General features: G+C 59.3%; 2 protein-coding genes across 4 annotated transcripts; both read right to left on the bottom strand.

Annotated features, from left to right (window-relative positions):
* Window positions 1-1,736: 1,736 nt before the first annotated feature.
* LOC111138992 (ETS variant 3 like) lies at window positions 1,737-8,267 on the bottom strand. 3 transcript variants are annotated; one of them, XM_022491061.1, is made up of 6 exons: window positions 6,250-8,267; window positions 5,909-6,146; window positions 5,587-5,776; window positions 5,126-5,239; window positions 2,826-2,832; window positions 1,737-2,732 (listed from the first exon to the last, which is right to left on the bottom strand). In XM_022491061.1, the coding sequence occupies exons 1-6, from the start codon at window positions 6,641-6,643 to the stop codon at window positions 2,254-2,256; spliced, it is 1,422 nt and encodes a 473-aa protein (XP_022346769.1). In that variant the 5' UTR covers window positions 6,644-8,267; the 3' UTR covers window positions 1,737-2,253. The 3 variants fall into 3 exon arrangements, with proteins under 3 accessions (XP_022346769.1, XP_022346768.1, XP_022346770.1); XM_022491060.1 differs by lacking the exon at window positions 2,826-2,832 and having other exon boundaries at window positions 5,119-5,239; XM_022491062.1 differs by lacking the exon at window positions 2,826-2,832 and having other exon boundaries at window positions 2,358-2,732; window positions 5,119-5,322.
* Window positions 8,268-25,568: 17,301 nt separating this feature from the next.
* LOC111138916 (ETS translocation variant 3) lies at window positions 25,569-39,327 on the bottom strand. Its single transcript, XM_022490910.1, has 5 exons — window positions 39,289-39,327; window positions 37,478-37,531; window positions 36,619-36,856; window positions 35,274-35,389; window positions 25,569-30,207 (listed from the first exon to the last, which is right to left on the bottom strand). Exons 2-5 carry the CDS (start codon window positions 37,521-37,523, stop codon window positions 29,078-29,080), a joined length of 1,530 nt encoding a protein of 509 aa, XP_022346618.1. The 5' UTR covers window positions 37,524-37,531; window positions 39,289-39,327; the 3' UTR covers window positions 25,569-29,077.
* Between the last annotated feature and the right edge of the window lie 16,207 nt (window positions 39,328-55,534).

The following is a 55,534-nucleotide window of genomic DNA, read 5'->3' on the forward strand; positions in this document are numbered from 1 at the left end:
GGCTGTGACGTTGGGGTTGACAGCTGCACCCCGTTGTCCCAGAGGGGCTGCTAACCGGCTGTTTGAGGTCACAGGAGACCTGCAGATCCTTTGGTGGCTCCTCCGTGATTTGCAAAGGGGGCTTGGACCGGGATGGTTTCGTGAACTGTTTTTATCCTGAAACTCCCTTCCCAACCTGAGAAGACCCCAGGGTGCCCATCACCCCTTCTTCTCAAACCTAGCCATGTCCCCAGGTGTGCCCTGCAGGCCCCCCCGTCCCCCCCACCCCAGTCCCTGGACCGCCCGGTGAGAGCAGGCACGGCGCTGGTGGAGGCTCTGGCCACCAGAGGGCGCTCTCACGACACAGAACCCCGCGGCGTCCTGCGCTGGGGAGCCCACCCGGACTCGCCGAGGCCACCCTCTGCTGGAGTGAGTCTCAGCCTGGGACAATTTCCTCCCCCTAGGGACAGCTGAGAGCATCTGCTGGCGTCCGGAGGCCAGGGACGGATGTTGTCAGCAACCCAGGACGCACAGCACAGCTCCCACCACAGCAGAATAAACCCCCAGATGGCACGGTGCCAAGGCTGGGAAAGTGGGCTTTACCCACACACAGAGCATCCCCCCACCCCCGCCAGGGTACATCTCCTGGCCTGTCCTGTCCCAGTTCACCTCCCCCAAAGGGAACTTTTGGATACTGGCAAACATTGCTCATTCCCTGAAAGGCAGTGGTCACAGAAGGGGTGGGTAGGGCAGAGGGCACATGGGGGTCCCCGGTACGGGACCCCGTCCGTGGGGTTGGCTCTCCAAGCAGCGCCCAGGCCCCCTGACAGTGCGAGCCAGTTCCTGGGGCCGGATGGACAACACCAGCTCTTTGTCTCCCAGACTGGGCAGGGTGAGGGGATGCCCCAGCCTGGGGGCTCCTCCCTCCCATAGGGCTGGGGCTAGGCCTGCAGCTCGAGGAGCCAGCGAGAAGCATCTCCTGACATCTCCTGGGGGGAAGACCTGCTGCGGGGGGAGGCGGAGGCGGTGCGCTGGCCTGTGTCCAGCCTGCAGGCCCAGGGGCTGGGCTCTGGCTCATCTCAGCCTCTCCGTGGGGTGAGGGCCTGACCCCGAGCTACTCGGGGCCTCTCCCTCCCTGCACGTCGGCCACAGAGAGGGACAGGGCGGCAGCAGAAAGCAAGGTGCACACCCACTCCTGGATGAGGGACCAGGACCCTCTGTGCCCCCTTCGTTCCCGCTCCGCATCCAAGCAAGGAAGGGGAGACAAGTCCTGAGCCTGGTGTGGGCAGCTGAGAGACAGGAGGGTGGTCTGGTTCGCTTGCCTTGGCCCCAGGACACTCTGCCCGTCGGCTCTGCCCTCACACAGCAGGAGCCCCTCTCGCGTGTCCCCCTCCCCTAGCCACCCAGGCTTCTATCAGCTCCGTGTGTCATTCTGAGGCCCCGGGGAGAGAGAAGGGGAGCCTGCCAAGGCCCTCCGTCACCCCACCCCCTTCAAATGTGCTCGGAGGTCTCTCAGGGACCCGAGGGTGGTTCTGGGAAGGCCCTGCTCTGAGCTCGGGGTCCGTCCCTGTGCCTGGTCTCCCACGTGGCTGGCAGGGGGGCGCTCCTCGCCAGGCTTCCATCAGCCTCTTGCTCTGGGGAGGGGATGGTGGTCCCTCTCCCCACCCCTCGCCCCCTCCCACAAGAACCTTGGGTGGCGGTTAGCCCTGCGCCAGGTCAGGGCAGCGGGAGTGGGGTGGGGACACGGTACAAGAGGGCAGGTGGCCAAGGGCATTTTATTCACGGTCTGCTGGGCAGAATTACAGAACCCACGAGGCCAGTCCCTCCCTGCCCCAGGCCCTTGGGTCTCAGGAGTTGGGGGGAGGTGATGACAGAGGAAGTGTCTGCGTGGACAGGAGCTCCCAGGGCTGGTGGAGGAGTGTGAGGAGGGCGGGGCAGAGACTGGGAGTGGGGCCTGGAGGAGGGGCCTGGACCCTAACACTCAGGGCATGCTGACCCCTGACCCCCAACCCAGACGCCCACTTTCTCCCTTTTGTGGGCAGCTGGGGGGCTGGGCCCCTTGAAGAAAGTGGAGATGAAGACTGTCTCCTTAATCTGATTGACAACTGGGTGGGAAGGGGGGGCCTTGCCTCAATCTTCCTCACCCCTACAATGCTCCCCACCTCCTTTTGTCCAGCTCCACCCCTTCAAAGCTGGGCCAGGCAAAGCCAGAAAGGAAGCAGACGAGAGGAGGGATGGAGTTTGGGGGACCCCCACCCCCTATCTCTTCCCCGCCTAAGGAGGGTCCAAGGGCCACACTGCCTTGAAGTTCTCCAGCCGGGGGGACACGAGGCTTTTGTCCCCAGTTTTGGGTCCGTGAATGTCTGAGGAGAAGCCGTCCCTGGGGTCCAGGTGTCTCTTTGCACCCGTCATGGGACAGGGCTTCACCTCCAGGCCCTGGGGCCTCAGCGACAAGAGCCGGAGCCTCTCACCACCCCCCTGTCCCAGCCCAGCCAACAGGGGGAGTCCCAGAAAGGGGTGGGTCCCTGTGAGGCCCCTGGGCCCTGGGAGCAGGGTGTCTGGCTTGGAGGCCCCTGGGAACGGCTGCTCCGGGAGGACAGGAGGCAGGAAGGGCCCTGAGAGGTGGGTCCAGTCGGCAGGGAGGGGGGGTGGGGGGGGAGGGGCGAAGGATGCCAGACTGGGTGGCTGGTCTTGGAGGCTCCCCAGGAGGCAGCAAGGGCTGAGCTTGCAGGGGCCCGGGAGAGAGCCAAGGCCTGGAGAGAGAGCGAGAGGGGGAGAGATCAGGCGGGATGCCCCGCATCTCTACCCACTTCCCTTTCCTCTTCCTGGAAACTTCCTCTCCCCACTGTGCACCTCCCTGTCTTCTTTGCTTGGAGTCTCTTTTCTGGGGGCAGCCTGGCTGAGCCCTTCATGGCCCCTGTACTCTCCTGGGGGCCCCGATGGAGTGCGGCACTTGTGCTGTTACCTCCTGTAGGTCTGTGTCCCCGGCCCAGCCCAGAGGGGGCAGGCCTGCCTGCTGTGCTCTCCCTGGACCCAGCCCCACCGGGCGCTGTTAGGAGCTCAGTGCCCATGTGTGCAACGGCTTGGAAGAGGACGTCCTTTGCCTAATCTCCATGAATCTTGTCCTCACTCCGTCTGGCCTGGAGCAAAGGGCTGAGGCTCTAGTGTGGGGCCCTGGGCTTCTCTGGCTGCCTCTGCTCCCCTAGGAGCCTCCTCCCCGCCGCCCCTCCTCCCAGATCCGCCCTCACACCCCCCTGCCCTCCTGCTCTGTGGGCATCCTGCAGTGGGGTGCCCAGGCCTGGCCCGGGACTCGGGGTGGCTAGCAGAACCTCACACCACTGTCTATGTTTCCAAAGGCCCGACTCCAATCCCTCTAGGTCCCTCCTTCGCAAGGCCACATCCTTTAACCGCAGAGCAGAGTGAGCGCAGCGGTGGGGCTGGACTTAAAAAAAAACTGAAAAAGCACATCAGTTACGACTTCACACACCGGGCAGATTGGAAAGGAACACTCTTTCTGAAGTCGGGGCTCTGAAGGGGAGAATAGGACATGGTCCTGCATGGGGCAGGGGTGCCCCTCCCTGGGTCCCTGGGGTTACCATCCTCCATGTCCCCGGGTCTCCTGAGGCCGCAGCTCTGTCGGCCCTGGGCAGGAGGCTGGGTCGCGGGAGGCTGAGTCGGCGCAGAGGAGCCGGTTCTGAACGAGCTGCCCCTGCCTCACTTCCTGGCGCCTGCTGCCCCTGCCTCCGAATCCTGACCTCTCTTCCTCCCTGAAGCAGTGTCCTGCTGGTAAGGGGCGGCTCTAGCCTTCTGGAATCCCAGTCCAGAAGTGGGCCCGGGGCTGCTCTCCCCTCCTGGGGACCTAAGCCAGGCAGGGCACGTGTGGGTGCCTGAAGAGGGCAGGGAGGAGCACAGAGCTCCCTCCAAGCTGGGGCTCACCAGGGACACATCTCCCCCTCACGGTTTCCCAAAGAGAAAGCTGTGTGCCCGAGGCATTCCCATAGCCGGGGGGTAGGGGGGTGAGGAGTGGGGTGGGGTGGAAGAACAGGGGTGCGGGCTCCGTCTAGCTCCAGGGGCAGGCGGGTGGCCATGCGAGTCCCGGCATGCCCTGGGTGGCCCACACCTACCAGCAGCACTCCGGGGCCCAGAGCCAGGCCCTTCTGGGCGCCCAGCTACCTACGCTGCAGGTAGGGCTAAGGCCAAGGTTCTACCCCCATGAAATTGCTGGGAGAGGAGGAGCAGCAGGTCTGGGACCTCTGTATGGAGCCTTGGGCTACTGGAGGGTCCCTGGGAACTTCCTCACAGAGAGAATCACCTCCCTGTTTACAGCCCTGGGAGAGCTGGCCTCTGCCTCCATTTCCACGGTCTCCCCCTGGGCAGTGCTGGCCTTTCCCAGAACCTCTTTCCTGCCCCAGGGCCTTTGCAGATACTGTTCTCTCTGCTTGCCATGCTCCCCTCCCTCTCTCTCCTGTCGGCCCTCCTTCTCCACCTAGTATGGGTGGCTTGGTTCCGGCCCCATCATCTTCTGCCTAAGTGACCCTCCCCAGCCGACCAGCACCAGACACACACCTCCTGGAACCCCAGCTCTGCATAGACCCCAAGTCATCTTTCTGAGATAAAAATCTCATCACGCCTCTCCCCTCCGGGGGGCCTCCCACCCATGGGGTTCAGTCCCACCCTTAGTGTGGCTCTGAGTCCTCGTGACCGGACACCTGCTGCTTGGCCAGCTTCATCTGCCCCCTCCTCCCTGCCCCACACCCTCCGCATCCCTTGTCCCCGAGCATGGCAGGCCCCCGGGGCGCTTCAGCTTTGCTGCATCTGCTCTCTGCTGTCCCAAAGCTATTCCCTCTGCCTGGGCACCTCCTGCACTTGCTTCGCCAGCCCAGGGGTCGCTCTCCTACAGGACGCCCGCCCCTCCTCTGCGTTCCCGGAGCTCCTGGCTCTTCCCTGAGTCTTGGCCCCGGTCATCGACCATCCAAGCCCGCACACCGGGGGAGTAGCTGGGGCTCGGTTTATGGAAGGGTGAATGGCGCATAGTAATCCTTGTCTCAGCCTCCCACCCTAGTGCTCCAGCACTGGCCCTGGCGGTCCTCCCCTCCTCTGCTTCCCGTCCCTGGGCCCTCTGCAGCCCCAGCACTCACGGGGGGGCGCCGCTGCTGCTCCCTTTCTTGTCCTCAGTGGCCTCTGGCAGCCCGTGGGGGGTCTGGTGTCCAGCCAGCTGCTCAGCCGTGGCCCACTGGGCAAGCAGCAGGCTATGCAGGAGCTGGGGCGGAGGTGAGAAGCAGTGGTGGGGTGGGACGGGCTTGACCGGCCTGCGCTCCCCAGTTCACACGGTGCCCAGAGCCACTTGTCAGCACAATGGAGTGTTCTCAGAATGGTTGTTAAACGGTCACTGCCCACACGCCCGGGGCCTCCCCTGGCACCGCACCACCAGAGGACTGACGCCTGGCAAGGAAGGAGGCGCCCTCACTCCCAGGTGTGTGCTGCACCATGAACCACGCAGGGGTGAGTCACGGCGCTGCTCCTGCCCTTGGGCGCTCAGGGACTACAAGGCAGGGGGAGGGCAGGGGGTCTCCTGGGCGGAAGGGCCCGGGCTGTGGGGGCACCTACCTCGCTGGGCAAGCCCATGGGCAGCAGGGCTGGCTGGAGGAGGGTGGGGGCCCCCAGCAGCACTTGGGGGGGAGGCGGAGCCCACACCTCGCACAGAGGGTAGTTGACCACGACCAGCCTGCTGAAGTTGAACTTGTACGTGAACCGTTTGCCTTTGGTCTTGTGCAGGATCCTCTTGTTGTAGTAGTATCTGCAGGGTCGGAGGTGGAGGGCGCGGGCTTGGCCCAGGGCCAGCGAGCCAAACCCCAGCTGGGGGGGGCGGGGGGTGACAGGGACCCTGACCTCTGACCCCTCGGCCCCGCCCCTGCTCGTCCCCCCTCACCGGAGGGCCCGGCTCAGCTTGTCGTAGTTCATCTGGGGTTTGCACTTCCTGCGGCCCCAGAGGCGGGCCACCTCGTCGGGGTCCTTGATGACGAACTCCCCGTACTCTCCCTGCTGCCAGGCGATGACATGGCGGAACTCCTCCTTCTGCAGCAGCTCCAGGATGAAGTGCCACAGCTGGATCTGCCGGGAGCCCGGGGACGACTCGGCCTTGCAGGCCCAGTCCGGGAAGGCCATGCCTGGGGGCAGGGGTGTGAGTGCCACCCGGCTGCTCGCTCGGAGGCCCCCCGGCCGCCCCCTGCCCCTGCTGCGGGGGGCCTGTGGGGCTTGGCAGAGGCTCACCTGAGATCCAGGGGCTGCCCGGGCCGGCAGGGGCGCCCTCGACTGTGCAGCTGCACTGCATGGTCCTCCCGGGGGGGCAGCGAGGGCCGTGTCTGGGCCTGGTGGGAGGCGGGTGCTGCTGAGGCAGGAGGCGAAGGAGGAAGGCAAGAGAAGTGGGGAGACTCGAGGGGCGAGCGGAGACTGAGGCAGGACCCTGGGGCGGCCCGCCGGCAGGAAGCTCCCCCCACCATCCCGAGGGCCAGGCCGGCTTCCTCTGGGGGTCTCCTCCGGGCCAGGGCTTGGGGCTGAGCCACCTACAGGTGGGTCCCATACCCTGCCCCTGCCGGGGGACGCACACAGGATGGGCTCTCTGTTCAGGGCTCACAGGATCGGAGGTTTCCCCAAGAGAAGACATGAGAAAATGTAATTAATTGGTGGGTCCTGGTCAACCTTGAGGAGATGCGCAAACCTGTAGCTCTGTGGCCCAGGTAGGTGGTTGCGAGTGTGGGGAGACCTGGGATTGTGCTTTTCTCAGCGGGGGTTTGCCGAGCGGGCCCAGGCCTGGTGGGCTGGGGCTGTTCCAGAAGTGGCTGGCAAGGGCATCCACGGGGGGCCAAGAAGTTATCCATGGCGTTCAGTATCTGTCTTCCCCTTGGAGTGGCAGCTCGAAGGCGTCAGGAATCCCCGCCGTCTGGTTCATGGCCGCCGGCTCCCCAGGGGCCTGCCCAGCACTGGCCTCCGACCCGCAAGTGCTCTGTCAGCGTCCACTGAGTTACCGAACCCCGGGCCCCTGGATAGTGGGATCTTGTCTGTCCCCAGACTGGCGGGAGGCATGGCGGTGAGATGGGGGGAGGATGGGGAGCGACCCCCACGGCTGGATCTCGCCTGATGCAAGCCAGGGCCGCGGGAGGAAGTGTTCATATCCTAGAGCCTTCCAGATGGGGTCAAGGCTGGCACTCCGGGCCAGCTCCCACTGTCACTAGGGCAGAGTGTCGGGGGGATGCGGGGTGTGGGCCCGCTCCTGGCGTAGATGGTCCCTGCGTAGATGGTCCCTGCACGGGCAAGATCGTGTGTGCACTGGAGACCAGCTTGGGTGACCTGACTCTGGGTTTGCAGCTCGGGGGAAGTCGGGCAGAGGGAGGGCTGCTCTCGGCTGGAACTTAGGAGGCCAGAAGGTCTGGAGGGCATGTGGAGGCTTGTCTGGAGTGGCCGCCTCACTTCCCAGACAGCTCACCAAGGGAGAGCCTCCTGACGCACGGCTCCTGAGGCACAGCACCTCCTTGCTTGCCGAGGTTCTCAAAGGTTAAGGATCCCCTGGGAATCTCTCCGCAATGCAGATTCTGAGGCTGTGGGGCTGGATGGTGCCTGAGAGTCTGGATTTCTAACATGCTCCTGGGTCCATGGACCCTGCTGTAAGCAGGGACCCTCCTGAGAGCGGAATCGGGGAGGGGGTCAGGACGGCTCGGGATCCCAGACACCTCAGCTGGTGAGACACTCTTGTCCCCCCACCCCAGAGGTCATATGGGTCTCCTGCTTTCCCTTTCCCAGGGTGTCAACGGACAAACTGACAGCTCCTGGGGAAGGTGCTTCTGGGGGTCCCCAGTCTGGCCTGAGCAGAAAGCATCCCTGGAAATTAAGGTGGCCGAGGGCGAGCGGGTCCACGCCTACTTGGAGTCTGCGGGAGTAGGTTTTCCCACCCATCCCTCTGCCGGCTGACATTCTGGAAATTCTCCTGGTTCTTTCCTCCTCTGAAGCGGATGCCTCCACCCCCTCCCACCTTCCTTTCCTGCCTTGTCCATTGGGAAGTTCCTCCTGTCTCAAGTGGGTTGGGAACCTTCCACCTCACCTTAGGAAAATGGGTTGGGAGATGATGGAGGGTAGAGCAGGGAGGGGCGTGGAGGTGAGAGGTCCCAGGGGAACACTGTTCTGTGGAGGGAGCTGGTGGGATTCCTACAGCTGCCCCCGTGCCACTGGTCTGGAGGATTGGAGACTCCAGGGAACCTGGGGGGCTCAATTCTTAAGCATCTGCCTTTGGTCATGATCCTGGGGTCCTGGGATCGAGTCCTACATCAAACTCTCTGCTCAGCGGGGAGCCTGCTTCTCTCTCTGCCTCCCCATGCTCTCTCTCTAATAAATGAATAAAATCTATTTTTAAAAAAGGAGAATGATAAATCCACTGCAGAGCAGACCCTCAGTGTGCCCTGTGCCCTGCCCAGGAATCGACACGCCTGCCCCAAAACCTCATCGGAACTATCTGAGACAGAGCTCAGAGAGGTGGAGGAACTTCTCTAAGGCCACACAGATCTCAAGTGAAAGAGCGGAAAGCAAGACCTTAATTCGAGATATAAAATATTCTGCCACCCAGGTGGGCTACCAATACCCTGTCTGGCCCTCAAAGGGAAAAAAACCCCAAATACAAAAACCAAAGTGGCGTCAGTGGCGAGGTCAAGCCTGCCCTCCCACCCCTCCGCATTTTCCAGCCTCCCCCGTGTTTATGGGAGTCCCTCCTGCATCCCCAAGTCTTTGAGGAGTTTGTCGCCTGGACGTGGACGTCCTCCCTGCCATTGAGTCCTGCCCAACGTCTCCCCTCAAGCCCCCTCCTTCTGTGCTAGAGCCCCGAGGAGCTGACCCCGCCTCAGACAGGCTCTAATCCCCGCTCTGGTGATGAGGCTCCAGAGGCTGGGGGAGGCACCCCGCTCTGTCCCCCAGTCCTGCACCCGAGGCCCCTGGCTTCGTCCCTCCGGTGTTGCCTGGTGCCCAGGGTGAAGGGCTGCAGGCCGGGGTAGGGCTGGTCTCTCCCGGCTCCTACAGCTCCGGGCTGGGGTGGGGAACTATCCAGCAAAAAGGGTCCTAACTCTGGGAAACCCCGTCATTAAAAGGTTGTGGCAACGGCCCCGTGGTCCGCGGCCCGGGCGCCAGCAGTCTCCTTGGCCGATGCGAGGGCTCCTTACAACACATGTAGGGTTTAGGTCAGGATTGAGTAATGCAGCATAGAGAATGCTGGTGACAAGAGAGGGGGAGCCTCATGCCAGGGCGTGGAGCTCGAGGAAATACCCCGGCAGATCTGATCTTTCTGAGTTGAGTCAAGAGGACTGGGGTCCCTGTCCCGCCCGGCACGGGGCTTGGCGTTTCCCCCAAAGCTACGGTACTGAATCTTCACGATAACACCTTGACGTGGCCACTCACAGCCCCATTTTACAGGTGTTGGAAATCAAGGCTCTGAAGAGGAGACGTGCGGAAGATCCCAGGGCGAGGGGCAGAGCTGGCCGGCGGGGAACGGGTCTGTCTGCCTCCGAACTCTGAGCAGTAATCACTCAGGGGGCCCCGGGAGCTGAGGCCGAACCCCGGGAGTGGAGCGCGCGGCTGGGCCCTGGGCCCTGGAGGAGACTTCCCGGTCTCAGCTGAGCTGTGACGCTTGGGGATGCTCTGTCAGATGGGGGGATGGGAAAGACGGGGAGACGCTCAAGAAGAAACAAAGTTGCTAGTTCAAGACTGATGCCGCCTCCCTAACTGAAGAGCCAGACTTGCAGCAGAAGGGGCTTTGCCGCTGGGCCTTCTGAGAGGCCGGCCTGGGTGACTGCGTGGCGGTGTCCTTGGCCTCAGCCGGGTCCTCTCAGCGAGCCCCTGACTGATCTCAGGAGAGCAGCGGAGAGGAAGGGTGCCTGCGGGGCCGGGGCTGTGTACACAGGCTAGGATAAGAGGGTCACAGTGGGGAGACAAGCCCAGAAGGGGACAGTGGAAACACAGAGATGACAGCCTCCAGGTTGGGGGCAGGGTTAGGCTGGTCAGCGTGGAGCCAACTGCCCGGCCCCTGCCCCCCCCGCTATCAAATCCCAATCTGATTAGAAGCCTCTAGTCTGTCCCCTTGATCTCAGTCCCAAGTGGAGAGTAGGTAGTCCTGAGACCTCCCTAATGCTATTAGCTAAAGCTGCTTAGGTAGGGGTGCGAGGGGCGAGGGGCGGGGGGTGCGGGGGAGGGCCAAGCCAACCACCTTTTCCCCTGGGGGTCTGGGGGAGGGGCAGGGATAGATATTCTTTCTTCCCGAGCCCCCAGGGCATCTTGCTCCTTGGCCAAGTCCCCAAGCCCAGGGAGCCCTTCCTGGTGCTCCTCCAGCTGATCCCCTCCCCCGTAACGTCAGCCCTTCCTGCCAGCCCCCCTCCCGGACACGTGCCCCTCCTTGCCGCTCCCCTAGAAGGGTCCCCAGGCAGGCCTGCTTCTCCCACAGCTGTTACCCCTTCAGGGGCCTTCGGGTCCCAGGCTGCTGCGTCCCCCACACACCCCCAGCCTGGTCTCTTGCAGACCCTCCGACTCTGGTCTCTGCGTCCCTGGGGGCCGTGGGCTAGAAAAGGTTTGTGCAACCACGAGCAGAAATGAAAAGCCAGACCCCCGCAGGCCCTATGCCAGACCTGTCGGAAGGGCAGCTGAAGGCTGAGGGGAAAGTGGCCTAGCCCTGGGGCCAGGGTTGGGGGAAGGGCCCTGGGGGTCAGGAGGCAGGCTCCCAGCCCCGCACCCTCCCCTCTCCCCTCTCTGGTCTCTGTTCCCCTTGCTTTGACCTTTTCATCTTCAGCTCATTTCCTGCTTCCTGACTATTTCTTCTCTCTCCTTTCCAGTCCCGTCCACCAGGCTTCTCGAGTCTTCCCTCCCTGGCGTCTGCTCCGTCCTGTTCTGTCTCGGTTTCGAGGCTGTTCCTTCTCCGTCTGTTTCTCGAGACCGCACCATGTGCCCAGCCCCAGCCCCCGCTCCAGCCTCTCCCCGAGCTCCTGCCCTCTGTCTCACCCATCCTTCGGAGCTGGAGGAGCTGGAAACGGAATGCAGGCCCCCCAGCTGCCTGGCCCGACCTCTGCAGCCCCCTCACACCACCTGCCTCCCTCCCAATGCCCCCCAGCGCTGCACCCCTCCCGGGGCAACCCCAGGCTCATTTCCTTTCATCTCATTCCTGGCAGGCAGCTGCGCCCCGGGGATCCCCCTGCCTGGACATCCCCGGTCCTTCCCTTTGTCCACCCCCAACCCACCTAGGGACAAGAAATCCCCTCCAGCAGGCGCTGAGGTGGCCGAGGAGCCAGGCCAGGCCGGCCGGAGGAAGTGAAACTCTCAGCCAAATGCTCAGCTGGGATGGCGGGCAGCAGGGTCTGAGCACACCGGGACCAGTGTTTCAGGACCTCGCCAGCTGCTGGGGGCTTCTGCCACCTTCTGACTCACCCCCTCAAACCCCAGTTGACGTCCAGCCTCCACCTCAACCCTGTCTTCACCCCAATCCTAGTGAACCCTGTCTTCCACTTCCACTAAGCCCCGAGCCTGAGTGAGGACCCCCTCCCCACCGGCCCCATGGCCCCCAAGCAGGGCCAGAAAGGCACTTGGACCTGGGACAACCGGGGTCCCACACTCCTCCCTGGCCCTGCTCTTGTCCTTTGGGAGGGGCTGAGGGGGCCGGCGCGCTTCACTCCGCCTCTCTAGCCTCACGGATCCTCCACCTGCCCTAGGGCCCAGGGCTCTCAGACTAAAGTCTTCTTGGACCCAGCTCTTGGGAAGGATGCCAGGAGTCAGAGGAAGGGAGACAAGCCAGCACAGGGGACAGAATCCCCCTACCCTGTCTGAGGTTTCAATCCAGTTCACACCAGCCTGGCTTAGATGGGAGCCCAGCCTTAACTCTCCAACCCCGGGACGTCTGCCCACCCCCTGCCTGCTCCTCCCCATCCCCAGGCTGGGGTGCCCACACCCCCACATCAGTCCTCACCCTCAGCCCTGCGGATGGTGCGGTGAGCTCTGGGTGAGCTGCTGCAGGTAGAGCCCGCAGGGACACCTGAGCCCGTCCTCCCCTCGGGCCCAGCCTGACTGGACCCCGTGAATGCCAGGAGTCCCGTCTGCCCCAGCAAGCTGACACCTGACCCCACCAGCGCCAGAGGGGGGAACAGCTGTCTTTGTGAGCTCCCCACTTCTTTCTGCCCTGACTGCCTGGCCCCTGGCTCTGCGGCTGTCCCACAGCTGATGGAGGAGGAGGTGGCCCCCTTGCAGACAGTCTCAGTGTGGCCCCGGGGCACTTGTCTCCACCAGCACCCCTGTCTCCTTACGAGCCCCCTTCCCCCGCGTCTCCTAACAAGCCCCCTTCCCGATGGCTCCACAGTGGGGTCCACAGCTGGGGCAGGGTGGGGGGGCAGGCCATCCCCCTGCCACCAGAGTCCCTTACCTCGGTGCAGCGGCGGTCCCTGGCTCCGTCCCCGCTTCCGCAGGCGCACTCTTCGCCCAGCGGCCCTCGCGCATCACACCCGAGTTAGGGTTACTTAAAATGAGAGCGGGATCTCCAAGCTCCCAGGGGAGCTGATGTGGTTTTCAGTCAATAGCATTAACCCTTCAGGGGCCAGTGGCACGATGGCCTGCGCCCCCTCCAGCTCAGCGAGGGCTGGAGTGGGAGAGGGTCTCTCTCGGTGGGTTCTTAGCATCTAGAGCCTGCCTCGGGGGCTAGTGGCTCCAAAAACATGGGGCCAACGCAGATGCTGCTGAGAAGGCCGCATGTCCTCAGTTCCAGGAAAAGGGACCCTGAAGGGCAGGGAAGTCCTTCCAGCTGTCTACCCTTCCCTAGACAACCAGCCCTTCTCTCAGGGAGCTTTCTGTGGCGATAGAGCCCAGGCCTGGATGAGCGCCCCCTTCGAGACCTGGGCCTCTTCCCACCTGGGTCCCAGGCCCCGGACCTGTTCACAGGGTGCCCTGAACCCTCACCTCGGATGTCGTCTCTGAGCTGCGCCCGTGAGAGGCTATGAATGGTTTACCCCGTGTGTAAGCACTTAGCCTATCTCTTTCTTCCTGGAGTTCTGGAAGATGATTCTTCCCTTTCTCTACTAATGTGACTCAAAGCTAGACAGCAAGAAGAACTTCCAGATCAGGCATAATAAACCAGATTATGGGGCATCGGAGACCCTGCTATGGAAGCAGCAGGATGGATTCCAGAACACACCGGGAGGGGGACGCTTGCCCTTGGGAGAGGCTTCTCAGGGGAACAGAGAGCCTCTGTCTTTAAAGTCCTGGGGACGACTGTCGGGCCGGAGCCCGTCTCCCCAGTGTCCTGCAGGGAGGGAGGTTGGCGGCTGTCATCAGGGAATCAATATGATTTTCTTGTTTTCCTCCTTGGCTGTGGAAGGCCAGGTTGCCCTCCCACCCCTCATGATGCAGCCCCTCCCAGCCCTGAACTGATGGAGGGCCACGGATTCAATTCTGGGGGTTGTTTTCTGGTTAAATCAACCGAAGCTAACGTGACGGAAAGGTGAGAGAGGGACAGGGTGATTGATGGGAGAGACAGATCGCTGGGGGCCACAGGGAGAGGGTCCGGGGCCGGGGGGGGGGGGGGGGGACCCCGAAAGGGGGGGCGGGGGTCGGGGGGGGGCCAAGGGGGGGGGGGGGGGGGGGGGGGGGGGGGTGGGGACACCGAATGGGTGTGCAGTTGTTGGATGCAGGCCAAGGGGAGAAGGATTGGCGAGGACCGGGCAGCCTTGACCTCCAAGGAGGACGCAGAGTGGCCGCGTGGGGCTGAGCTTGGCCCTAAGACTGGGACCCGTATCGCCCTTCGGGGCTGGGGGCCTGTCCTCATCCCCTGGGCGGTCCCACCCTTCGGCACCTTCACCCCACTCCAGCTCCCTCCTCTAAGGGCTTGGGACCGCTGGAGTTACTGGGAGCCGGTAGGGGCCAAGGCCCAGAGGATGCAGGGAGGAAGAGCTCTCCCCGTCTCTCCACCGAGGCCCTGCCCAGACCTTCGGCTCTGCAGGGGGCAGCTGGGACCTCCGTCTGGGGCTGCGTTCTACACCGAGTTGCTCAGGTTCCCCTGGGAGGCAGCACCTGGGCGGCCTCCAGGGAAGGAGGCTCCTGGCTTCTCTGCTTTCCCACTTCCTGCCGTCACCCCGGCTCCAAGGAAAGTCCCCCTGTGTCACCAGCTGCGAGTCCTTGCGGGAACCAGACCGACTGCCTCTGAGCCGAAGGACGGTTTTCACCTTTCCTCTTGGGCCGCTCTGCAGACTTCCCTGCCCACTTCCTCCCATATTCCCGGAAACCTGGTCAAAGCGGCAGCCCCCGGCTCCGTCCACGTCCCGCACTGACAGGAGGCTGGGCCTGGGCGGGGGCGGGCGGGGGGGGGCAGGAAGCCGAGGGCTTGGCGCAGACGCTGGCTTCTGGGCTGACACACGGGACCTCCTGCTTCTTCCCCAAGACAGAGGTGAATGGCCTAGTGTCCTCTGGGGATGGGGTCCCCTTCCCAAATCCAGCCCTTTCCTTTGTTCTGTGAGCACCTGAGGGCGGGTGCCAGGGCCTGGTCCAGAGCCTGTGCCCGGGGCTGCCCCCGCAGGGACCGCTGAGTGATGTCCCGAAAGGCCCCCACCGGCTTCTCCCGCTCTAGCCAATCCCGCTCCCCTGGCTGAGAGCGGGGACCCTGTTCAGAGCTGCCCTCAAACCCCCAGCTTAACCGTGATTGACTCCTTGCGGCTGCTCAGCTCCCCCGCATTTTCCGGCCAGTGACGCAATGACGGGCGCTGAGCAAGGTGCGGTGGGGACCCCTGCCCCACTGGGAGGCCACGGTCTGCAGAAGGCAGCCCTTCCCACTCTGGGGGTCTCGCAGGGCCCACCTGGGGGCAACTGTCCAGCGGCGGAGGGAGGGCCCGCTCCCCTGCCTGCCCTGAGGGCTTGTGGGCACAGACTCGGGGAAGCCAAGGAGGTTCCCTCTGAGCCTGAAGGAGAAGCTTCTGGCTGCAAATAGTGACCGCCATACGGGAGCCACCCAGCACCAGCCTACGGGTGCCGGGTGACACTGCGGATCCAGGCCTCATCGCCTCGCATGGACCCTCTCAGGCCTCACTTGGGCCTCAGCAGCCCCTGACTTACAGCAGGCAGGCCGGGAGACACGGGGCAGGCTCGGACCCGGGGGGGCCTGCTCATGGGGCTGCACGGGGTGCGGGGGGTGGGGGCACAGGCATGAGGACCGGGAGGAAGGAGAGGAAAAGGGCCCTCTGCTCCCTCTCCGCCAGGATGCGGCCCTGGGTCCTGGTGGCCAGTGGAGTGGGGCAGGGGACGGGTCTCTGGGCTAGGCCAACCGGGGCAGTGGTGACTGGATTCAGCGGGGAGAAGACGACTAGGGACACCCCTGAATAATGGGGTCAGGGGGCAGGGACACCCCTAAATAAGGGGATGAGGGGGAAGGGACACCCTTGAATAAGGGGGTCAGGGGGCAGGGACACCCCTGAATAATGGGGTCAGGGGGAGGGGACACGCTTGAATAAGGGGGTCAAGGGGCAGGGACACCCCTGAATAACGGGGGATCAGGTCCCCGGTGGCCACTATGGAGGAGGACTGGGGACCTCAGGAGTGGAGGCCGAGGCCGAGGGAGGACAGGAAGAGGAGGCGGGCACAGGCTAGGCTGAGGCACCTGGGAAGCAGCCTCCAAACCAGGGTGGGGGAGGGGAGGCGGCGCGTGCGGACGTGGAGTCCATGGCTGTGGTGTCGCTGGAGGCTCTTCATGTCCCATTAGTGGCAATGGAAGGTGACATGCGGGATCAATACCAATCCAGGCAACAGACTCCCAGTAATAAACCCATTTCACTCACACGCCCTCACCCCCGCCGGTCGCCCCCAAGAGAGGGAGCCAGGGCTTCCCCCACCTGACCCCCTCTCTGGCGAGGCAGCGCCCAGATCCGTCCCCAGCCCTGGCACCAGGGCAGGGTGGGGGCCCCAGCCTGGGAAGGGTTGCTGGCAGGGTGGGCTTATGTGTGTAGCCGGTTCTGTGGTGTGTGGGGTGGCGGCCCCCACAGGGCCTGTCTGGGCGCCCTCTACCTGCCCCCAACAAGCCAGCCTCACCACGCTCTCCCTGGGGTCCCGTGGAGCCCACCGCTCTCCCCCCTCTAGCGTGTCCCGGGCTCCGCCGTCTCCGAGCTCCGGGGAGGTGCCGCTCAGCTTGGGGGTCCGCCTTGTCCTCCCTGGGGGGTGGGGGGCTCCGGGAGGAGTGGGGCCCCCCTCCCAAACCCCGAGCCTACTTCCAGTGCAGAACAGGGAGAGCTCTGGAATGCGCTGAGCGGTTCCCCTGCGGGTCCGGTGAAGGCGTCGTTGTGGCCCTGGCTCCTGGGGCTGAGCGTGGCGGCCGTGTGGGTGGCTGTCTGGGCCTGGCAGCGGGCGCGTGTCTGTGTGTCTCTGGGGGCTCCCTGCGGGTTCGCACGTGGGTGTGGGAGCCTGGCTCTGTCCATGGTTCCGTGGGTGTCCGCTGGAGGCGCGGGTCCTGCTTTGCTCTGAGCCTGCCGGTGAGCCTCTCTGTGCAGCTGTGCGTGCGTGTGTGCGCACCCATCTTGGTCTTCTCGTGCACGAGGCAGATGCCATCCAAACTCTTTGTGTTTGGACCCAAACCCTGCCCTGCTCCAGGCCCCTGAGCTGGGCCTGAGGCCTGAGGGTCCCACCTTGCCTGGGCCAGAGAGCTTGCCCAGACGTGGGAGTTTTGGCACCAACACGGACGGCCCGCACACCCCAGGACGGTCCTTCCAGCTCCTTCCAGGCCTGGGCGGCAGGAGGCCAGAGCCAAGGGCGGGAGTATGCAGAGAGGCGGGGTGTGGAGGCCAGATGGAGGAGCTGGGAGTGTCGAGGCATGGGAATGGAAGAACTGGGAAAGGATGGGAAAAGCCGTGGGAGCAGCAGGAGGGATGCAGGAGACACAGGACCAGGCACCTGCCCAGAGCTCGGAGAGGGCGGAGCCCTGGACACGCTGTTGGGGGGGAGCGGTGGGCGCCACGGGACCCCAGGCAGAGCGTGGTGAGGCTGGCTTGTTGGGGGCCGGTAGTGGGCGCCCAGACAGACCCTGGGGGCCGCCACCCCACCCCCAACCCTGCTTGCTCTGCCTGTCACGGGCAGGCGGGTGTGCGGTGTGAGTGTGCGGCGTGAGTGTGCAGGCGGGTGTGTGGTGTGAGTGTGCGGTGTGAGTGTGCGGCGTGAGTGTGCGGCGTGAGTGTGCAGGCGGGTGTGCGGTGTGAGTGTGCAGGCGGGTGTGCGGTGTGAGTGTGCAGGCGGGTGTGCGGTGTGAGTGTGGGCGTGAGTGTGGTGTGAGTGTGCGGTGTGAGTGTGCAGGCGGGTGTGCAGTGTGAGTGTGCAGGCGGGTGTGCAGTGTGAGTGTGCAGGTGAGTGTGCGGCAGGCGGGTGTGCGGTGTGAGTGTGCGGTGTGAGTGTGCAGTGTGAGTGTGCAGGCGGGTGTGCAGTGTGAGTGTGCGGCGTGAGTGTGCAGGCGGGTGTGCAGTGTGAGTGTGCAGGCGGGTGTGCAGTGTGAGTGTGCGGTGTGAGTGTGTGGCGTGAGTGTGCAGGCGGGTGTGCAGTGTGAGTGTGCAGGCGAGTGTACGGTGTGAGTGTGCAGGCGGGTGTGCGGTGTGAGTGTGCGGCGTGAGTGTGCAGGCGGGTGTGCGGTGTGAGTGTGCGGCGTGAGTGTGCTGGCGGGTGTGCGGTGTGAGTGTGCAGTGTGAGTGCAGGCGGGTGTGCAGTGTGTGTGCGGTGTGAGTGTGCGGCGTGAGTGTGCAGGCGGGTGTGCAGCGTGAGTGTGCAGGCGGGTGTGCAGTGTGAGTGTGCAGCACGAGTGTGCAGGCGGGTGTGCAGGTGAGTGCGCGGCGTGAGTGTGCAGGCAGGTGTGCAGTGTGAGTGTGCAGGCGGGTGTGCAGTGTGTGTGCGGCGTGAGTGTGCAGTGTGTGCAGTGTGAGTGTGCGGCGTGAGTGTGCAGGCGGGTGTGCAGTGTGAGTGTGCGGTGTGAGTGTGCAGGAGGGTGTGCAGTGTGAGTGTGCGGTGTGAGTGTGCAGGCAGGTGTGCGGTGTGAGTGTGCAGTGTGAGTGTGCAAGCCCTGCTCTCCTCGCGGGGGCTGGGCGGCCCGGGGCGGTGGGCCCGGGTGGCGTGGGGGGCGGGAGGCTGGGCTGCTCCTAGTGTCTTCAGGTCTCACAACTCCACCAGGATGGTCCAAGCCGGCCTTTCCCATGGAATTCCCAGTCCTCACCTCCAGGCCGGCCTGGGGTCTCCAGGAAATTCCATTGACTAAATCTGTACCTTTGCCCCTGCTCCTGAACTTGACCTCTTCTCTGGGGTGGAGGCAAGAGGGCGCCTTCTGACCCCGGCCGCTCCCACCCTCGGCCCTCATCCCTCCTCTCCCTCCCGCTGCCGCCCAGGCTGCACAGGTGAGCAAAGGCGCCGGCAAATCTCCCTTCTGCAGAAGTCTCTGCTCAGACAGTCCTGGGGTCCAGCCGGCCGAGGGGCCCCAGTCTCTGCCCAGAGACGTCCCCCGCTGTTCTGTCTCGAGGCTGCGCTGTTCAAATCACCCTGACATCGGCCCTTTGGCACCTTGGAGGTGTTTGAGGGGTGGTGCCAGTGATCATGGAGATTTCCTTGTCTTTAGAGGTCACCCAAGGCTTTGATCTGTTTTATAAACCGAGTTCTCCGGAGAAGGTCTGGAGACAGAGCCGCTCCAATGTTAAGAATTTTTGCAGTCTCGTCCCTCCGGACACGGGCAGGTGCTTGTGGAAGAGGAGGAACAGGCACCCACTCTCCGCACGCCTGCTGTGGAGGGCGTGTCTGGGGTGTAGACCGTTCACCTGGGCAGGGACTCCGGGGTACCTGGAGCCCCGACTGCGGGCTAGAAGGAAGACGTGGCTGCGGGTGTGCATTCCCTCGGCCACAGACCCCAGACCCCGGGTCCAGGGAACCGTTCGCAAATTATAATCTCAGGGTCACCTGCCCCTCTGCTCGACTGGCCTGTGACCTGAGTTCTGAAAGATGGTCAGGACCCTTCTCTGCTTGCTCCTCTCTGGGCCTTGTCTTTTTGTCTTTTGTGTGGGTCTTCCTGTCTGGTCCTCAGATGGCTCTGTGTCTTCCTGCAGGTGGGGGCCCAGGAAGCCATGAGCTGTTGCTTCTCAGACTGGGGGCTCCCTGGGGGGGCTATCTCTCCCCCTTTCAGGCTGCAGACCCCTGGGGAGGGTGAGCTCCCTTCTGTGCCTGGGCTCCAGGGGTGGGGGACTGGGTTGGGGCAAGGATGGGGAGAGCAGGAGAGGTAGGAAGGGGGGCACATGAGGCAGGTCCGATGGGCGCGACCCTAGTTGAAGAGGTGGGAGGAGACAGGATGCAAGGGCTAGTGGAGGGACGCCCATAAGCCTGGTTGGGGGGCAGCAAGTTCGAGGTCCCAGTCGGGGGGCAGGGGTGGGGTGGTGAGACGAGGTGGTGCGAGCTAAGGCCCAGGGCATCTGCTTCCCCAGCTCTGCCCTGGGCCTTGGAGCCCAGGAGGGCAGACACTTCCACTCTCTGGCTGGAGCCAGGGAGGGCTTCTTGAGAGCGGAGAGCTTGGGGGCTGGTCCCCGTCCACCACCCGCCCCAAACACCAACCCAGGGCAGGCTAACCAAACTCCGATCTATACAAGCTGTGTGTTAAGGAGCTCCGCGTCAGGCTGGTAAAAGAAACAAGGAGAGAGAAGGGAAGCCCGGAGAGTGCAGAGCTCAAATGAGACCCGAGATAAAGCAATTACCTGATCAATACGGGTGAAATTGAGTAATCTAGCAGATCAATACCGTGGGCAGGCGGCGGGAGGTGGGGGGCTCCTGCCCATTCCTGCCGCAGCCCCCACCCACTGCTCGAGACTTCATCTCTGCGTCTGCCTCAGCCTCTGGCCCCACAGAGGACCCCCTGTGCCCCCCACCCCTGCCCTGGGCTTAGGCTGCCAACCACCCACCCCCTCTCCCCTCATCCCCTCCCTCACCTCCCTCTCCTCCCTTCCCAAGCTGACGCCTCCTCACCAGTCCTTCTGGGCCGCTGCCCCTGATGCCATCCCCTCTTTCTCCTACTCCCGCACTGGGGGCCACAGCCCAAGCCAGCTGCATGCCCAGCTGCCCGCCTGTGTCCTGGGGGCATCAGCTAGGGCTCTCTGAGGACAAGAACTAGGTCTGCAGTGGTCAGACCTGACTGGAGGGAGAGTGCCTCGCTCACTGGAAACACACCCTAACCTCTCCAGGGCCGAGCACTCCCCTCTGAGCCCCACTCCGGGGCAGGGAGCTGGGCGGAGGCCCCAAAGGTGGCCTGCAGGTGCCGGCAGGGAAGGGCACTAGCCCACTAGCCCGTCTGGGGACTGCCCAAGGTTAGACAGGGACTCAGGGCTCTGGTTTTTTCCAGAAGAGGGGGGAGCGTGGGAACACCTGAGCTCCTGCCCGCCAGCTGCCGGCCTTGAAAATTCCCCGGACCAGGAACGTGCTGGGGATGAAGAGACAGGCCCCGGCACTGGGGGGCGGTGAGGGGGCGGCGTGGGCGTGGGGAGGGCCTCTTGATTACCCCGTGGGACCTGAGCTCCTGATGTGTACGGAGTGTCTTAATTTGACTTTGAAACCCCAGGACAGAGCGTGGCACGGGGTGAATCCATGAGCGACTCCTGTCACTGGGCCATCAGCTGCCTCGCATTTCCGTGCATTACGTTGGCTTGTCTGTCCCCTAAGGGTGAATCCCTGGAGGGCAGGGACCCGCTGGCTGCAGGACCCATGCGTGGCTGAGGCTGTTCCAGGAGGCCCCCCCTACCCCCTGTCCAGTTTCTCAAGTCCTGATCCCACCAGATCCCCTTAGGGAAATCAGGGGCCTCTTTTCAGCCACTCAGAAACCCCTGCCTTCCGTCCAGGGGCTGTCCCAGGGCCTGTGTGTCACTGCCGGCCCAGAGGCAGGGAGGTGCTGGCGGGGGGGCGTGGACCTTGGAGTCAGAAACACAACGCGGGCTGGGTCCTGGTTTGGTGACTCACGAGCAGGGCTGACCTTGAGCAATTCACTTCACTTCCTTGACCTTCCTTTCCTTCACCTGCAGAATGGGGACAGTAACAGGTGTGCGCTGCAGAGGGCAAGTGGGGAGTAAGTCAGTGAGCTCAAGTACCTCGGCTGTTTGCGGGGGCGGTGGGGCGGCCCCCAGAAGACCACTCCAGGGGAGAGCAAACACGAACTCCTCACCTGTGATATTCCCGAGACACAGCAACACCGCAGGTGCCGGACTCCCCTCCCCTCTCCTTCCTGTCAGTTGTCAAGAGGACACAAGTCCCACAAAGAAGACACATCTTGAAACACCAGATTGGGCTGGTTCCCCACCCCAGTGCCTGGTTCCATGGCTCTGAGGACGGGGCGGGGGCGTGGGGGGGGCGGTAAGGAATTCTTAACGGCGCGTGGGAACGAAGGGTCCTGCCCCCCCCTCCCCAAACCTCAGTGCAAGGCTGAACTGGCCTCCGGGAGGGAGGGGTCCTTCCCTGTCCTTCCTCCTCCCCACTTCTCTCCGGGGAGGTCCCTGAAGGACGTGGGCGAGAGGCCAGAGGCGGCCGCCCTGGTGGCCCTCAGCTCTCCGGGACCAAGGTTGTTGGAGACCAGGGTTTGGACTGAAGTCGGGCTGGGCCAGCAGCTGCCGGCTGAGGTGAGGAGCGGTGCCACGGGGCGGAGGCCTGCTGCTTCTTGGCCTTAGACCTTCCCTTCCCAGGCTCCGTCCGGTGCTCGAGCTGTAGGCCGCCCCGTTGTTGTCTGAGCACACCCCCAGATCCCGGAGCCCCAGGGATCAGAGACCCCGGGGGGCTGCTCATCGGCGCTGGTGATGGCTCTGATCTTTTACTGCGATCCTCCCCGGCCAGCAGGCAGCCCAGCCCCTGCAGCCGCTCTGGCCAGAGCTCAGGACCCCTCCTGGGGCCTGCAGCAGAGGCCACTTCCCCTCCCGGGCTCCAGACTGGACGGAGAGACACCAAGGCTGGGGTGCGCCCCCTGCTCCCAACTCTGCATTTCTGATTCTTGGAGGCGTCGTCACCCTGGCCTCAGAGACCCGAGGGCAATGCTGGGGGAAAGCATGGGATTCAGAGTCGGGAGGCCTGTTTGAGCCACCTGGACGGGTCACCCACTTGGGGCCTCACTTCTCTCCTCTGTAAATCAGGATCTGAGCATCTCCGTGCTCTTGAGAGGGGCCGAAGAGGGATGTGAGGGCACAGAGCCCAGCAGAGCACGGGAACGAAGTTGACAGAAACATCCAGTCACTTCGCTGAAAAAATAATTCTGAGGGGCTCCCGGCTGGCACAGTCGGGGAAGCGTGCGACTCTTGATCTCGGGGTTGTGAGTCTGAGCCCATGGTGGGTGTGGAGATTACTTAAAAGTAAAACTTTTAAAAAATGATTTTGAGGGGCCCCTGGGCAGCTCAGTCGGCGGAGCGTGCGACTCTTGATCGTGGCTCCGGCGGTGATCGCCGGCCGTGCTGGGCTCCTGCCCCTCTGCCCCTCCCCCTGCTTGTGCAAGCGCGTGCGGTCTCTCTCACAAATAAATAAATCTTTACAAAAATGATTTTGAGTACGAAGCGCTTTGTGTGCATATTTAATCCCCACAACAGTCCCATAAAGTAGGGAAGTCGAGGCACAGAGAGGTTGTTCCCCCGCCAGCACCATGGCGGGGGCGGGACCGCGGGAGCAAGGCCAGCCTGGCCTATCTCCCTCCCTCAGGGCGTCAGCACACCCAGTTGCGGGCAGGGCAGGGCACAGGAGCGTGACTAGGGAGGAGTGTGGGGTTGGGGGCTGTCTAGACAGGAGGTCTTCTTCCGGCTTTTCAGCGGCCTTCTCGCACACCCTTTATTTTTAAATTATTATTATTATTTTTAAAGATTTTATTTATTTATTTGATGGGTAGAGATCACAAGTAGGCAGAGCAGCAGGTAGAGAAAGAAGGGGAAGCAGGCTCCCTGCTGAGCAGAGAGCCCGATGTGGGACTCGATCCAGGACCTTGAGATCACGACCTGAGCCGAAGGCAGAGGCATAACCCACTGAGCCACCCAGGTGCCCCTTTATTTTTTAAAAAGATTTTTATTTAATTGAGAGAGAGGGAGAAAGGGAGAGAGAGGGAGCATGAGTGGGGTGGCGGGGTGCTGGCAGAGGGAGAAGCAGGCTCCCTGCTGAGCAGGGAGCCCATTACGGGACTGGATCCCGGGGCTCCCGGATCATGAAGGATCATGACCTGAGCCCGAGGCGGACGCCTCATGGACTAAACCACACAGGCGTCTGCATACATCCTTAAAACACTTTTTTTTTGCAGGTCTGGAGGCAGGCGAGTGAAGCTGGCACATGTGGGGCGATCCTGGCAAGAGGCAGCAAGGGAAAGACCCCGGGGGGTATCAGGGCACAGCCCGAGCGGGACGGGCGTTGGCTCACTTCTCCGGTCCCCATTCTGAGTGAGAACATCAACACTGGACGCACTGGGCTGGCGGGCAGGTTGGCAGGGAGGGAGGCTGAGCGTGCAGATGGAGTGTGGGAGGGTAGGCGCCGGCGCGCTGTCCCCGAGAGTGGACCCAGGCGCTGTGGTGGGGGCTCAGTGCCTTCAGCAGGTGGCACCTATCTGCGGCCTGGAAGCTCGCCACAAAGACACCGTGTAGCCTGCACTGCCGCTGCTCCCTCGCCCCTTTGCCTGTCCAGTTCCAAGCCTGCGTCCCCTACCCCAACAACCAAGCCCCCCCCCATGCGTCCAACAAACGTCTGTCCGGCGTCCGGAGGCTTCGGCGCTCGGCTTCCTGACCGTCCGGTGAGCGGCCAGTGCACAGAGCGCCGGTGGCGCGGAGGTCCGTGCACAGCAGCAGAGCCCTCAGGGGTCCGGGGAAGGAAGGGACGGTGTAACTGGCCAGGCAGGGGGTTTGGAGGGAGGGTGCTGTGGGCAGCGGGACAGACCAGGGGTCGGCAGGCCTGAAAGGCCCTCAGGCAGAGTGGTGGACCACGGTCATAGCAGTTACCAGCTGTGACTCAGCGTCCCCTCGGTAACATGGGGCTGCACCGTCCCTGCCTCGGCCGGCCATCATGAGGTGGAACCTGTGGACACCAGGCAGCCCGGTGCGGGGTCACTGCCCATGTCTAGCGCAGACTGTGCGACAGGGAGGTAACCCGGAGCCAAGGCGAAGGCCCCAGTCCCCACCCAGGTGCCTGAGGGCTGAGGCCCGCCCTCCCCTCCCCTCTTCTGCCGCTCCCCTCCCCTCTCCTGCCGCCACCACCTGCACACAATTCTGCGAGCTGAACGCTCAGCACAGGGTGGCAGAACCGGACGCTTGGGGCCTCGTCGCTAACCTGCACCGGGCTGTGTCCCTAACCCAGCTGCCTGCTTCTGCTTCCAGCGGTGGGAGGCGGTCCGGCAACAGGGTCTGCTTCCGAGCTCACTCCCAGCTCGCCTTGGGGGGTCCGGGGCTCCACCAGTCACTTCACTGGTTCCCGAGCCCCGATCTTGACAGGCGGGGTGGTTCCCCAGGGCCCCGATCGCCACGCTCCTCACCGGCTGGTAGAATGGTAAACTTCTGGAAAACACCGGGGACAGCCACTGCTAGCCAAGTGAAATGTGGCCTCCCCACGCATCTCCTAAGACCTCTCATGACCTGTCCTAGCTTGCCTCTCCAGCCTTGCCCCTCAGGGATCCGAGCCTACCCAAACTCATAGGCCCCTTCGAGAGGAGTCAAACTTAACACGCGGCTAGGATTCTACACACGTGGGGACCTTCGGGGTGAAATGAGGGGACTCAGCCTGGCACCATCCTTTGCAGGCGACGTGGGACGCTCAGCATCCTAGCAAGATCCCTGCTGTTCCCTCCAGATTCCCGTCCCCCACCGGCTTCCCTAGTACTGGCTTGTCACGTGCTCCACAAAACCCCCTTCACGGAGATGTAGTTCACACACTGCGGAATTCGCCCTTTCGGAGCAACCGTGACTCAGTGGTTTCTGTGACGTTCGAGTCGTGCGACGGCCGGCACGAGCTGCACTACACTGCCATCCCTCCAAAGACATGTGGGTCGACAGCCCCGCTCACCTTGGCCACCGCCAGCCTTGGCTCCGTCTCAGCAGACTTGCCTATTCTGGGCATTTCCTATCAACAGAACCAGACAAAGCGTGGCCTGCTGGGTCTGGTTTTGTCAAGCTTTTTTTTTTTTTTTTTTTTTTTTTTAAATTTTAATTCTAAACTAAGCTCTATGCCCAATGCAGGGCTTGAACTCCACCCTGAGGTCAAGAGCCGTGTGTCCCACCCACCCGGCCAGGTGGATGCCCCTGTGCCATGCACTCTTCATCCTCGGGACAATCTTGAGGTAGAAATTTCCCCTGCACACCGGTGTCCCTGGCTTCAGCTGTCCCTTTTCTGGCAGGGGCCGGTAACGCCAGGATAAGACAGTCCCCGGAAGCCATCAGACCTGCCTCCTCCCTGTGCGACAGGACGAAGTGGGTGGGGTGGGTGGGCACGGGCTCGGCAAGTTCTCGGACAGGACGGCCCTGGCGCAGCAGGTCAACACCACCAACGCCCTGCAGACGTTACTTAAAAGTATTTTTTTATTTAACTTTAATCTCTGAGGTAAAATACTTTTTTCTTTCAACTTCCATAACAAAATACAGAGCTATCAGATACCCCTGGAAAAAATATGTATATTATACATACATCTCTATAACATTACATCATATATATATATATAATATATATGCGAAAATCTGAAGACTGTATAGAAAGTGGGACGTCTAAAAGGCACTGCACGATGGAGTCGGTTACGTACACCTATGTACACGTACACACTTCCCTCCGCTGCCACGGGCAACTCGCGACGTCCCGGTCACACACGAAGGTCTCACTCACAAATCCGTGCCTCACCATTTTATGACTCAAACAACGCCCAGGCATTCAAAACAAATGAACTGATAACTCTCCCCACCCCCAAAGTGAAAAACAGAACAGTTCTTGAAAGACTGGATCGAAAAAATGTTTAAGCAAAATTAAAACGTTCCATTACTCTTTACAAAACAAGAAGTACAAACATAATCACGGAATAAATAAAAAACGAGGGACAAACAGCCAACCGACTACCCGCTTGGTGAGAAGTGGTGTACTCGACTGTGATTTAATGCTTCCGAACGCCTCGCGGCCCACGGAGGACCGGGGCGCAGCGCGTCCCCGCGCGAGCTGGCGAGCCGGCTTAATGCAGTGCAGCCTGAAGACTGGGGTGAAGGGACCTGGGGAGTCGCTTACGGGACACCCCAGCCGTCCCTAAAAAAAAAAAGGAGCTCAGCAGTGGATGTTCTCAAGAGATCCGTTTTCTCCTACGGTAAAAGCAAACTGTTTCCGTGAACAAGTTCTTAATGAAATTTCAAGATTTATATCTGCAAAGTTTTACACGTTTGGCACAGCGAAACTCGGAAACACTTGGGGGAGAAAATGGTCTGGTCTCAGCCCCCCTTTCCCTTCTGCTGCCGGACAGTGATGAAACGCACGCGAGGAAGGCCTGGCTTTGCGCCCGACTGGCGACAGGTGCTGTCAGGAGCGGGTCCGGCAGGTGAGAAAGTACCCGCGACCCCTTTACCCCAGGAAGTGCCGATGACTTCCACATCCCCGGTCCCCTTCCCGAGCAAGCCCACGTCTGGCGGCGGGAGGACCCCCAGCCCCGGCCCCGGCCCCGGCGTGCGGTGCACATCAACCAGTGACTCGCTGCGGAAGGCCAGTCAGAGGAAACAGTAAAACACCAACCAATTCCTTAAAGCCGGAAAACATTTTTCATGGAGTTGAACATTTTTCGAGTGTGGTTTTTCAAGTTAAAAGCAGGGACTTTCTGTTCCAACACAAGCAGCATCTAGCAGTTAGTTCCGGCACTTGGGTTCCAGGGGTTCCAGGCCCGCCTGCGGATTTCTCTCCCTCTTATTTTAAAGGCCTCGAGTTTCTATTCCTGAGTTCGTACCGACACGTGCCGGCCCTGTGCTCTCGCGGACAGAGCGGGGAGCCAGCCAGCCTCCTGGTTAGACGGGGCAACGCCCAGCAGAGAGCCGTCCCGCACCCGCCCGGGCTTGCTTTCCCATCCGAGGTAAGAGGTGCAGAGAGAGAAATGGGCAAAAACGTAACCAACCAAAAGGAGCCTGAACAGGGAGCCCTCTGCAGCCCGACCAAAGCCCGAGTTGGTGCGAGACCGCGCTCCCGGTCCCTTCCCCCGGGAGAGACAAGTCACTATTTGGAATCGGACTGAACAAGGACGACGCTGGCCAGACAACAGCACGACGGACTCGCGTCGTCCCGAGCCACCTGTCAACCCACTCCCTGGCTGACCGCTTCCCGCCCCGCACGCGTGGGCTCCTTTCAGAAAGTCCCCAACCCCGTTCACAGACAACCCCGAACGCTGCTCAGGGTACAGGGTCTACTTAGGCTAAGGCGGAGCTGCGGTCTCTCCAGTCCTTAGACGGCGGCCCCGGGCCTGCTTCTAGCCTCCGTGGGCCACACAGCCCTCCCCTCTCCCCTCTCCTTGACTCCAGGCAGACGTGAGTGGCCGTGGCACCACCTCCACGTGCACGTGACTGCACGTGCGGACGGGTCATGCACCATCAGCGCGGTCACGTGCGCGCACAGGCGAGCGGCCATGGCTTCTCTGCCCCCGGGCCGCCCCTTCTGCTTCAGGCAAGAGCGCCACCTTCCTGGTCCTTCGAGCGGACGGGAGGGGCGTTCCCACGGAGAAACCGCTCCTGCCTGTGCACTGGTCTGCCGTGCCATCGAGTGGATCGTGAGGATGAGAACAATCTAGGGAAGTGGGCGTGGCGGGGACGGCACCACCGCGGGACAGACGCGGCTCCTTCACTCCCACCAGGCTCTGGCGTCTGGCTACCTTCCGTGTCTCTCTGTCCACTCCGCCTTCAGCCTCGACAAACATCCCCTTGCACCCCAGCTACCTTCTGCGCTTCGGGGTTCCCTCGGCCCCGAGCTCCCGCCATCCCGCCCTTCTGCTCCCCGGCCCCCTGAAGTCAAGGGGGACCACCGAACCCCAAGTCCACAGGTCACCACGTCTCAACATCCCTGGTTGTCTTAAGAGTTGTCCGTCCCCTTTACAGGTTTACGCTGACACACCCGCAGCACGTGACGAAAGTGTGTTCACTGTTAAGGCTTCACTTAGGACCCGGTCAGAGACCCAGACGCAGCGCAGACATCTCCAGGGTCAGGCCGCTCGGTGGACGCACTCAGTCGCTGCGGTCTGGCTCCCCGAACCCACAATGGAAAAGGAAAAACGAAGACCATTTTTGTGTTTTGTTTTTAAAGGCATCGGGTTACTTCCTCACGCCCTCTTCTTTCTTCCCTGAACGAGAGCTTACGAGTCCTCATGGCTTCTTAGCAGGTGAAGGAGGGGCGCGTGCCAGGGGCCCACAGCCCAGCGGCCCGCCCCCCACGCCGCCGCCACGGCCCTCCCAGCCCCCGGGGCCGGCGCCGCGGCTCCTGCTTCCTGCAGCTGGTTTTCTGAGAAGGAAAGGGAAAAAACGCCAAACAACAACAAAGGAAGAAAGAAAAAAAGAGCAACATCGGAACATCCCCCTGTCCCAGCAAGACTGAGATTACCTTACTCCTCCCCCCAAAGGAACTACACGGAAGCATTTCAGGCGACACACTTGGTGTAATGGTCTCTCGCTGCTCAGCCTGCCCGCCGCGCCCTACTCCCTTCTCCCTCTCTCTCCGAGCAAAAGAAATTCATTAATGGCTTTTCAGAGATACATACAATAGAAAAGAAAGACGTCTGGAACCTGAACTGCAACGGGACCAAGGGCACCTCGGCCCCCTGGGAGTCCGACAGAAAGTGTAAGAAGCTTCCTCCCTGGGAAGCAAAGGTGCTTCCTCCTTTCAGTTCACCAGCCTTCCCGGGTGCTGCTCACCAGGAAAGAGGGTGCTCACGTCCCCCCTAATTTACAACAGAAGACACCCATCCCATGCCCCAGACATGAAAATACAAGTCTATGCCCCTACAAGGATCAAACCAGTCTAATTCCCTCCCTCCCTCCCCCCAGCCCTGACCTCTCGCTACATGAATCCACGTGTGCGTCTGCTGACGGGAGAAACCGCTCCCGAGCCGCTTCCAGTCCTAGGCGTCGGCGGCGGCTGTGGCCAGGCCCCGGGGCCCCGGCCCGCTCCAGAGGACCCTGCCGCTCTTGCTCGGCTCTCGGGCTCCGGGGGCGCCGTTCCAGCGCCGCTTCAGCCGGAGCTTGGGGGGCATGAGGGCGTCTTCCTTCTTCTCAGGCGCGCCGGGCTCTCTGCCAGGCCTGTCCTCGCTGTCGTCAGTCACCTCTAGGGCTTCTGCACTCGGGCTGCTCGCGGGGCCGGGCGGCCAGACTGGCGCGGCCGGGCGGGCAAAGACGGTGCCCTTCTCCTCCTCTGTGGTCCTGCTCGGCACAGCGCCCTCCTCGCGGAAGCGCTCCTCCTCTCGCCCCGACGGCCGGAGACTCTCGGGATCCTTGTCGGAGGCCGGCTCCACCTTAATTCTTGGGGGGACAGGAGCCGTGGCGGGCGCGGTGCCGGGGCCGGACGGCTCACTGCTCTCCGCCCTCTCCCGGTTCTTCCGCCCGGCGGGAGGCGGCTGCAGCTTGATGGAGAACTGGGCTGACTCCTCGGGATGCGTCTGGCACTGCAGCGGCGGGACCATGAGTCCTGGGTAGCGGGGAAAGGTCCGGGGACTCAGATGGTAGTTGAACACAGAGCAGGCCTGAGAGTGCAGGTAGCGCTTCATCTCTTCGGGGTTGAAGGAGAAGCAGCTGCTGCTGGTGAAGGGGCTGAGGCCGGGCGACGGGCTGTAGGAGAAGATGGTGGGAGTCAGGGAGAGGGCCGGTGAGATGGGGACGTTCAGAACACCTCCGCGGCCCGGGAGTGGAGAGACCGCGAAGGGACTGTGCGGGTCAGGGTACACCCCAGGCCTGCTGAACAGAGGAAGCATGATGTCAGGCTTGCGTTTCTGATGGCCGAGCCCTCCTGCGATGGCGCTCCGGGAGGATAGGAGATCCACGCCCCGGCGCCAGTCGGCGGCTGAGCTGTCCTCCAGCTCCGGAAGCTCCCCCTTTCTATCTGCGCCATTGCTCGACTCCTGGCCAGAAGCAGCGAGGGAGCTCGCGGAGAACCGGCCCGGCTGCACGTCACTCGGTGGAGAATGGGGGTCCAGAGGTGGGAAATGGAACCGGGAAGAGGCGGTTGGCACTGGTGGCGCACTCTGGGGAACCACACCTGTGATGGTGGAGAAGACAAAGGCCGCTTTAGAGGACTGGTCGCGCACTGTCAGCGCGGTCACTCATGCTACGTGAGCCCCAGATGTTTCCATCTTGTTGCGACAGGAAGCCAACACTCCAGCCGCGCCGACTCCCTCTGCTCCCCGTCTTCCCGGGAGCACAGCTCAGCTTCCGCGACTTGAGCCGGCTGCCATCCCTCCCTAGCCCTTGCCAACCCTGTCTTCACCCTTTACTGCCTGAGACAAACATTTATTGTTCATCGGGACTCGAGAACATCGATTCCACGAAGGTGGGGACCTCCTACTGTTCACAACGAGACGTAAAGCGGCTCATGGTTAACACCTAATTGGGGCTCGGCGCGCCTCAGCTGAAGCAGCGGCCGGGCGGGCACGGGAGCCTTCCCTCCTCCAGCTCTAAGCACTGCGCGCAGGTCCCTGCGGCAGTTCTCAGCTCGCTGAACAGTCTCCTTTTATTTTCATAGTTTTGGTTTTATCTATCAAGCAAGAAGCAAACCAAACACACACACTGGAAACGATGCGCGCGGAAAGCGATGCATCAGAAGCCCAAAGACTCTGGACCTCACACAGATGGATCGGGCAAGACCAGATTTAAGAACAAAAGCAGATTAAGAAAGGAAAGGCCGTATGTTCGTTAGGATGAGTTCTCATGGAAGACTTCTTACCATTTCCGATATAAAATCACCACAGGGATTCAAGTACTTCTCCACCTCTCTGAATGTGTTTTTCTCTAACGCATTCTACGCAGCGACCTCCACTCCTATTGTGCTTGTGCTGCCGCTCAGGCCCCCAGCAGGCTGGGGGACGTACAGGACCACCCCCCACCCCCGGGCCCTCTCCCGGGTCAGCCTGCTAAAACTGGAACTCGCCTCAAAGCAGAAACCGACACCACGCTAAACACGTCAGATTCAGAGGCCCACAGGTTCTCCACTCCCCCAAAAGGTCCTTCTCTGAACAAGGCCTGAGAAAGGTGTGTGCCACCAGAGGCCTCAGAGCCCCTTCCGTAAGTGATGTCACGAGGACTTTTTACACTCTGGGGCAGAGATAAGGGAGAAGGAAAAATAAGGAAACCCCAGCGAGGGTACCGTGACCCAGAAGAAGAAACAAAACAGAGCGTGAAGCCTGGTGTGACTGGGAAGTGCCCCCATCAGCTGCCTCCCTCCGTTTCTGAGTAACGGGCCATCCTCGGCCGGGACCCTGGGTTTGGCTGTCGGGGACATCGTGGCTTCCAAGGCACATGCGACTGAGTGACACTGCCCGAGCGGCACTTCCCAAACTGAAGTTCCACAGAAACTGCTCTTTGTCCCCTAAAGCCAATGACCCGATCCTTCAATCAGGAAATGCTGGTGCCTGACCCTGCATGTAATATGACTGGAATCAAGAAGGTCCCAGGCCCAAAGTCTCTCTCCTCCGGCCTACTACCGCAGCTAAAATTCTAGCTACTGTTTGATTCATTTGGGTCTGGATGTATGTCAAGAGCTCATCTACTGAAAAGCAAAAAACCACTTTCCGTGTGTGCTGAAGGACTACAGGAGTACAACGCGGTTGGGGCGAGAGGCCAGAGAGAAGGACCTGTCTCCCGAACGATTTACTTTTGTTTCTTTTTAAACCGGAGGGTCCTCCCTTCTTTACGCAGGGTAAGGTACGCTGTACGTGTGCAAGAAGAGCAGAGAACACACGGCACGTTCCACACGAACTTAGGGAAGGTGTGACCGAGGAGCGATGCTGGCGGGGGCGCCCGGGACCCTCGCCTCGGACCCAGTGCAGCCGCCCCACTGTCACATGGGGTATGCGGAGACAACAGATCCAAGGCTTTGTTTGACAAGTAAGCTTCCTGCGCCCACAGCTCTGAGTAACTGCTCTGGAGGCAGACGACCTTCAAGGAGCCACTGGGAGCCGGGAGCGGCCGAGCAGAAGCACCGGGGGAGAATCGCAGCTCCTGCACCTCGTTTCGTGGCACGTGACCACATGGCTTTTGACCCCCTTTGGCAAAATGGAAGTAACAAGACCCTTGCCTAGGTTCAGACCCTGCTCTACCGTTTCTTAGCTGTGGGACTCTGGAGCGCTTGCTTACTTTTTTGTGCCTCCGTTTCCTTATCTGTAAGAGGGACAGCGACAGGACGAATCCTCACGTTATGAAAACTTAAAGGGAACAGTATGGCACACGGCAAAGTGCATGTCAGGTATTTGTTAAGACAAGTAATTTTTTATTACACAATAATTACACTTTAAAAACAAACACTGTAAAAGGCACATACTTTTGGAATATGCACCATATAGGAGACAAGAATCGTAGCGTCGTGTTCAATTTCCCAGGTGTATTAACGTTACTGGGGTCATGGAGGAGAATGTCCTGTACCTAGGGGATACGCGAAGTACCCAGGGGACAAATGTCACCATGTCTGTAACTTAACCTCAAAATAACTTAAAAAGTACGTGTAAGAGGAAAAACGTATGTGGCAACAGTGTCGATCATTAGTGAATCTAGAGAGGACACACGGGTGCTCACAGTTCTGTTTTTCCCCATTTTTCTATGGGTTTAAAGTCTTCCAAAAGAAAGAAATACCCCACCAGGGTGGGGGTAGGGAGGCACAGAGTGAGGGCTCCTGAACCCGTTCTGCCCTGCCAGCTGGGGTCTGTTCCTCGTTTCCTCTGGATGTTCCCACAGCTTCTTATGAAGGACAATAAACGTTCAAAAGAACAGAATAATTATTTTATAGCTTTCAGGAGTAACGACGACATACTGTATGCAGAAGTACTCCCGCACCATCCAAATATCAAGCATTCTGCCCTGCACTGTAAGAGGTGAGGTCGTCGATGTGGGGAGGGAGGGAGAGCGCTCACTTTGCTTCTTACTCCAGACCTCTGGGTCATCTGGGCAGGTACCACCGCCCCCCAGACCGGACCTCGCTGACCTTGGAGTCCACACAGCTCGGCGCCTAGAGAGCTCGCTACACTGTACACGGCTGCTCTGAAGTGCGCTCGAGCTCACCTATCTCATCTCTCCTGCTAGTTCTCAAGTTCCTCGAGAGAAAGACCTCCTCCATCATCTTCTCTTTTTGTTTTTAGGATGAAGTCCCAGTCCGGGCGAGAACGCAGGACCGTTCAGCCCACGCTGGATTTCTCGCTCTGTCTCTCAGGAACGGTTTCCCAAGAAGCCGCTCAGCAGGTAACTGTACTCCACCTACCCGTGTTCGTCTTGGACTTCGCTGTTCTCCGTAATTTTCTCATTTGTAAAATGTGAGTATTGAGATACACGCTTACAGCAGGCCAGGAGAGTTAAAGGTGGTCGCTCACAGAAACACCAAGCAAAAGTACATCCGTGAAACAAACGCTCAGTAAACGTCACCTTTCCTGTCACCGTAAAAGTTGAATCTGGAACATTTGGCCCCTCTGGGTAAATTTCTTTATGAGCCAATGACTCCCGCTCTCCGGCGTTATCTATACCCAGGACCCAGGACGTAACCAACCAAGTACGTACCTAAATGAAACGCACACGGCTCTCCCTTGCCTATGACTTCATTCCACTAGGGTCTCGAGCTTTGTTAAGGATCAATGCTGGTCCCACTGCTTTCAGGGAGATGAGGCTGTGGTAGGCCATTGCCGTTAGGCTAGAAGACCAGAGTCTTCCCAGAGTGAGGATCCAGATTTTCTCATCCTGGAAGGGCACATTACTCCCAAGGGCTGGTGGGTGTGCCCTGTTCCAGGCTGCCCAAGAGCCGGACTTCCGGATTTTCAATAGACAAAAATGGGTCAAAGACATAATAACAAAACCAACGAAGCCCTTTCTGGTGGGGAGTAGGGGTGAATGGTATGGAACACCAGCACGTTCTCAGAACTGCTGGTATATCCACGTAGAGTCCCAATTCCTCTAGGTACTACATAGGAAAGGGGCAAGAGTGAAAACTAGAGGAAACAGGATTCCAGTGGCTACAATAGGTCTGATTTCCTAACACCTCTTTCTCAGGCACCAGGAAAGAAAACAGGTTGTAATTAGAGAGATGCATTCCAATACCACTTTTTTTTTTTTTAACACATGCCCCAGGGACAGGAGGGCGTGGCTACAGGAGAGATGAGATGGAACTGTACCGATAGCAGCATCAAGCCCGAACTGCCCTAACTTGTTGTGTGTAGTTAGTGACCTATCTGCAGTGGATCTCAGCAGTACAGTCTCAGCCACACCCTGCTCCGATTTTTCAAGTTTCTTCCGACTCTTCTCTGAGAAGTCAGGCTACTGCAGCACAATCAGCTTTCTTGGCTTCAACACACATGGCCACGGAGTACTGACGGACGGGTCAGAAACTTAGTTAAACACCATCTACTTTCCTAGGGAGGGAGAGGTCTTGACTCTGAAATGAAACCAACCAAGCCCCTTCGGAGAGACTGGACAGAGGCTGCCCTGAAGCCCCGCGAGGAGCTGTGAGGGAGAGCTACGTGAGGAGCTGCGATGGAGAGCTACGCGCGTGCAGCCCAGACGGGAAGCCTTGCTGCACTTGAGAGCAAAGAAGGTCAAGTAACCCCGGATCTTACTCTCTGAGGTGCTGGTGCAGATCAAAGACACTGCTTCTCACTGCAAACACAGACCTCCCCTTCTGTGATTAAGGATGCTGTGGTTTTGATGATATTCACTTGATAAGGGAGAGCTTGGTAGTTTCATAGAAAATCGGAAGTGCTTGTAGAAACCGGTTCTCGTCTACGAAAGAGCCGCGGGGCAGGGCGTTAACACTGAGTTCTAGACTGAAGGACTGAGCATGAACCTATGGAACGTATATCCTAAAGACAACAGAGGAGTATCTGGGAGACACAGATAATATGCACGAAAGAGAACCAATAAACATCTCAACAAATCTCTCTCGATCCAGCAGAGCCTGTCACTCCCCGCACAGGACAAACAGAGAAACCAGGGCAAGACTGTGGGGAAGACCGTGGGGCCCATCCACACGACTCCAGTCTTTCTAAAAATCCTTTAACATGCCAGGTCTTAGACCTGGGCTTTTAAACTTTTTTATCAACTCGGAATATCAAACGGAAAGAGTTTGCTTCTTACCACTCGACCGAATGTTGATGAATGGGTAGTTGGGCATCACCAGCTTGTTGAAGTTAAATTTATACGTAAACCTTTTCCCTTTTGTTTTGTGAAGGATCCTCTTGTTGTAATAGTATCTGCAAACACAGGAAGAGGCGTCACTCGATCTTCCACCTACTGACAATTTCTGGCACACACAGGTAACCACTGATCAACAGTTCCAGCTCTAGGCGTGACATGGAAACATCACTATCGTTCTCACGCAGCCTGGCCTTCGGGTCAGGGCTGGGAGACTTACTCGATTTTCAAAGGAAGCTCTAAGTCCTCGGGTGGAGCTTTACCAAGGCAACCTCACTTTAAGATCCTGAACAGCTATCCCAGTCCCAACCACCTTTCCCTCTGTCACACTACAGTTTCAGTTCCACGGTCCATTTCCTTCCTGTTCCCCTGTATGGCACTGCCCAGCCCAGGTGGGGGCAGACAAGTCTCTTGGGAGACCTGAACTGGCCAGTGTGGAGGCTGAGCACGAAGTGCAGATGAAGAAGCCCATGACCGTTTTGCGGCAGCAGGTCCGACAACCACGCACCCCGACGGGGAGGACAGCAGGCAGCCTGGCCGGCTTCACTTTCACAAAGATGCGAGAGAGGCCCCAGCACAGCGGCTGCCCAGCTCCGACATTCAAGGTCACTAAGAAGGAAGAGAGGCAGGGGACTGGGGCAGCCCCGCAGCCTCCGGCCAGGCATCTCCTCGGTAGCACCGCTTACGCACGGCCTTCTGGCCCCTTGAGGGCGAAGAGGTTATGCAATGTAAAAACTGGCAAGGGGAAAATTAAGAACCTGAGAGAAGCTCAAGTGGCCAAACTTTAGACGTGTCAGAGCAACCTGCGGACGGACAACCCCGCTCACAGGCGTGGGTCCCGAACCGCAAGGTCGGGGCCGTTCGGGGAGCCCTCTCCTGTGCGCTCTGCTTGCTTTGCTTTCCCACTTTCTTCCAGGAGAGCCGGAAGAGAAATTCTAACACACTTCCCACAGGGAAGCCTCAACTAATCTTCTGGATTACAAATGCGCTCCAATCCGCGTTTCACCACACACGCTCGCCCACTACAGAGCAGAATCGGTTGTCTGTCAGGACCCAGTGCCAACCGCGCTGGAATTCCCTCCTACAGAGAACCAAAGATATGCCTCCTCTCCTCCGGGGCCTGTGCCACTGGGATTCAGCAGCTCCTCGACTCCCACTTCAAAGCCACACGTGATTCACGGAGATGGTGCGTCTCTTACTGCCTGGTGCCCTTTTCATCCAACATCCACCCAGCTATAGTCTCCCTCCCATCTGTTAACAGCACTGCTCTGGGAATCCTGTCCCTCACCGGAGGGCCCGGCTCAGCTTGTCGTAGTTCATCTGGGGCTTGCACTTCCTGCGGCCCCAGAGGCGGGCCACCTCGTCGGGGTCCTTGATGACGAACTCCCCGTACTCTCCCTGCTGCCAGGCGATGACATGGCGGAACTCCTCCTTCTGCAGCAGCTCCAGGATGAAGTGCCACAGCTGGATCTGCCGGGAGCCCGGGGACGACTCGGTCTTGTAGGCCCAGTCGGGAAACTGATACCCTTTAATGTGAAAAGGGCAAGGTGCGGGGAGTCAGGAGTTAGGTTCAGACGCATCCGTATCCCCGGCCTCATATTCCGATGCTCCGAATCTGGAGAGTGCTGTGCAGACGTGCCACAGACACCCCTTCGGTCAGCCGCGGCTGACCACCACAGGGGAGAAAAGCAGGGACACGTCACCCTTCCTGTGGCGACCCTCCGCGCTGCTGGCACGGGACCCCAGCACCCAGGTGCGCCAGCCTCTTGCTCTTTCCTGCGTTCCTAAATCTCACACCTACTTTCCCGAGGGCAGGGGCAGGAACGTTCCAAAAGAAACAAACAGGAAAGACGCACTAACGCACTAACGTTTTAGGGAAACAGAGCTGAAAACCCCTTGTCCCTTGTCCCTGAGGGTGGAACCGTGTCTGTCACAGGGAGGAGGCGCTAAGGCCTGGGATGAAGGTGTGGTGGCCAGACACGCTGACATACGTCCTAAGACACCAGCCTACAGCTGGGCGGGCAGCATCCGCCAGGGCAAGAGGCTGTCTGGTCCGGGTCGGACACTAGTGAACAGAGCCCGAGCACAGAGAAAAGGAAGCCCCGAGGGACATTCCAGGAACTCAGAGATGATTCGCTGGTGCTCACCTCCACCTCCTCCGGGCTTCTCCGCGACGCTACAGCCGGCTTTCATCTTGCCTCCTGCTGAGAGACACGCACCAGTTACTCTAGGTACTATTTGTTTATCCTCCTCCCAAGGTCTCCGGCAGAGCCTTTCCCCAAACTTCCTTTCCGTGTCTCCCCTTCCTTATGTAATCCTCTTCCTTTCAAATATGCCACCTCCAGACTGCTGACCCCAAGCCCCCGAATGATGGTCCTCCGGTCACCAGCGGCAGAGGCCGTCATTATCTCTCACCTGACTTCAAACCACAAAGCGCAAACGCTGTCCTCAGGCTTCGCTTGCCTCCTCCTGACCAGCCGTTCAGATGCGGGGAAGGCAGGCGCAGTGAGCGGGTCCCAAAGGCGGCCACTCAAGCCGGCAGTTTTCCTTCTATTACTAGACAGACCCCGATGCCAAGACACACGGGCCTGAGTCCACCCAGATGTACCAGTTTTAAAAGAGTAGAAAAACCCAAGTCCGTCTGACCGCAACTCCAGAAAGCATCTGATTTTGATTCACTTTGCCGAATTACGGGGGAAGGAAAACTCCTCCCAGACACGAACCCCCTCCTCCTCGAGAAACACCGCGGGACACAGGAAGTAAACACACACACGCAGTTACTCTCATCACTCTGAAGTATTTTTACACTTTCTCCCCTGACGGGAAGAAGGCAGGCGAGCACTTCTGAGAACCTCCGTTCAAAAGGCGCAGGGAGTCCTGCTGCGGTCTGAACGCGCCGTCCGGACTCAGTTCCTCCCTAAACCCCGTGCGCAGCAGCAGGCAGCCATGGATCCCGCCACCCTTCAACAAAACCGAGGGAAGGGTGAAGCTGCCTGAGGGAGAGGCGGGCGGAGAGGGCCGCTCCCGGCTCTGCGTCCCCCAGGGCGGATGACAGGCCCTGCACCCACATTAGCAAGAGCGCTCCGGGGCGGAATGCAGGAGCCTCGGTGGCCTCGGGGTGGGGTGGCGGCAAATTCCTAATCTCGGAAATTTCATCTAACCTCGGATTCCTCCGGATCCTTGGAGCTTCCCCGCCCCCACGAAGATAACCCGCGAGTCTGTGAAACGATGAGGACGACACAAACACCCCCGAGCAAGGAGAAAACAGACGCAAACACACGCGCAGTCACACACACAAGACACAATCACCCGGCGCCGAGGCAGCAGCTTCCTCCGCCGCTGCCCCCATCTCCGCGACAACCGGGCAGGGAAACGCCGCTCCCTCCCCCAGGAGGCCGCCCGGACTCCGGGTCCCGGACGGCTCGGTCGGAAAGCCGGGCCTCCGTCCTGCCGCAGGAGCGCCCTCCAAGCGCACGACTCGGGGGTCCGACCCCGCCGCGGCAAGGACTCGACCAGGAAGCCTCCTCCCGCACGCCGGCTCCCCGGTCGCCCCTCGCAGGAGCCCGCAGGCGCCTGTCCACGCCGCCCACAGATTCACCGCGAGGTCGCTCGTCTCGAGTCTGCAACCCCCCGGGCCCTCGTCCTTCCCCAGCTCGCGGCCGCTCCCGGGAGGACAAGGCTGGCCGAGGCCGGCGCTGCGGCTGCCCCGCGGCGGCGAGCTGCCCGGAGTCCCGGTCCCCGGAGCCTCCCTCCGTCCTGCCTCCGGCCGGGCCGGCCTCGCCCCGGGGCCCCGCGAAGCCACCGCACGAACGCGCCCCGGGTCCCGGCCGCCCCTCACACACAGGGGGCCTGCTCGCCCCCGCGCCGCCGGCGGCCCGGCCAGGCCGGTAGGCGGCCCGGCCCCGGGGACGCAGCCCGCGAGGCCCAGGGTCGGCCCGGCGACGAGGCCGGGACTCACCTCTGCCCGGCGCGGCCCGTCTTCGCTCCGGTCTCCTCCGCTGCGTCTCCAGCTCCTCCTCATCCACCCTAGCAGGAAGTGACCTCCGCGGCCGCTGTCGTCACTTCCGCCCACGACCAGGGGCGGGGCCGGGCTGGGGCGGGGCCCAGTCCTCGTCTCTCTCCTCGCCGCAGACGCCGACTTCCGCCGCCCCGCCCCTGCGCTCCTCCCGTCGGACGCCGCGCTGCGTCACGCCGCGGGGGCACGTCACGCACGCTCGCGGGGGGCGGTGCGGCCCCGACGGACGGACGACGGGACCTAGGGACGCGCGGCCGGGTGGGGGCGGGGGGAGCGTGGCCCGGGGCCGTCCTGCCGCCCACCCCGCGGGGTTCGGAGCGCTGTGCCCGCCGAGTCCCCGTGCGCCGGGTTCCGGGCCGGGTGTCCGGAGCAAGCGCTGGCTCGCCTTTCCCCGAGTGGCTGGGAAACGTCTCCCTTTCCTTTCCTTGTGCCCCGTTACCGCGCGAGCGGTCGCGAGTGTCTAGTGCAGAGCGGTCTGGGCCTGGCCCGAGGCTCGTTCGTGGGGAGGGCCGCCGGCAGCTGCCCAGCCTTCGTCCCCGGCTCGGGGCCCACCAGGGGCGGGAAGGGGAGGAGGGGTCGGCAGGGTCAGCAGAGGGGCGCGAGCGCCGAGAGGGGCAGACGCGGAGAACGGGACGGAACCCGGCAGGACCGGCGGGTGGGGACGAAGAGCAAACTCTCCTACACCTTTTCCTCCAGAGGGCCGCAGAGCGGGGGGACATCACCATCCGTCCCCTCCGTCTGGGCTTGGCTGTGCCCCAAGCCCTTCCGTAGCTGGTGACGGGTTAACTAGGAGGTGGGTCCCCTCTGGACCTCAAGTTGTCCTTTTTTTTTGGTTTGTTTAAAAAAGAAAGGATAATAGCTTCAGGTGGGCGGGATGTAGGTCTTCTCTAGTTAGAAAAGGATACGACCCAGGTGACCAAAAGGAGTAAAATTCTAGTGGCCTAGCGAGGATTGCTAATAGGGCGACTATACCATGACCTCTTTGTAGGAACTGTCATATGTACTTTGTGTTTTCTTCAAGTGCCTAGAAATATTCTACCTAAATACCAGATGTTTGGTGGAAATTTCTCATTAAAATACTGGGGTTTAGCTGAACGATGTAAATTGTAGTTGGATTCTAGTGCCTTCAGGTACTAGCTGTGTGATCCCCGTTAAGTTACCTAACCTCTCTGTGTCAGTTCCTATAGTACCTGCTCATGTGGTTGTATTAAATGTGTTAAATCATGCAGAGTGGTTAAAAGAGAAGAGCCGGTTGTAAACAGGGCAGATGAGCAAATATTACCAAAAGTAATCCTGAGACTCATCATCACAGAAGCCCTTAATCTTACTGGTTGAGTCAACTCAGAAACCACAGTGATGAGGAACAGCTTCCTCTGAAAGTCTGAAATCGCTAAGCCTTGGCTCGGGGTTCCAATTGTCGTGGTTACAGCCAGCCCTTCGCCTCCAAGGACCCTGTGTTGTACAGAGGGCCAGTAGCCAGAGCCAGGCAGTCTCGGCAAATCCTTAACCCTGGTCTCCTAGTGGTTCTCTGCTGCTGCTTCTCTGGCTAATTAGGGTCACAAAGGATGACTTGAGTAAGTAAACACAGTTAACAGAGACAAACAGGTTTCTCTGCCTGGCTGGAGTCTGCATGGATGTATCCAAGTAATGTTTATGTCCCAGTAGAGCTCAATGCAGCTTTTTAACATTAAAATCTAATCCCTGGCCTCAGACTCAAGAGGCAGATTTGGGTTTGACTGTGCAAACTGGGAATTCCCTAAAAATTCCTGGGTCCAGGGGCGCCTGGGTGGCTCAGTGGGTTAAAGCCTCTGCCTTCGGCTCAGGTCATGATCCCAGGATCGAGCCCCGCATCCGGCTCTCTGCTCAGCAGGGAGCCTGCTTCCTCCTCTCTCTCTGCCTGCTTCTCTGCCTACTTGTGATCTCTGTCTGTCAAATAAATAAATAAATAAAATCTTCAAAAAAAAAAAAAATTCCTGGGTCCAGATAAGTAAGTTTCTCTGTGGTGGCAGAATCTGGAAAGACTGGGATGGTTAGGGGCTCCTTGCTCAGTGCACTCGAGGTCCCTGTCCCCTCACTCCCTCCCCGTGGCACCTGCTGCCTTCACCTGTTCCAGACAGGCTTCCACAACCATGGAGTTTCTTCTTGCCCCTGAAATACAGAGCACGAGCTTTCTGAAAGCATGCGGTGCAAACACGGAGGCATAGTCTAGGAGTCAAGATAGGTCGTAACTGCTCTTGAGTTTCCATTTGCTCCAGGCCCTCTCTGGCCAGTGCCACTGCCCACTGCTCTGCTTCCTACCCATCTTTGCAGTTGTCCCACATGCTGGGGATGAGTTCTGTTCCAAATCTCACACTCTCAACTCTGCTCTCGGCACAGCACAGCTACTCCATTGCTTCTAAACCTTAAAAAAGAAGAAAAAGAACCAAAGTTTATTTTTCTTCCAGAAAACCTTTCCTGGATTGGGGGTGTGTGTGTGTGTGTGTGTGTGTGCGCACGCGTGCGTGTGTGCCTGTGTTTCGTCCTTGCCCTGCTTGCTTTTATTGCTCCCATTTTAATTTGTGCACTTATATTCCACATCCCAAACTTCCCTGGCCACGTGTATGGTAGAAATGCTTTCCTCTCTACCCGTGGGGTTGGTCACCGTGACACATCTACTGTGGCACATACCATCGATATGGCGTGCACATGTTTGGTCTTCTTGGTGTGTTTGTCTTAGCCTGCAGGCCCTCAGAGGTTAGAGCTCCGGGGGATCCCTGGGTGCTCAGACCCTTCCTGTGTCATCGTTTGAAATGCTTGATGATCATTTCCTTCTCTGCCAACACACGAGCTGGTGTGCTGCCAGGACCTCCCTTAATCTCCTCTCAGTGTACCAGTAAAATTCAGGTGGCCTCTTCCCCCAGAGGGTGTTCTCATTGAACTTGGATTCAGAAGACCTGAGTTTCAGTCCCAGTTCCACCCTTTGCTAACTGGGTCCTCTGACAAGCCGCTAAATGAGTCCTAGCATCCTCATCTGTGAAAGGGCGACACGATCGGTGTCCTTAATGGGGACGGAGTGTATTAACAGCTGTGCAGTGCTGGTGAACTGTGAAATTCTTTATGAAATTCAACGGTCATGGCTACTCTCGTTACTCCCAGACCCACACTGTTCTTGGTATCGAGAACTCAAACTTCACAGCCTTTATCACCTAATTTCGCAAAGCTTGAGGGAATTGAATGTTTCCAACGTGGGTAGGAAGCTAATAGAAAGGAATTTGCTTTGAGAATTCGGGCTCTTGAGTTTCTTATCCAGGCATATGTATTGAGGCGGACCTTGAGGCAGCACATTTTAACCATTCCGTGCCTCAGTGTCCCCATGCATAAAATGATCATGTTAAGAACTTACAGAAAGAAAAATACACTAACTTTAGAACATTATTCATATGGATGAAGTCAAAGACTGAAGGGCATACGTGAAGTCAACTCATTTCCTTGCTTTGTGACTCAGTTTCCTTTCAGTAATGTGAAGATAAATTATGAGAAAATAAACTTTGACTATGGATTTATTTGAATTTTACCACGTTGGACTCAAGTAGATCACAAGACTTTTGTGTTTTGGTTTACTTTTCCCCTCAACCTCAGGTTGTTGTGAAGTTGGAGGACTTAATGTCAGTAACACGAGTGGGGATCCCCAGATTAAAGGTTAAGTGAGTCCAAAGCAGAAGTAACTTGGCCCAGAGGCCCAGCTCAGCCAGGAGAGGTGGAGCCGGTCTGTTTGTTTAGCAGTGACCTGGGGACTCAAGGACTCTCCCTGATTCCACATCCATCACGGTCCACAAATACCCCTTCCTCTCATTTCCCGTTTTCAGGTCTCGGTTCCCCCAACTCAGGGGAGTGGGTAGTGAGACATCACAAAGGAACGGAACAGGAGAGCAGGATAACCACGAGGAAATGGCCACTTAAGCTATTTTGGCTTTTTTTTTCTTTTTCCTGGCAGCCTAGGAAAAAAATGTTCCCCTAGCCACGTATGTGATTGCCAGCATCTATATATTTCTGAAAGCTTGCTTCTCCCAGGAAGCCTGACGATGTTAATTGGAGCGGAGGGCTACCTCCTCCTGATCTTGACCCACCTAGGGCATGTTTCTCAAGGCCCTTGTGTGTTTATTCCCCACTCTGGTAAGACCTGAAACCTTGACCAGTCTGCTGCATAGACCTTTTCCCTGTCTTTCGTGTTTGCTCACTGTTCGTGGCTGCTCTGGCTCTGTGTTCTTTATGACTGTCTGCGCGATTTGTCACTCTAAGAGGGCAGGGACTGCGTATCTGATTCTCATACGATGGCCAGCAAACATGATTATCACCGTAATAGACCCTGGGATCATAGTCTAACAAACGCCCAGAATAATTATAGCAATCGATCAATCGAATGGGGCCTCAACTCAAGTTAATTAAAAGGCAATCGCCTTGAAAATATTTTAGAAAATCTTCCCTTTAATAATCGTCCATGGATTTTCGGATGTGTAGAGTCTTAGAGATGGACTGAAGGTCAGAGGTCATTCTCCCATCCTCTTGCTAAGTGTCCCAGCCTCTCCTTGGACCCTCACCATGACGAGGTACTCACTACTTTGCCTAACACCTAGTCAACCTAGGTTTGTCACTGACTAGGTCATACCCACAAAAAAGTATATGGAAACCTACATGTTTGTTGAGAAGCGATAATAAAGGTGCTTAAGTCCATATGACCCAGGCAAAGAAACGAAGTTACCACACCCCAAGGTTTTTTTTTTTTAAAGATGTTATTTATTTATTTGACGGATGGAGATCACAAGTGGGCAGAGAGGCAGGCAGAGAGAGAGAGGAGGAAGCAGGCTCCCTGCCTAGCAGAGACCCCGATGCGGGCTCGATCCCAGGACCCTGAGATCATGACCTGAGCTGAAGGCAGAGGCTTAACCCACTGAACCCCCCAGGCGCCCCTGCTTCTCCCTTTTTTATCCAAGTTCAATGTTTTGATCTCCCTGACTGTGGAAAGCTCTTCCTTTGATGGAGCTGAAATGTGTCCTGATGCAACTACCCATGACTCCCAGTCTGGACACCGGGGCTATGCGGATTAAATGGAAGTTTTCTTCCGTGTGGCAACCTGTCATCTCTCTGAAGGCCAGGACCACGCCTTCTGTCAGGAATTATTGGAAGAAACATCCTTACTTCCTTTCCTCTTCACATGTGACTTCAATAATTAAAGCTGACCCTCCATGGTGCCAGGCTGATTAGCGAAGCTAATTCCTTCTTTGTGTGGACACTCTTGTTCTCCCCCCAACCCCCCCCCCCGCCCACCACTCTCTCTCAAGACGGCCTCAGGTAGGATGGACTGCTTCAGAGGCCAGAATGTTCTATGGAACAGTCAGTCAAAACCCTCTGGTTTTGTTATGAGAACCACCCGGGTCTTCAGTTAAGTAGTTTCAAAATCTAAAGGCCAGAGTTTACTTTAATTATATTCATTCTTGTCAGCTTGGTTTGGTTGCTTTGGCTCCGTGACCCGTTCCAGCCGGTCTTTGTCACCTTGATCTGCTGGAATATAGTATTGAATGATTTACTGCTAGAGAGACTCTGCTTGGAGCAGATACTAAAAAAGCTTCTGCAGAATGTATTAAAACACCAAGTGGGAAAGCATTCTAAATCCCACTGACCATTTCCTGACTGGCTCAGAAGTTGTTACAGGAACCTGGAGTGGGTGGTCAGGTGTGGGGCCTCTCCTCTGCGGGATGCCTGTTAGCAGAGCTGTAGGTCACGGGTTTCCGAAGAGCGGGGTGCTCAGTGTGGGAGACTCGGGCGCTGAGCTGAAGCCACAGGGGGAAGTAGCAACATCAAGGTAATGCTGTTCAGCGCGCCGGCCGCAGGGTGAGGGGCGTGGGGTCGGGTACGGGAGCTGGGCAGCCCAAGGAACCGGGACTGTACCCTGTCGTGGCATCAGTTCAGAAGGCGGAACTTCTAGACACAGGTACTGCCAGGCATTTCTCTCTGAACAATTGATTATTGACATGGGCTGGGCTTGCACTCTTGCATGAACACCTTCAGACCGGGTTCTTTGGCACCACAAAAAAAAAAAAAAAATCACCACCGTTATAACAACAAGTCTTGATTTTGCAGCAAAAATCCGGGCTGCCACCACTTTCAGGAAAGAAGAAAAACTCAGACCTTGGCAGGAAAACACCCTCGCAGGCACCTCCTCCTTCTGACTGTTGGGAAAGCACCTGGGCTCAGAGGCCAGGCATCGCAGGAGCTCAAAGACACGTGCGCGTGCAAGTGGCGTCTTGTCTGACTTCCACGCCATGTGGCCAAGCCCTCTCCTGTCCCTGCGTGCCAGTCTGGTCCACAAGGGTGCTGCTTTCTCTCCAGTTCCTCGTGGAAAATATTTTGCCCTGCCACAGCCCCTGATGGCCTGAAACACTAATTGAACCCGAACGTTTTAATTGAACCTCATTACTTGAGCCGTGTGTGAAGGAGGCACGGGTCCCCTGGGTTGGCACCGGGGCGGGAGGAGTCTCTGCTCCGGGCGGCACAGGTGTCTCGTGGTACCGAAGTGCACCGCCCCTGGGAGCCCAGTTACTTGGGGCAACTTTGTGTCCCTGGTCCCCATTTACTCGGTGTACTTCACGCCGTCGCTGCCCGAGTCCTTCCCCTTGAGGCCGAGAGGGAAGTAGCAGTGAGACAGAGTCACGAACGGCTCTCCAACGTTGGGGAGGCCAGAATTTGGGGAACCTCCACCCAATCGGCCCCTGACTCCCACAGCGAAGGCCATTCGTTAGTTAGGAGCTCGGCTCTTCCCTATTCTTCAGAACGCGAAAGGTCAGACGTGGGGTTTTGTGGAGCAAGAGTGACATTCTGGTGTCCCGCACACTCGGCGCGGACTCCGGGCGCGTTCCCTGCAGCCCGCAACGCCAGAGCGAGGCACCGCTTCAAACGGCTTGTGGGGACTCGCGTAGCCTCCCCGCTCAGATGAAGTTGCTCGGAGCCCTGTGGGCCTACTCGCCAAGTTCACGAGGACCGTTCTTTATCCGTAGAACAGAAGAGCGTGAAAGTGGGTGGCATAAGTACCTGGGGATGTGGTGTCTTGGCAAGTATCAACAGAGCAGAGAGCATGCCCGGGTCTGGAAGACAGTTTTCTGGAAAACATGGTAACTCCGTAGTTTAAATAAAAATATTTTTTCACACCTTTCTTTCTCTCTTTCTTTCTTTCTTTCTTTCTTTCTTTCTTTCTTTCTTTCTTTCTTCCTTTCTTCCTTTTCAGTAATCTCTAAAGCCCAGTGTGGGCCCTGAACTCATGATCCCAGGATCGAGTGTGGCGTACTTTACCGAATCAATCAGGTAGGTGCTCCATTGTCGTTTGGTATTTTAATGACTCATTTATTCATTATTCATTCCACAAACAATTCAAGCAGCAGACACTCTGTGCCACGCGCTATGCCACACTTGGAGGGTCAAAGCTCACGAGCTTGGTTTCCCCTGACCGTGGAAACAGTACATTAACAACGCTCCCTACAGTGATTCAAAGGTGTGAGCCACAGACAATGTAAGGCAAACATACAGATAGAGTTCAATGTCGTAATCAAACGTGACCTGAGCAGGTTCATCTAGTTCGTTAAGTTCTGTGTGTTCATTCCTTCAGTAGATATTGGCTGAGCACGTCGGTGAAGTGTGCTCGCCATCGCGGGTGCACACATGCCCGGCCTGCTGGTCTCTGTCGCAGCGATCGGAGGACCTCATGGGAGCGGTGGACACGGGAGCAATCAGCCTGACACAACGCGGGCGCGGGGCCAGACGTCGCGAGCCCCCCCACCAGCCCTCCCTGACGCTCGCCTTCTGGTGGGCAGAACTCTCTTCCCATTCTAAAAGTGAAAATGACTTCCCAGCTTCCCTTGTACCTGGGAAAAGGGCATGTTACCCAAACGCGCTCCGCAGATTTACTGGAAGGGTTCTGGCAAAGATGTTCACTTGAAAAGAGCGATTCCCAGAGAGGGATTTCCGAAGCTGCATCTCCCACCGTCATGAAGGAACTGTGCTCCCATTTCTTTGGTTGAAGTCCTAACTCTTAGTCCTCAGAATGGGACCCTATTTGGAGACAGGGTCTTTAGAGAGGTGATCAAGTCACAAGGAGGCCATGAGGGCCTAGAGGACAGGCTCACTTAGATCCCCGACATCACTGAGCCGGCTACGGAACCATCACTTCCAGGCTTCTGGTAAAGAGACAGTAAGTCCCTGTTGTTCGAGCTGCTTCAGATGTGGGAGTTCTGTGACCCCTAATCACAAGCACCCTAACAGATACACGCAGGGACAGAGGCCTCGTACCGAGATAGGTATCAGAGGGACACTGAGAAGACTTGTCTAGGTGGCAACTCAGCCTGGGTCTCTTAAGCTACTCGGAAAGTAATCAAGTAAGTGCCTGCACAAAGGGCATTTCAGAAAGGCAGGGTTACACGGAGAGCAGAAGCCACCAGCACAGCGGGAGCAACTTAGTAGCGCACTGTGGGAGCAACTTAGTAGCGACAAGCCTTTGGTGTCCCAGGAGTCCCAGCGGGGAGCTGGGAGGGTTGGGGAGTGAGGCCTGGGGTTCTTCGGGGGGAGCTGAGCCTCACTGGTCCCTCTGGGAGAGCTCTTGTTCCCTTGGGATGGGATGGGGGAGAGGCACGGTTCCTTCCTTCTGGGGGTCAGAAAACCAGGGGAGAGGCGGAGATCCCAATCAGGAGTTTCCCAGAGTTGAGGGGAGAGAGGAGGGAGCAGAATTCAGGTGGAGTAGAGATGGGGAGGAAAGACTGGCAGCAGAAGGTTCTGGAGACACACTTCCCTGATGCCGCACACCTTACTGTGCCATACAATAATTGGGCCTAAATGGCAAACGACCATATTTATGATGTAGCCAAGAGCAGAACATGGAACTGTATCCCAAATGTCAATTTGCATCACTTTTCATGCAAGACTTTTCAAAGGTACTACCTACTTCCCTGTCTTTTTCAGCAGAGTTGACTAGATGTCCTCTAGCCTTTTCTCGATGACTCATGGCTGTCACTATGAAACAGAGGTGTCCCGGTGCGGAGGGGTGCGGGTGCCGCACCCCTTAGGCTCTGCCTTTATTCCCAGCCCCACACTTGTGAATCTGTGTGGTCAGGGAAAAGGCCACCAAGCCTCTCCAAGGATGTCTCCTCTCCTTGGCTGCCTACTTCACCGGCCGGCTGTGGAGTAACTTGGAGAATCAGTGCAGAAGGGCTCAGCGAACCAGCGCAGAGAGAGGCTTTCGCATCCTCTCCTAGAGCCAGGTGGCATAAGACACGGGGCTGTGTCTGCCTTTGCTGTTGGGTCATCGGCTGTCTCTTCCCTGTCTGGACGCTTCCCTTGCTAGAAGACTCTTTACCCACATCCCACCCTGACCTCCACGGGCCATGCTCTGGGAAGCCAGAGGTCAGCCTCCAACTGTATTGCTGGGTGTAACCCAGGAAGGCTCTGTGTGGAGGCCTGAGAACCTGGCTTTGGTTCAAGCGATTTGTGTCCACTATTTTGGGGGCTTAAAGGCTGTTTTCACTTCTGGATTTGGGGCTGCCTTCCACAGAACCGAGGGTGTTGGAGCCAGACCTCCAGTGTGCTCGGACGGCTGAGCGAGGTGTCCGGCATCCACCCCTACTGCTCGGTCCATCGGGGGTCGCGAGGCCAGGTGCAGACCTGTCCTCCCCGCCGTGGCACACAGCAGGGCGTGGAACAGATCCTTGGCTGTGGCTGTTGCCCAGAGCTGCTCCCCGGATTCCCTCCTTGAAGGATTGGGGGGGGTCCCTGAGTTTCCACCTCCCCGCCTTGCCCTCTAAGGCCCCCTTGAGGAGCACGTTGAGGGCATCCAGGCTCTCACACGGACTGTGGGGACTCGGGATTTATGGCCCAGGTGGAGGAAACAGGCAGTTTGCTGAAATGGTGGAGAATTCCGTGACCGGCTGTGTGGCCCGCTGCTTGACGTCTGGGCTTCTGCACTTGGCTCTGGCATGCCGAGGGACCACTTTGTGGCTCAGTCTCGTCACCTGGAATGCGAGGTCAATGCATAAGGAGCCACGGTCCCACAGCCTCTGAAGCACTGAGCACAGACCCTGGTAGGAAGTCAGGCCCATTAAATGGAAGTGGGTGATGCTGGTCGGAAAAACCAGTCCCGGGAGGCAGTGAGGCTGGGGGGTGGGGCGGGCATAGAGTCCAAGCTCCTTCGGACAGAAGGGGACGGCAGGAGCTGTTAGGACACAGGGATGGGGCATTAGTAGAGGACGGATAGGTGTCTGCATCCAGCAAGTTCCAGACCCCAGGCTGGCTTTTGAATCATCCAGTGGGGGTAACTCCTAGGATCTGGGCAGGCTAGGTGGGGGTACAGAGAAGTGAGGGGTCCTGGGGGGCCGAGGTATGTGGGGAGCTTTAACTTTCATATCAAGGAGCTCTCCGTGGCCGTGGCTGTGGCTGTCCCATGTCCCCCCCCACATCCTTCCTGCTGGGTCCCCATCAGCTCGCCCTGTGTGAGGATTAATGATGGCCAGAGATCCTCTGATACCCCTCCCTGCAGACCTGGGATCTAGTTCCCCTTCTCTGGAATTTTGGCCACAGAAAGCACATACAAGACCCCAGACTGCATGGACAGGGAAAGGCACCCAGCCTTTCCACCATCTCAGGCAAGACGCCACACACAGGAGAAAAGTCATCTTGGAGAGCCTGGCCATCCAAGCCACCATCTGAGACCACCAGGTAACTCCAGTCTGAGCAATGGGTTGCAGAATCGTCCCGGGCGTCCTGTCAGACTCCTGGCCCATGACATCATGAGATATGATAAAATAGCTCTTGTCTTAGGCAAGACATTTTTGTCTTAAATTTCGGGGTGGTTTACTGTGCAGAAATAGAAAACAGAACCAAACAAGGACCAAATAAAGTTTATTTGCGATATTTTGAATGGGAACCAGGAATTCCAGGGCTCGGAAGGGCTCTCTCCATGATGTCTCTGTGGAAGTAGTCCTCGAGGTGATGATTTGATTGTAGAATGCGGTCAGCCCCTTCACTGCAGCGGATTGAGGACTGAAAACTCATTGACCGGAGAAAGCAGACGGATGAGTCGTCTCACGCCCACAGGGGTGGGCTCCACTGCTCACATGGTCGCATGGGGACGCACAAGGATTCAGGACATACTGGGGAGAGGAGGCCCTGTCCTCTCCTCCCACTGAGTACTGGAAGAGGGTGGAAGGCCTCTGAGCAGAAAGAACTGGCGGCAGGACCAGCAGACGCAGTTTCCGGAACCCGGCCAGCTCTCCTTTCCCTCAGTCGTAAGTGGACAAATGGAAGTTCTGCCCTTGAGGGGCACAGCCACACTCACAGCCTGGAACCAGCAGGCCCTGGCCCGCCCCGGCACTCAGAACCCCAGATCCCAGAGGGCTGGGTCCCCGCCCCGGCACTCAGAACCCCAAGTCCGGGAGGGCTGAATTCCGAACTCCCTCACTCAGGTCATCTGTCATGTCTGCAGTTGAGCTGGACTCGGGACCCTGGCTCTCCTGGGCTGTTTTCCAGGGGGATTTTCCCCCTGGGTCTGTGCTGTTTCCTATACTTTTGTGGCTGAGCACAGGAACACACTTAAGTAATAATTATTTTGCAATTTCTGGGACGCGGACTCCCAGAGGTTCAGCCTTCCACTGAGTGGTCACTCGGGCAGGCGTGGGTGCGCTGTCTTCGACAGAGGGACAGTGGCCCAGAGCAGGAGCTCCGAGCTCAGCAGGAGAAATGCGGACGCCGCAGGGAGAACTTCAAAGGGGTCAGCTTCGGTCCTCAACCGTTTACATTCTAGGTGGGGATGTGGCATCTGCTTCCTCCAAGTGGGCGGGGGAAGGCAGGAAGCCGTGACTAAGCAGGTCTGAGCTGTCGCGCTGCTCCTGGAATGGAGGGGAGAAGGGTAGGAGAGGTGCTGGTCACAGAAGGCCTCATGGAGGAGGTGATAGGTCTGGATTGGGAAGGAGGAGGGAGAGAGAATATCTAGGAGCAAACGTTTTGTGCAAAGTTTCAGAAACAGACAAGCACACTCATGTTTGCGGCCTGATAAGAACGTGGCCAGAGATAGAGAGCAGGCCTGGCCACGGGAGCTGGAGAGGTGCCATCAGAGAAATGGGGGGCCTCCCGGATGCTCGGGAGCGCCTTCTCTGATCCAGGGGCCCGGTACCACGCGTCCGGGCCCAAGGCCAAACCTTCAGCTCTCTCTGTCCCACTCACATTTCCCTCTTCCCGCGTCTGAGCAAGCCACGCTGCGCGACTGACACCGGTCATCTGCCTCCTGCTTGCCCTGTGCCGGGCATGGCTGGAAGCCCCTGGGACCGAGGGCATTCTGTATGTTCTGACCCGGAGAGCACAAGTGTGACAGCGCTGGGAGCAGGGTGACAGAGGCTTGGTGCCTGGCCCCATGGAGCCCTGGTCCCTCAGGGCGGCCGGGCCAGGAAGGAGCTGGTGTCACAGTTCCTGTCCTTCTGAGTGTGGGACCCAGGGTCACTGTCCCTGTCTTCCAAGTGCAGGACCCAGTGTCACAGTCCAGGTTGTCACCCACGAAACCACCTGACGGTCATTTGGAGACACAGGAGGGACAGACCTACGTTTAGCCGTTTTTCCTCTTCTCTGCTCCGTCCACCTTTGCGAGCTTTGATTTCCTCCTAAGACGGTTGTATCTGCCGTTCGGTGTTGTTCTGAGTGATGTGGAGAACAGAGGCAAAGAAATGGAGATAAATTTCACCTTCCTTCGAACCTGTAGCCTGTCAGCAAATACGCGAGGCAGAGGGTAACTCTGCCCAGGAACTCCCAACTCTCTGACTGTTAACGCCGGCCCTGAGGGGAAAACAGCCTTAGCTTGACCACAGCCCTGCCTCGAGGATGCTGTGCAGCTCCTGCAACATAAGAAGGTCCTTTTGGGAACTTCCTTGGTCGTGACCTGCCCCAGCTCCCAAGTGTACGATCAGTTGCTTCTCACGATCCTGGAGCAGCTCGTTCTGCCCACGGGTCCTGTCCTCGTGCTTTCATAAAACCACTCTTTTGCACCGAAAATGTCTCCAGGGTTTTTCTTGGCCGTGGGTGCTCAGACCCAAACTTCAAACCACATCACTAAGGACCCAACAGTCAACACAGAGCCTGGCTGTGGGGAGAGCGGAATGCGAGTCGCTGCTTCGACTGTCGAAGCCATGGGCGCTGGGCGGAGCAGGTCAGGAGGCGCCTGCAGAAAACCCTGGATCCGGTAAGCTCTGAGCCTCAGCGTCTTCATCAGAAGGTAGAGATGATCGTGTCCCCACCTCATCGGGGGAGCAAGGGGGAAAGGACACAAGACCGACGAACACTGAGGACGGGGCCTGGTTCCTGGTGACCAGTAGCCATTAGGTGTTGTGATGGTGAGCCCTCCCCACGTGAGGAGGGCTTTCGTCATCCCCACACGGTCGTGGACCAACAGTCTCAGAGGTTAGTGACTAGTCCCAGGCCACCCGGACAGGCACTGGTGAGCCAGGACTTCCGTGAAGAGCAAACACACCGGTCCACACCGCCTTCCTCAGCTGCAGGAGGACACACAGCTGTCTGTGCCTACGGGATAATACTTCCTACAGTGGGACCGGCCCTGCGGTGACTCCCTCCAGGGCGACTGCCCTGTCTTACTCCTCCCTCAAGAACCAGCACCTGAGGTCAGCCCGGCCCTGGAAGGTGCAATTGACCTGAAATGAAACAAGGTGCCGGGGTTGGAGCTCCAGAGGACGTAGGGCTTCCTGTGACCTGTGTCCCGGGTGTCAGAGGAGAGAGGCAAAGACGACTCCACTCTGGGGACTGAGTCCGGACCAGCAGGAGGGAGACGGGGCTGACAGCACAGAAGGGAAGTTGGGAGAAGCTGCTGGCTTGGGTCAGAGAGGAAAGTGGGGGAAGGGGACACGCAAAGGTCAGGTTGAGACAGGTGGTGATGGAGAGACAAGGGCCACGTACCTAGGCTTCTGGGCTATGAAAATCCACTGATGGCTCCCTCCCCTGAACCCGTGGACTGGCTTGTGACCTGGCCTCAAGGTCCCTGCCCTGGACTTGCTCCTACAGGAGAGACCTGAGTCACATGCAGGAAACCAAAGTACTTAGGACACGTGCACAGCCACCTGTCAACACCCAGGAAAAGAAAAGGGAGTCCGGTCACTGTGAAGATGAGGAGATCCGGATGGGGGGTGGGGAGGGTCTGTTTGGAGAGCTTCCTGGTGAAGGAGGGGGAGGGAGAGGCTCAGCTTTGGCCAGGATGGGGCAGCTGGCTGCCAAGGAGGAGGAGAGAATCCGGGGATGATAGTCTTTGAAGGAAGAAGAGGCTTCCTGCCCGAGGCTGGGATGCTGGGCCTGGTCCCCTCGCCTGTCCACGGGAGTTGTTGGAGGAAGAGACCATCACAGCTGTCTTGAGGGGGCCCAGAACCAGATCTCCAGGGAAACAGGACAAGAATAACCATTGTAGTGCACCCTTCCAGCTCAGCCGCCTTCTCTCCCTGTGGGGGCTTTGCTTTCTGCCTTGAGGACACCCCGCACTCCCACGGCCTCCACCCTCCATCCTCCAACTCTGTACCGGGCAGATGTGGGGAGGAGGGACCTCCAGCTCCCAGCGAGGGGCGCCGGCTGGCCCTGCCAGCTGTCCACGCCCTCACCTTGGCCCATCGTCACAATCCCTTCCTCCTCTCTCTTCCCCCGGGGTTGGCAGGGCCAGCTCTGGCCCGACAGACAAGTCAGGCATCCCTGCCTGTGTCCCAGCCCCCACCGCCCCCTCCTCCCGGCTCTGACCCTCTCCCCGCAGCTGGCTGGGAGCCGTATCACCCTGATGTGTAGGAAGTGAAAGCCTGGATGAGGCCACCTCTCTCTCCCTCTTGGGCTGCTGGCCCTGGGCTATCCCCGGTATCTCCCAGGATGCTCTCCGCCCCCCCCCCCCGCACCTGGTGCACCTCAGCTCCACCCTCTGCCCCCACCCCCTCTGCCATCAGGGAGGCACAGCAGCTCCCTGGTCCAGGCCAGGACAGCTGTGAGTCCCTGGGGTACAGGGGCAGTTCTGACTCTGGGATTTCCCCAGCCTGCACCAGCAGGAAGTCTGCATCAAGAGAGAAACCTTATTCTTGGCTTCAGGGCAGCTTCGAAACCAGACCAAAGTTCAGACCGGGAGCCTGTTGCCCTGGTCAGCTGGGGACTCCCAGTGACCTCTACTCTTCAGGTCCGGGGGAGGGGCGCAGTGAGGCCTTAGGAGCCCAGAGAGCAAGGTCAGCTGTGGGGCAGGAGAGAGAAGGAGGTGCTGGAGGGCATGGGACCCCATGCTGATCCCCGCCCCATAGCCCTGTCCTGTCTGACCCTGCCCTCGGCTGTCCAGCAGTGGGGCGGGGGCTCTGCAGGCTGCCTCTGCTCTCCCAACATACTCTGGGAGCCAGGTAGGTGTGGCCTGAGCCCAGAGTGTAAAGAAGGGTGTGTGACACCATCACCCTGAGTCCTTGTGGGTACACCTGTGTGTCCCTAGAGCAGAGCAGGTAGGTGGCATCCTGCATGGTCTCATCCTGACACACCCATGACAGAGGCAGGAAAGGAGGGTACCTGGCAGTAGAGCAATTCCCCTGGTGCCTCAGTTTCCCTCCTTAGGGTCTTGCTGTTGGAGGGAGACAGACCCTGGGAGTGGGGGTGGGGCATGGCTTCCTTTCCCAGTGGCCCTGGTAGGGTGAGGGCCACCAGTCACCACCACCCCTTGCTCTCTGCTCTGCCTTCACCCCGGCCCCCCTGCCCAGTTCCCTGGCTCCAGATGAGCCCCTGGGGACCCGCAGCAGCAAACACAAGAGGGACAGACAGGAGCACGCCCCAGGGAGTGCCGCGGACAACACGGTGACTGTGCACCCTGCACCTGCCCAGGCAGCCCTCCTCTGCCCTTCCTCCTCTCCCCTCACCTCTGCAAACCAGCCTGGTCGCCCTCAGAGCTCTTCCCGGGACCCCCGCCAGAGAGCCAGAGCAGCGAGGCTGGGAAGGGTCGTTCCCAGGGGCTGGGCTGCGGTCAGGGCACTGGGCCAGGGCAGCCCAGGAACCACAGGACAGCAGGTGCAGGGACTGAAGACAAAGCTATGCGAGCAGCGCCCCCTGGTGGAAGGAGCCGCAGCGACAGCCGCCCTCACCCAGGTCTCCCAGCCCCAGCTTCCTGGGCCATGGGGAAGAG

The sequence above is a fragment of the Enhydra lutris genome, unplaced genomic scaffold, assembly GCF_002288905.1.
Source record: "Enhydra lutris kenyoni isolate GAN:26980312 unplaced genomic scaffold, ASM228890v2 scaffoldscaffold94, whole genome shotgun sequence".
In the NCBI taxonomy this organism is placed as follows: domain Eukaryota; kingdom Metazoa; phylum Chordata; class Mammalia; order Carnivora; family Mustelidae; genus Enhydra; species Enhydra lutris.

What these genes read in the sequence shown, in the direction of transcription:
- LOC111138992 (XM_022491061.1), bottom strand. Translation starts at nt 6,643, where the DNA reads ATGTCTTCTCTTGGGGAAACCTCCGATCCTGTGAGCCCTGAACAGAGA. An exon ending in GGGCAGCCCCTGGATCTCAG is followed by an intron (nt 6,147 to 6,249) that starts GTGAGCCTCTGC and finishes CCCTGCCCCCAG; the next exon opens with GCATGGCCTTCCCGGACTGG. An exon ending in CCATGGGCTTGCCCAGCGAG is followed by an intron (nt 5,240 to 5,586) that starts GTAGGTGCCCCC and finishes CCTCCGCCCCAG; the next exon opens with CTCCTGCATAGCCTGCTGCT.
- LOC111138916 (XM_022490910.1), bottom strand. Translation starts at nt 37,523, where the DNA reads ATGAAAGCCGGCTGTAGCGTCGCGGAGAAGCCCGGAGGAGGTGGAG. An exon ending in AAGCTGAGCCGGGCCCTCCG is followed by an intron (nt 35,390 to 36,618) that starts GTGAGGGACAGG and finishes CTGTGTTTGCAG; the next exon opens with ATACTATTACAACAAGAGGA. An exon ending in CATCAACATTCGGTCGAGTG is followed by an intron (nt 30,208 to 35,273) that starts GTAAGAAGCAAA and finishes CCACCATCACAG; the next exon opens with GTGTGGTTCCCCAGAGTGCG.